Source organism: Neofelis nebulosa, chromosome 3, assembly GCF_028018385.1.
Source record: "Neofelis nebulosa isolate mNeoNeb1 chromosome 3, mNeoNeb1.pri, whole genome shotgun sequence".
Lineage (NCBI taxonomy): Eukaryota > Metazoa > Chordata > Mammalia > Carnivora > Felidae > Neofelis > Neofelis nebulosa.
The window spans coordinates 147,267,357-147,338,096 of NC_080784.1; the positions used below are offsets into that span (position 1 = coordinate 147,267,357).

Here is a 70,740-nt window from a genome sequence, read left to right on the forward strand (position 1 = left end):
ATTTGCCCAATGTCGCGTGGCTATCAAGAGGCGGGATTCTCTGCAGAGATCATGCTTCCATGATCGATGAGTTCAGCTGTCTGTTATCATTCACGTTGTTGCTGGAGCTCTGTTCCTAAAACTTGGGTCCAGTCTTGTCCATCCCTCTTTGAAATACCTGCAATTTCCCACTATTTCTGACACAAATTCAAAAATATTTTGCTCAGCATTCAAGGCTCTTCACAATTTGGCTTTCGCTTGCCGTTCTGCGTTCATCTCCATCTACCGTAGACCAGTTGTCAACCTTAAACTAGCCAATCATGTTCAGCCACTCGTGGTTTTCTTCTCAGACTGGAAGACTCTTTGCCTTTCAAAATCCAAATCAGTGTTTAAATTATCTTAAATAACTCTCTTCCCTCAAAGCTTTCCTTGTTTCTTCTTCACAGAGCAACACTCATTGCCTTCTGCACTTTTATACCTACGTAATATCATGTCTTTCACTCGGTGTCGGGATTACACTGTGATGTTTGTTCTTCTCTCATTCAGATAAGACCCTGGGTCTCTGTCCCCTCACAGTTCCTAATGTTTAGTGCAGACCATTGGCATTGTTGAATGAATGTGTATGTGTAAGTGAATGAAAGTGTTGAACACGTTTTAAGCCTTGAGGGAAAAACAGTAGAATTTCTAAGTGTTGTGAAACTGAATTAACTTTCAGAGTCAATAAAATTTACTTCTATATTGCACGCATTGTCAGAGGCGAGTACAGCAATACTTTCTGCTTTTGATATTCCTGGCACGTCAGAACCGTTAAGTTGTTCAACGAAACTTTACTGCAAAAGAGTTGTTCCTTAGTTGGAGAGATGAATAAAGTTGGTCCTCTGATGTTAGGTGGAGACAGAGAGCACTGTTTTTCAAGCCTTTTTTTTTTTAATGTTTATTTATTTTTGACAGAGAGAGAGAGACAGAGCATGAGCAGGGGAGGGGCAGAGAGAGGGAGACACAGAATCCGAAGCAGGCTCTGGGCTCTGAGCTGTCAGCACAGAGCCCGACGCGGGGCTCGAACCCACGGACCGCGAGATCATGACCTGAGCCGAAGTCGGACGCTCAACCGACTGAGCCACCCAGGCGCTCCCGTTTTTCAAACTTTTTAAAAATAAAACTCAAGAAACTGATATCATATTTTAACCCCATGATTTTTTTTTTTTGTTACATTGCCTTTCTAGCTATACCACTAATAGTATAGGATTTATCTTTGGGGGGCTATTTAAGAATAGCAGAGGCAAAACTCTCTTTCTGATAATGTTTTAAGCCATAACTCTTACCACACTTAGGAAACACCCTATATATCTCCTGGCTCCTTGCTTTTGCTCTTGCTTTTTGCTCTGTCCGAATATCCTTCATCTTCCTCGCCAAGTCCCCACAAATCATCTCATACCCAAATCCTTAGTCCCAGAGATCCATCTAAAATGTTCCCTTCTCCACAAACTTTCTAGGGAAAAATTAATCTACTCCTATTCTCTCCTACCAAAGCATGTTTTGTAGGCTTTTTGGTTTGTTTGTTTGTTTTGCAATTATAATACAACTAATCATTTTTGCTTACTTCTCTACGTCTTCTGGTAACTTGTGGGCTGATTACAGGTTGGAATCCTAGCATTTATCCTATGTAAGGCCACTTTCTCCAAGCTATCCTACCCTCCATCCAGCTCCTTTAGCATGCCAAACTCTCTACAATGTTAGGGTTTTAGAGTTTTGATTTCTGTATGTGTTACACACGTAGGGGAAACCACAATTTCTTTTTCCCTTTTACTCAGAATATGGCTGCCTAGTAAGAGACTACATTTCCTAGTTGGCTTTTCATCCAGGTGTAGCCATGTTACAAAGCCATATGATACCAAGAAGATACGAGTGTAAGTAATTATCTCCAACGTATAGAGAAGGCACTAAGATTATCATTATCCCGCTTCACGGGGAAGATACAGGCTTACAGAGGTTCAGTAATTCAGTTACTTCAAAGTTTATAATTTCAAGCTGAGACTCTTTTATGCTCCGATATCTCTTGTGAGTTTAGTTTGCCAGAGGCAGATGCACAAAATCCAGACAGTTATGGGATATCTGTAACTGAGATTCAGGTCCTCGTGAATGATGACCATACCAAGGGCAGTTCAGGTAGTTCCATGATAGCCTCTCCGAATATCTGAACATTCAACCTTCCTGTACAGGTGCAACGTTCTGGTCATCTGTTCGAAGAAGTTTTTCCCAGATGGCCATCTTCCTTTCCTTCCTGCTGTCTGGAAATGGTGACGGTGGGGCAGCTGTAGAAGTCACAGTGGAGGATGACAGAACTGCCCTTCTCAGCCCAGATCCCTAGATGATTTTACAGCAGAGCTTGACTACTGACCCTGGACTGTGAGGTGAAAGTGAAACTTTTGTTGTCTTACCCCTTAAATTTTAGAATCAGTTTATTAACCATCACCCCCAATGAATATGCCCCAGAACACCTTTCTATCAGTAGTAAATCCTACTGACGTTTCAGGTCTCAGCTTAAATGTTCTTTTCTTGGAGAGGTCTTTCCCAGTCTCTCAATCTTTTTTTTTTTTTTTTTAAGTTGACTTATTTATTTTGAGAGAGAGTAAGAAAGTGTGGGGGGAGAGGCAGAGAGAGGGAGAGAGAGAGAATCCTAAGCAGGCTCCACACTGTCAGCATGGAGCCCCATGTGGGGTTCAAACCCACAAACCGTGAGATCATGACCAATCAAGAGTTGGACATTTAACCAACTGAGCCACCCAGGTGCCCCCAATCTCTCTATCTAAATGGTTTTCCTTTACATGCCTTATCATTTGATCCAGATCTTTTCTTTTAGAAAGCTCAGCAACATCTAGGTCTGTTTCTATTTATGTGATTATTTAGCTCTCCCCCTCATTAGACTGTAAGCTCTATGAGTGCAGGACCACACCTGCTTATTCACCAGCACTAATGCACTATCAAGCACATAGTTGGATCCCCAAAAAGATTTGTTATGTAAATACAGCTAATAGTAGTAATTTAGGCAATAACTGTCACTTATTAAATATTCACAATTTTCAGGAGTGGTACTACTACGTGTTTTACACACATCATCTCATTTAATCCTTTCAACAACATATAGAGAAGGCACTGATAATATCACAATCCCGGTTTACTAGAAAAAAGTAGGTTTAGAGAGGTTCAATAATTCATGCAAGATCGCATAGTTCAAAGCTTATATTTTCAAGTCAAGAGGATTGCCTCTGTGCTTATATATCTCTTGAGAGTATGGTTAGCAAGACTTGGGTGCACAACTTTCAGACACTTCTACTAATGGAGAATTCCAGGATTTCTACTAATTGAGACTCAGATCATAGTGAATTATGACCACCTCAAAGCAGACTGGTTTGGTCTGAACATGCCTGAACACCCAGCTGACTTTCCTATGCACCTGCAAGACATATTCTTGTCTCTATGTAAATGCAGCAGGAACAAAGCCTAAGCACTGTTTATAATTTAAAAATATTCTCTAACTCCTGTGTAGTTAATTCAACATAAGGCATGAAGAAACATTCTTCTGAGCTCCCAAAGGAGTGACTACAAGATTTTTTTGATTATTTTTTTCTTTGTTTCAGTCCGGGATTTGATCCGGAATGGATTGATATTTTAGAATTATGCATGATATTTTCTTATTGCATATTTGTTGTTAAATGCCCCCCCCCCACACACACACCACTCAAAACAAGCCAAGAATATAACAGCAGAAGAAAAATCTCTAATTATAGAGAAGCTTGTGTACCAGATTGAGAATGGTATTAAATCAGGAGTCAGGGCACTGAGGATCTAGGTTTGCAGTGCCCAGTATGGTAGCCTTTACCCACAGTAGCTATTTACATTTAAATTGAAATTAAATAAAAATTAAAAACTCAGTTTCTCAATTGCATTAGCTGCATTTTATTTTATCTTATTTTATGTTTTTCAATTTTTAAAAAACTTTTATTTAAAAAATATTTTTTAATTCATTTATTTTTTAATTTACATACAAGTTAGTTAGCATCTAGTGCCACAATGATTTTGGGAGTAGGTTCTTTAATGCCCCTTACCCATTTAGCCCATCCTCCCTCCCACAACTCCTCCAGCAACCGTCTGTTTGTTCTCTGTATTTAAGAGTCTTTTATGTTTTGTCCCCCTCCCTCTTTTTATATTATTTTTGCTTCCCTTCCCTTATGTTCATCTGTTTTGTATCTTAAATTCCTCATGAGTGAAGTCATATGATATGGGTCTTTCTCTGACTAATTACACTTAGCTTAATACCCTCTAATTCCATCCACATAGTTGCAAAAGGCAAGATTTCATTCTTTTTGATTGTTAATACTCCATGCTATATATATACACCACATCTTCTTTACCTATTCATCCATTGATGGACATCTGGGCTCTTTCCATACTTTGGCTATTGTCGATAGTGCTACTATAAATATTGGGGTGCATGTGCCCCTTCGAAACAGCACACCCATATCCTTTGGGTAAATACCTAGTTGTGCAATTGCTGGGCTATAGGGTAGTTCTATTTTTAATTTTTTGAGGAACCTCCATACTGTTTTCCAGAGTGGCTGCACCAGCTTGCATTCCCACCAGCAGTGCAAAAGAGATCCTGTCTCTCCACATCCACGCCAACATCTGTTATTGCCTGAGTTGTTAATGTTAGCCATTTCTGACAGGTGTGAGGTGGTATCTCATTGTGGTTCTGATTTTTATTTCCCTGATGATGAGTGATGTTGAGCATTTTTTCATGTGTCGGTTGGCCATCTGGATGTCTTCTTTGGAGAAGAGTCTATTCATGTCTTTTGCCCATTCCTTCACTGGATTATTTGTTTTTTGGGTGTTGAGTTTGATAAGTTCTTTATAGATTTTGGACACTAATGCTTTATCTGATATGTCATTTGCAACTATCTTCTCCCATTCTGTTGGTTGCCTTTTAGTTTTGCTGATTGTTTCCTTCACTGTGCAGAAGCTTTTTATTTTGATGAGGTCCCAATAGTTCATTTCTGCTTTTGTTTCCCTTGCCTCCAGAGACATGTTGAGTAAGAAATTGCTGAGGCCGAGGTCAATGAGGTTTTTGCCTGCTTTCTCCTCCAGGATTTTAAGGGCTTCTTGTCTTATGTTTAGGTCTTTCATCCATTTTGAGTTTATTTTTGTGTGTGGTGTAAGAAACTGGTGCAGGTTCATTCTTCTGCACGTCGCTATCCAGTTTTCCCAGCACCTCTTGCTGAAGAGACTGTCTTTATTCCATTGGATATTCTTTCCTGCTTTGTCAAAGATTAGTTGGCCATATGTTTGTGGGTCCATTTCTGGGTTCTCTATTCTGTTCCATTGATCTGAGTGTCTGTTTTTGTTCCATACTGTCTTGATGATTACAGCTTTGTAATGCATCTTGAAGTCCAGGATTGTGGTGCCTCCTGCTTTGGTTTTCTTTTTCAAGATTGCTTTCATTATTTGGGGTCTTTTCTGGTTCCATACAAATTTTTAGGATTGTTTGTTCTAGCTTTGTGAAGAATGTTGGTGTTATTTTGAGAAGGATTGCATTGAATATGTAGATTGCTTTGGGTAGTATTGTCAGCTACATTTTAGATGCTCAACAGTCGCATATGTCTAGTGGCTACTGTAAGAGACAGTGCACATTAGTGTGGCTTTTGAGGCCACCAAGGCAAGTTTCCTGAGCGATGCTGTTTGGATTCTGATGGGCTGCTGTGTTGATGTGGATTCGTTTTATAGCTCCTATCAGTGCTTGAGCCGGAGCCATAATTGAAGGCAGTGGTATTAGGGGGACCTTCTCCATATATAACCTGAAGAGAAAGAAGTCACCTCTGTAGATTCAAAACAGCCTCACTCCTTCTTCACTGTAACTTCGGCCTTAGCTAGAACCAGGAATAGGCCTAATTATCCTGGTATTGATCTGGACCTCATCTAGTTACTTCCTCAGCTTCGCTCTGCAAATGTGTCCTTTATAACAATCCCCCAAATGTATAATTTGTTACTGTGCTGGGAAAACACTGTGCTTGGCATCAATGGTAGTGTGACCATCTTGATTCGGAAAGAAAGAGGAGAGGGTTTGTGAAGTCAGTCACCTATTGAACAATCATATCACTGTAAACTATCATTTCTATATAGCATGTTGTAATGGGGTTAATCTAAAAGTACTGTAAATCTTCTAAAAACCTCTACAACACTATTTTAAAAATCATTGCAAGCAGAGTCTGCCTTAGGCTAAAGTGTATATTCAGTATACTCGGATTCTGTTCTCTCTCTCTTTCTAATTGGTGATGATGACATCTTTTATGTTAAAGAGTTATGTAAACATCCTCCCTTCTGGGCCAAGTGCCTTTCTCCGCAAAGATGTCAGATCAAAGTGTAGTAAAAACTCATCTGACCATTTCCCTCTGCATCGTTCCAAACCCACTAGCCCCAAATGTTGTTCTGTCCTGTTGGGGAAGTCCGTGCTCTATCTTGCTCCTACTAATCTTCAGAGATGGGACCTTTACAATTTGTTCCAGGTGTAGAGACAGTGACACTAGCCAATGCAGACACACCTCAGGATTATCTGACCCTAGGGAAAGACGTGGGGAGAATTTACCACCAGTGTCCTCCAATATCCACTGGGGGCACCAAGGGAGTCAACAGCCTCTTGCTTCTGGGTGCTCCCATGTCATAAAAGTTCCAGGTCATAAAGCAAGAGACATGCTATGTAGCTAAGGCCAAGTGCTGTCAAGTTATACCTGCTCAGAGCTGTTTATTGTATGAATGGCAGGGTACAGAGAGGGCCCAGAGGATATGAGGCAGGGCACAACCAAAAAAAATAATTACAAATAACAATAACTAAAAAGTCTACGGACTGTATGAGAATGTTTTCTGTTGGTGCAGAAAACAAAACTAAGTATTCTGGTTGAATTTTTCTGGCAAAAAATGTAATTTATTTGTTTGGATACAGAATGTATCCAAGGAAGTGAAATGAGCATCCAGTTGGCCAAGATTCCTCCAGTCCAATGTTCTGACTGTTTTCACATCCCACTTCTTGGTATCCCCTGCACAGCTGCCTTTGTTCCCAGTTTGTTGGTCTCTGAGAATGTGGCCAAGCAAAGCAGGTTGTGGTTTTATTGATAAAGTTTCTTACTCTCCTAATCTGATGGCTCACAATGAGTCAATATGTGGTTTTTGCTGGGCCTTTAGGTAACGCAACTGTCATTCCAATAGACTGCAGCTGCCTGCACTTTGGTTGGTTTGGATCAGTGCCTGGGTTGCTTCTCTGCTGGCTAATGGTAAAGGGAGGTCAGCCAAGTCCATCGTAGATCAGGAATAAAGCTTTATAACATTGTTGAAGGGAGGAAGCTACGAGAAGCCAGAAAAAGGGGAGAATAAAGGAATGGTCCTCTTTCTTGGCAGATAAGAAAAAGCATGCTCAGATGTAGACTGGGGTTCTAATCACAATCGTGTCTAACAGGATGAGGAAGCGTGGTTACATGGTGAATTGCATCCCTCAGGGGCACCTTGACGGAGCAACCTTTATCATAGTTTTCGTGTTCTAGTACAGAGGTCTCCCTGCTCATCAGAGCCATGGAGATGGAGCCAACTAGGTATGCTAGTTGTTCTTTTAGGGAACCTACAAACAGTGCTCCTTACAACTTCCTGAATTATGAGTCTTGATCCAATTAAGATACAAAAAAATAAGTTAGATCAAAGACCAAAATACCAACCTTCCTGCTAATAAAGCTGATATTAAAAGTTGCAATTGGTATCTATGGGTAGATGCACTCCTTAATACTGGATGCCAGAATTAGGCAGACTTATCTACCTAGTCACAAGCTGAATTGGAAATTCTCAGACATCCCCTATGGGGTAAGCTGCTTTCACACACAATGGAGAACAGAGCAGATCACTTGCTATAGGTGGGCAGGTGGCTGTCGTGGGAAAGGTAAGAGGAAGATGTTATGCAAACCACTTGGTTCATAACAAACTCATCCATCTAAATAATCGTAATCTTCCTCTCAAAAGAAGAGAGACCAATTAACTTAACTTTTCAAGATGCCACTTTTCCGTAGGTAGATGCATCATGAGAGAGTAGAAGCAAGTTTACAGGTAAAACACCAGCTTTTTCTGAGCAGTACACGCTGCTCAACTTGCACACCGCCCCCCCCTCCCCCCACCACTATCTCTTCTTTGTGGATGGGCTTGCTGCCAGATCCTGTACCTTCACGCTGTGACTCATTCTGTTGTTGTAGATTTTTTTTTATGTTTTTAAATTTATTTTTGAGATAGAGAGTGTGAGTGGGGCAGCAGCAGCAGCAGAGAGAGGGGGATAGAAGTGGGCTCTGTGCTGTCAGCAGCGAGCCTGTGTGGGGCTAGAACTCACAAACCACGAGATCATGATCTGAACCAAAATCTGACACTCAACTGACTGAGCCACCCAGGTGCCCCAGTTGCTGTAGATTTTGACTCCTCTGGGTTAGTACTGAGACTGATAAAGAAAGGATGACAAGGAAGCTAAACTTTATGAAGAAAGTATGTTTATACCCATTTGTTTACTCAACAGAAAAATAAAGCTTCAAAGATATTAAGATACATACTATATTTCAGTGATTCTAAGAACCTTACTTGATCATACTTTAACATCTCTGAAGTCATGATATGCTTACCACTAATGGGGAACACAGATTATTTAACTGGTATTTCTCTTTCTAAATGGTATGTAAAATAATGATGACTTATAATCTATAGGGTCTGAGAATCAGTAAGTATCTAATAAATGAGGAGCCTAAAATTTGTCACCTGGGTTGTGTGACTTCAAACTTCAGAATATTTTTTGGCCCACAACACTTTCCCCCCGAAATATGCAGGCAATTAAGGCAACACGTGTTTCATGTTTTATGCAAATGATTTCCTCCTTTCCCCACAACCCTTCACATACTGCCATCCAAGTTGGCATTCAGTCTTGCTTGGCCACATCTGCCCAGAATTACATTCTTGTGGAGCCAAATTCCTTCTTTTGTGAAGCAAAGCTTCTTACTGAGTTCTGTGAAGTGCACTGATGATATGTTCACTATCACAAGTTGAACTAATGTTGACTGAATGTTCCAGCAGCTGGGCCTTGTTAGAAGAGTAATCTGGGGCTGACGCTTTATGTCAACTCAAGTGGAATGTGAGGGAAAAGGCTGGGGAACTTTTCTTATTGCTCAAGACTATTCCCTTTTGCAATCAAGAAATGTGGGAAATAACTGAAGTGATTATTTCATAGTTGATTTCTCAAGCAATACTTTGGCATTTTTTTCAAATTCATCTTAAGTGTCTCCTTCATACAAAGTGTGAACGAGAGTATGCTACCTGCCACTGAGAATCTGACATGACATAAAAAAGGAACCACTGAATGCACTCTTGACTAGTAGAATAAGAGAGGCTCAGAGAGGTGATATGGGGGTTTGAAGAAGGAAGAAATCACATACGTATGAGAGAATTTCTCTCAAGCAGAGATGGGATTGAGACTTCTGGTTTCCTATAATGTCAGTCTCCAATAGGGTATTTGGAGACACTCTCACGGAAAGCAAATCAATGGTAGATAAAATATTTTTTTAAAAATCTTTTAAACGTTGGGGCGCGTGGGTGGCTCAGTTGGTTGAGTGTCTGACTTCTGCTCAGGTCATGATCTCGCGGTTTGTGAGTTCGAGCCCCACGTCTGGGTCTGTGCTCACAGCTCAGAGCCTGGAGCCTGCTTCGGATTCTGTGTCTCTCCATCTCTCAACCCCTCCCCTGCTCATGCTCTGTGTCTCTCTCTCAATAATAAATAAATGTTAAAAAAATCTTTTTTAAAGTAAAAAATCTTTTAAAAGTTGAACAGCCAAAAAACAATAAGGAATTATTAGATCAAGATTTGAAGAAAATCAGGAACTCAGATAAATAAGTGGAGTATAAGAGCCCCTTTGTCCCTAAAGCAATTTGCTAATTCCCCTAAATCTGAACTTTAATTTTGATGACCCACTTATAATGGCCAGTCTAATAGAAGACTGCCTTCAATAAGTTCATAATCCTGGAGACTGCACAGACAGGATGAAGAAGAACCAGGTGTAAACCAGCCCTCGGCCATATTTCACATTGAATGGCTGAGTCCAGGTAATATTAAACTTCAAACTTGAAGATTTAAGGTGGTCCTGGACTGATAGAGATTTGGAACACAAATCAAGTTGGAGAAAGGCAATGAACAGCATATGGTCATACACCATCATCAGGTTCAATATACTTTGCTTCCACCAAGGATATGACCACATCCATGCAGACATTGACATTGTATAAGGGTGTGTGTGTGTGTGTGTGTGTGTGTGTATGAGTGTGTGTTGATGACACTATAAATTGACACTTGTAGCTATTACCACGTTTTAAAACTGGTATCTTTAATGACAAGGGATCTGCCTACCTTTGCGATTTTCTCAAATGAAGATACTGGGTGAATATTTACGTCAAAAATATCCAGCTCAATATTTTACCTGGATTACATATCTTTCTTGCCATAAAATAGTTTCTCTTATTCTAACAGTACTAAGTATTGAGTAGTGAGTTCTTTCAAAGCATTTCTATCTTCAAAATATGCTAATCATGCATCAATGTCCTTTGAGAATTTGTAATTTAAAAAAGCGATTTTTCTCAAAGCACATGACAGACATTTTCCTGGAGTAATTGGAATTATGGAAAGGTGTCACATATCTGGTGCATGCATGCTATCACCAGCATCATTAGTCATTTGAAATATGAGTATAAAATACAAAGGATTTTTTTCCCTTTCAGTCTCCATTGTTAGATCACCTTCAACTTTCTGACTCCCACATGCTGGCATGCCCCCGAGTCCATCCAGAGACCTCTTCTCAAATTTATCTACAATCAAGACCAAGGGTAACTTACTTAGGTCCATGGCTTTTATTATCACTTGTATGTTGAAGATGCTTCCACTCATGTCTCCACCTCTCATCTTTCCTCTGAGCATCAGGACGGATGTTGCAACTATTCAACGTCTCCACTTCGGTGTCTAACAGACACCTCAAACATGGTAAGACCAGAAGAGAACGCTAGTTAACCCTCCAACACAAACTTACTTATCCCTCGTCATCTCTTAATAAAAGGCACCGCCATTCACAGACCAAACCTGTGTTGCCTGCCTTGATTTTTCACTTTCTTTTTTTCACCCCCTGCCTCAACTCTATCAGCAAATCTGTCGACTTTACCTTCAGCATTTATCACTCATTCAATATTTCTTGCTCTCCTGACTGTTACCTCCTTAGTCCAAGCCACCATCACTGTCTCATAGGAACCACTGTGACAGCCACCAAACTTGCCTCTTTGCCTCCTCTCTTGTTCCAAATCCTCACTGTCCATTTTCTACACTGTAGCCAGGGAGATATTTTTAAATGAAACAAAACTTTTCACTCTTACTCTCAGCCCTTCAACGGCTTCTCATTACACCAAGAATAATATCTAAAACTTTTCCATGGCTGCAAAGTTCTTTATCACTGTCCCCATCTACCTCTTCAACTTCATTTCTGAGACCCCCCTCTTTCATTTATTCCACTATGTCAACCTTCCTGCCCTACTTATTCCTTTAGAATGTGCCATTCACAATTTTATTTCGGGAACTTTGCTTTGCTCTCTGTCTGCCAGGAATGTTCCTCCACCAGATATTCACATGACTTGCTCCCACATTTTATTTGGTTCTCCGTTCAAATGTCCTTTCCTCAGAAGAGTATTCCCAGAATATCCTAGCAATTCCCTTGCCCCTTCATTTTTCTTCCTTGCCCTATTTAATTTTTCTGTTATAAACATCAGAACATATAGTAATGCAACCTGATATTATGCGATATATTTGTTTATTTGTTATTGTCTTGTGTCCCACGCTATGATAGGAACTCCATGAAGACAGAGCTTTACTGTATCCTCGGTTTCTGGAAGTAAGGCAGGAAATGGAGGTGCTCAACACATATCTGTTGAATTATTAAGTGAATGAATGGATGAATGCCAGTTTGCCAGTCTCTCTCAGATTACCTGGAAAGGAGTTTTCATTTACTAATAGGCATAAAGCTGGGTTGGTCCAAGACCATGAAAGGTTCTTTTTGCTCTCCATTTTCTAGAATCTGGCCTTGGAAAGTGGTTAAACTTAAATAAAACAGTTATTTGTTTATTCTACATTATGAGATTATTAAATCTCTCCATTCCATTGTATCTGCTTGGGGGGATAACAACAGTGCTTACATCATAAGATTGTTATAGAAATTTGAGAACGTAGAGTAAAAAAGGTATTCTAAGGTACCTGGCATATAGTAAGTGCTCAGTAAGTATTCTCTGTTGCCATTAATGTTATTGCTGTTATTTTAAATTTTGAGTTTCCTCTTTACCAGTAATGGGTTACTCTCCCTCTCCCTGCCTTGCATGGTGGAGCATTCATTAAATTTTGTCTATGTGTCTATATGTCTATAAAATTGTCTCTATACGATATAGGCCGCTCTGTCCTCACTTTGCACAGAGGTGTAGGGCTACAAAAATGACCATTTAAGAAATTTGTGCATACTGGAACCAGAATCATACTAAGCAAGGGCTGCCAGTATGTTGGACTAATTCTTGTGATAGTCTTTTTTTTTTTTTTTTTGCCAGAATTCTGAGTCACAAGAATATATTCTTGTGCTGTACCCACTTCGTTCTTCATTGCACTTGCCTTTGCATCAGTCTAACTGTGAAAAACCTTTCTATGGTGGCTGCTTTTTTGGCCTTTGCTGCGTTATGTGTAAATAAAATGGTCTTGTTCCTTCTCATCTTTCATTTCTGATTTTATTTATTTGGCTTCTTTCTCTTTTTTTTTCTTAAAAAAATTTTTTAATGTTTATTTATTTTTGAGAGACAGAGAGAGACACAGAGTGTGAACAGGGGAGGGGCAGAGAAAGAGGGAGACACAGAATCTGAAGCTGGCTCCAGGCTCTGAGCTGTCAGCACAGAGCCCAACACTGGGCTCAAATCCATGAGTCACGAGATCGTGACCTGAGCTTAAGTCTGACACTTAACCAACCAACTGAGACACCCAGGCGCCTCTTTTTTTCTCGATGGAGTCTGTAGAGGTTTATCAATTTTGTTCCTCTTTTTTTAAAGAACAAGTTCTTGATTTCAGTAAATAATCTCACATTGGAGGTTTAGAGAGGCAACTCACTTGTCCCATTTCTCCGTGAACCTGTCTAGTGTTCCACGAACCCTTTAGGAATATATCCCACCAGTATGGGATATATTTTATATACATAAAAATTGGGTATATCAGCTCTTTCCCACTTTGCATACAAGCAGTATAGTTATCTGCCACATTCACTGTCCTCACCTTACCACTTTCTCTCCATTTCTGAGATGAGGTTTTTGTGAAAGACTAGTTTATATAATTTTCTTAGAAATTCTTTCGAAGGACAACGAAAGAAGCAAATCCCCAGAAAGGTGATAATTCATAACAGGCCATCCCTGAACCAAGTCTTCATTCTTAATCTTTGAACACAACCCTTTTTTGTGCCATTTTGTCAAATTTGTTACAACCAAATTTGCCATACAATGAAAGTGTCCTTCTCCAAATGAATCATGTCAATACAGGTACATATAATCTTTTCTTTCTTTAACCTGACAGATAAATGCATTAAGCTCTGCTTGTACTGAGTCTTGTCAGGTATCTGAGGTTGGGTCTTCTGGTCCTATCTCCTGTTCTCCACTGAGGTCCCGCACAACTTCACAAGCAAAGTAAGGAGGATATCAGTTCTTCCCTGCTGGCTTTATTCTGCCTTCCCTGCTTCTCTCTTCTTCTAGGCCATCCCCTCCTGCCACCCAAAAAAGATATCCATAATCACTCAATACAAGGTGAAATTTGTCAGCTTAACAGCTATACAAATAGCCTCACAGACTTTAAAATCTAGCTTGGCCTTGACTAGAACACCTTGCTGTAGCTACTGAATAGATGGAAAAGGCACTTTTCCGAGAAACAGGATGACATTGCACATATACATATGAAAACAGAATCCCTAAATATAAGAAAAAATTGCCTGGAGTGTTGACAGTCACCAATTTTGAGTGTAAGTTAAGGGATGGAGGGGAAATGTGGTCAGAGAGCAAATTTGACTTGCCTTGGGGTGACCATGGTTTGAATAGATAGTATTTACCTCTCAAATGTGAAGCAAGCTGGTCATTTTCTAGATCTCAGTTGGGTTGAATAGTGCATCACCTCATTTAACTGTCAGAAGGATTAGAAGTCTGGGCATAAACATCTGTTCAGAGTTATTAAGATATAGATATTTGGGGATCTATTTCTTAAGACAATTCCCACATATAGGAGAGAAGTTAGCAATAGCAAAGTCAAATGGGGTGACATCCTATTATTTAAACTAACAAGCTGGGAACAAACCCTTATGAAATACAGTCCCTTAGCCAGCCAGAATCCCATCTGCCCAAAGAGAGTAAGACCAGCTTTTTCCTTCTTTCTTCCCCTTAATTATCCACCTGCCCCTAAATTTCTTCCCCATTGCTCTGTTGTAATGCTTGAGATTCCACTATTGCAATCATTTTGGGGGGCTAAGGCTTATTCAGTTTTCAAAGTCCACTCACTACTGAATGCCTACTTCATCAGGCTCCCACTTACCTTTCAAATCTCAGCTCCTGTGTGACCTCTTCTTTGGATTCCACCCACCCACCCTGTCCCCTGGTTCTCCTGGGCAATTGAAGCCACTCTGACCATACTCTCATTGCTCCTGCCCTGTCTGTCTGAGTTCCCACCATATGAACAACTCCTTGTAAAGTGTCTTTAGAAGGTTTGATGGGACAACAAAACAGAGAGTAAGATAAGGGGACCCAAGGGTGGTGGTGAGGGTAGGTAGCAATTATAAATAAGCTGATTAGAGTAGACTTGAGAAACTGGCATTTGAACAAAGACTAGAAGAGGTGAGAGAGTTAGCCACAGAGATATCTGGAAATAATATATTCCAGGCAGAGGAAACAACCAGAGTTAACAAACATTCAGTCCCTAATACCCTCACTAACAATAGGACCTCACCTCCTGCTGGGTTCTCCTGGATCACTCTCTTCAGGCACATTGACTTGCTCAATCACCCCTGAACAACTCATACATACCCTGCTTTAGGGCCTTTGCGTGGCTTGTTTCTTCTGCCTGGAATATATTATTTTCAGGGGAGACCCTTGGGGGGAGTGGGGAAGGGCAGACCTAAGGCTTTGTTGGCTATTATAAGAACTTGGGCTTTTCTGCGAGTGAGATGGGAAGTTATCAAAAAGTTTTGAGTGAAAGAATGTCATCATCTGGTCTATGTTTTAAAAACACCACTGTGGCTACCGTTTTGAAATGAACTGTGGGGGTGAGGGTGGCAAGTATAGAAGCAGAAGTCAATTTGGAGGTTATGGTATCCCCAGGTGAGAGGTGAGGCTAGCTCAAACCAGGGAGGTAATAGCGGACGTGGTGGAAAGTGGTCAGATTCTAGATATACTTTGCAGGTAGATTCTCCAGGGGTTTCTGACAAAAATAATGTCTAATGTGTGGGTAAAAAGAAGTCGAGAAAAACTCCAAGATTTTTGGCCTGGACAATTGGAAGCCTAAATTGCCACCAACAATAATGGTGACTTGCAGGCAGACCAGATTTTGGGGGCTGACCAAGAGTTCCATTTTGGATATATCAATTTCAAGACGTCTGTTAGATACTGAAGCGGAGTTGTTCAGTAGGAAGTTAGATGCACAAGTATGGAGTTCAGGAGAGGGTTCAAGGGTGGCGTTCTAGGTCTGGGAGTCATTAGCACATAGATGCCGTCATCAGGATCTGTTCTTTTCTCTTTCTAAACTTTGAAATTCTTTCTCTCCTTCTCTACTCATTGTACTTCTTTGGCATTAAAATTTTTTTCATGTTTGTTTATTTATTTTGGAGAGACTGAGAGAGAGAGAGAAAGCACATGCAAGCAGGGGAGAGGCAGAGAGAGGGACAGAGAATCCCAAGTAGGCTCTGTGCTGTCAGCATGGAACTTGGCTCGGGGCTCGAACCCACAAACCGTGAGACCGTGAACTGAGCCAAAATCGAGTCAGATGCTGAGCTGTCAGCACAGAGCCTGACACGGGGCTCAAACTGACCAACCATGAGATCATGACCTGAGCTGAAGTCAGACACTTAACTGACTGAGCCATCCAGGCAAGCCCAGAAGTTCCTGTTCTATAAACTTATGCTATAGGTATACTCGTATGACTTGTATACACAAGAAATGAATACATAAATGTCACTAAATCATTATTTCTTTTTTTTTAAGTTTATTTATTTATCCTGAGAGAGAGACAGAGAGAGAGAGAGAGAGACAGAGACAGAGAAACATGTGCGTGAGCTGGGGAGGGGCAGAGAGAGAGGAAGAGAGAGAATCCCAAGCAGGCTCCACACTCTCAGCATGGATCCTGATGTGCAGCCCAGTCCCACAAACCATGAGATCATGACCTGAGCTGAAACCAAGAGTCAGACACTTAACTAACTGACCTACCCAGGTGCCCCCCCTTAAACTCTTAAAATATTTACCATGTACACATTTTCTTTCAATAAATATGACACATGTATCTATTTGCTGATGTAAGTTTGAGCCCAGAAAGAGCAAATTAAATAAAATTAAGTGACAGTAGGAATATGGGTCCCTTTTTTGACCAGATGGCCTCAGGGGTATCAAAATTTGAATGACACCAGGAAAAATGGGTCAGACCTGGGTCCATCCAATGTGTTCCGAAGCAAATGTTAATAATGGATAATTTTCACAAAGGATCTGATTACTGGTCATTCTTAATTATCGGCCTGCCTTATAGATGAGAGATTCATCTCATCTACTGATACCTGTGTTTTAGAACAATCACTTTGCAGTGAATAAGATGGATTGGAATAGGAGCAGACTGGAGTCATGGATACTAGTTTGGAGGTATTTCAGGGAAATGGTTGAACGTTTGAGAAGGCCAGAATTAAGATAGCGGCAGAGAGAAGAGAAAGGAAGGCTGGATGAGTGTGGGAAAGAGTGGAGAAGAGGCAGCCCCTAGAGCCTGGCTGGATGTGGGGCAGGACAAGGTCAGTCTATGATGACCCCTAAATCCCTCGCTTAGGCAGCTGGATGAACTGTATGTGGTAAAATAGAAAACCAGAGGAACAGTGGGTCTGGGGAAAATAACAAACGCATCTCCTTCACCTTGAGCTCTCTGGCCCATGGGGTAGGGCATCGTCATGGGTGATTGTGTGTTTCAGGGCAGGATGAGGACGCAAGGTAAGGGGACAATTCTTTTCAGCAGTGACAAGAACTGAATCTCAAGAGAGGAGAAGAATCCCTGTGGGGATGACGGGTTCTGGAAGGAGGTTCGGCTAAATTAAAATGATAGCATATTTTTATTGGCACCAAGAAGAAAATACAGAAGACAGGCAGCAGTCCAGATCAAGAGTATAGCATGTGACGACCTAGTGGGGGAAGACTGCTATTGCTGGCAAGGAGTAGCAGTCAGGATGTCTTAAACAGCCTGATGAACTGCCGTGTCATGAGGAAGAAATGCACCTCACCCAGAAACACACAGAGGGTCTCTTTCTGGAGATTTTATGTCTCAGCATCCCACAGTCTGGGTGTAACCAGGGTGGAGCCGGTTCTGTTAACTAAAGCGGAAGAAATGGAGATAATGGAGTAATGGAGGATAAAAATCAGGATTCCTGGCTTCACGCCTCGGCTCTGCCACGATCTGGTTTTATAATATCTGGCAAGTCAGTTGGTCATGTTGATTTTAAAACTTCCTCTGGGAAATAAGTTCAAATGTGAAGCAATTGTTATTTTGACGGTTTACGTAATTGAGGAGCAAATAACCCAGACCTGAGGGGGACGGAAAGGCGCCCTGGAGGAGGTGATATACAAACTAAGATCATCCCTCAAATCTTAGTTCCTTTGTATGTTAGGTCAGGTTCAGGGGAAGGAGGCAGGGCAAGGGGAACCAATTTAAGCGGAGACAACAGTGTGAATATGAGCTTTAAGCCAAGAAACGGAGACTAGCTTCACAACAAGTACGAGCAGTGTGATGTGGTCCTTAGAGCAGAAAGAGATGAAAGGCATTCACCTCTTTAGTTCTTTTCATTTGCTTTCTTTTTTTTTTTTTTTTTTTTTTTTGGGACAGAGAGAGACAGAGCATGAACGGGGGAGGGGCAGAGAGAGAGGGAGACACAGAATCGGAAACAGGCTCCAGACTCCGAGCCATCAGCCCAGAGCCTGACGCGGGGCTCGAACTCACGGACCGCGAGATTGTGACCTGGCTGAAGTCGGACGCTTAACCGACTGCGCCACCCAGGCGCCCCTCATTTGCTTTCTAAAATACATACTAGTGTTGACATTTTGTAGAAGAAGACACTGAAATTCTGAAATGTTACTTGCCTGAAATCACTTAATCTGTAATGGCAGAACTAATAGGATCTATCTGCCTCAAGTCCTGTTTTAACTACCGATTTTTACCACTTCCCCAGAAGAACACATGAAGAGGGGTGGGGCAGGGTGGTGGGGGGGGGGCGGCAGTAATGAAGGTACACTTTTCTCAATACATCCAAGCAGGTTACATTTTGAAAAATTCGTTGAACCTAAGAAAATCATAGTGAAAAAATGTAACATGTGTGAGACGGTGTCAAACCACCAACATAAGGAAGTAAAAGATTTCTAGTAAAATTAGTCACATAAATGAATCACTAACCGTGGCTTCTTCTTAGGAGTTCACTGTATCCTTTAGGCATAATTAACACAAGCCAAATTTGGTGACCTTGATTCTTCATAAATGTGCATAAAAGGCCACAGCAATTTGATATTCTTTTACAACTATTTCATCCACAGCAATTCCATTTTAGTTTATTTTTTAAGTTTATTTTATTTATTTTGAGGGAGACGTATAGACAGGGCGAGTGGAGGAGGGGCAGAGAGTAAGGGAGAAAGAGGGGGGCTCAAACCCACGAAAACTGTGAGAAACTGTGAGAAACCTGAGTCGAAACTAAGAGTGGGCTGAGCCACCCAGGCGCTCCCACAGCAATTCCGTTTTTAAAAAACCACATACGTATTCCAAAGACGTACCGCAGGTGTGACCTTTCCTTGAGCCCTCCTTCTGGAAACACTTGCCACACGGTATAGGTCATGCTTATTCATTCTAAGGTCTTTTCTCTGTATTTTGGATCTGGAAGGTTTATTACAATGTAGTGAGGTATGAATTTTATGTTTCTATGATGCTTAGAATTTGTTGGGCTTCTAAATATGAAAATTTCATCTGTCTACAAAATTCTTAGTCATTAGTGACAATTTCATCTGTCTGCAAAATTTTTAGTCATTATTGTTTCAAATATTACTTTTCATCCATTCTCCTCCCCTCATTGCCTGGAATTCGTTTCAGAAGTAATTTAGATATTCTCAATACCATTCTTTTTTTTCAACGTTTTTTTATTTATTTTTGGGACAGAGAGAGACAGAGCATGAACGGGGGAGGGGCAGAGAGAGAGGGAGACACAGAATCGGAAACAGGCTCCAGGCTCCGAGCCATCGGCCCAGAGCCCGATGCGGGGCTCGAACTCACGGACCGCGAGATCGTGACCTGGCTGAAGTCGGACGCTTAACCGACTGCGCCACCCAGGCGCCCCTCAATACCATTCTTGAAGTCTCAATCTTCTTTTTGTACATTCTGTATTTGCATCTCTCTAGCGCATCTTAGATTCACGTAAAACAATGGTCTCTCTAGCTGAATCTAATCTATTGCTTAAGCCCACGGAGCTGTCTACCAGCTACTCCGGAAATGGCCTGCCTCATCCTGGGGTGGCTCCTGACCATGTCTCCGCGGTGTGTTTACACTCTTCTCTTCTAGGGTGCTAGACCCTGAGTGGATACATGACATAAACTGTGCCGATTGGATCCCTTTCTCTTGAAATTTGGAATTTGATATTCTAAAATATTCAGTCTTGTGCTTGTGGTCCTGAGATAGTTCCTGCAGCAAGCCCGACTTGAGGGCTAATTGTTGATATACAATACTTCATGATTTTTCACACTTATTTTCAAAGCAATTTTATTTTAGCATCTCCTCTTAACAATCCTGGCAGGAACGAAAAGGATTTGATTTTGTTTTGTTTGCCACGTTTTCACATTTACAATGGAGTGTAGAGAAGTGAAGATACTTGTTCAGAATTGCAGACCTTCGACCTTTTGCCCAGGGCTCTTCCAATGCATGCATATCACCTCTTGAAGGCACAAGAGTCTCTCCTGAGGAAATGCATTTTCTCATTTGTCTTTGTGTTTCCCTTTCACGCATGAAGACACACATGGAGTGATCGAATCCTTCGAAGGATTCAATTCATAAAAACTCTCGCTTCCCTGAGAACCATTTCTTCATTCTACAGTGGTGAGTCCCAGATTCCATGTTTGTACCATGCGACCACTATCCCTTGCCACAGTTTATTGGACCTCTGTGGACACCTGGCTTGATATAGCCAATGAGATCTTCTCTTTCAGGAATCAGACATTGAATCTTAGGGAAAGCAAGTTATTTTTTTGTGGATGACTTGTCATAGAGACCCAAAAATCAGAGAAAAAAGAGAAACCCCAGGCCAGCAGAGAGAGGCAAAAACATAACAGATGACAAGAGGAAGTCCTGAGGACTCCAGTGTCTAGGGACCGAATTCATTTCCGCTATGGACTGAATGTTTGTGTCCCTCCAAAGTTCATATGTGGAAATCTTAACCTCAATGTGATCGTGCTTGGAGGTGCGGCCTTTGGAAAGTAACTGGGTCATGAGAGTAGAACCCTCATGTATGGTATTAGTGCCCTTATTTAAAAAAAATGGTCAGAGAGCTAGCTCTCTTCTTCCTCCATGTGAAGACACAGCAAGGAAATAGCTATTTGTAAATCAAGAAGAGGACCTTTTCAAGTACTTGGCCTTTCTGGCACCCTGATCTTGGACTCCTGGCTCCCAGAACTATGAGAAATAAGTTGTTGTTCAAGCCACCCAGTCTAGGGTAATTTGTTAGCAGCCCCAACTGAGAACATCACTCATCTGTTAAAACATTTTTATTTTCAGAACGATAAAAAAAATTATATACATATATATTCTCTCAATATGGTGTTGCATATCCAGAAATTCTACCTAAAAGAAGTTAAATGGTTAAAACACAGCCTTAGTTCTGCATTTCCTATTTCATCTTTCCGAGGCATCATCCTCATGATCTTCCTTGGGTCTCAATGGTCTTAAATTTCCTTCCCTTCCTCTTCCAACCTGATGACTTTACAGTTTCCTAGGGTGGGTTGCCTCTACTCTTGGCTGAGGTTATCTATCAGGTTTGCTTTATTTAAGAGTAAATTCTTAAAATTTAAGACCAGTCTATCATACAACTGTATGAACCCCATTTTCTTCTTATTAAATGCATAGATCTTATAATGAATGAAAAATTCCTGTAAAAGGAGCATTGCAGTTTTGACGGCTGTAGATAAACAACCTTATTTATACTGAGATCCAAGGTTGTGGATGACTAAAATGGGGAGCAAGTTAAAGCCTTTGGAACTTAAAAGTTCAAGCAATCCAAAGGCCAGAGTGTTGATAAGTTAATCAAAAAAATGTTGATGTCATTGAGAATAATATCAAAGGATAGGGTCAAGTGAAAAGCAGTGATCAAATGCCAGAGTGCCTTAGGAAGTTAACTGGTAGGGCACAGCATGGAAAAGGAGGACTGTACTAAGATGTAGTGAGCCTAACTAGGAAACCTCTAACCTACTGTATGAGTTTAGAGAGTATTCTTACAACATAATGGAAATTTCATAACCCTCCCTTCCATTATTCCCTCACAAGTAGCCAACCACCTGCCTGAAAATAATGTTTAGGTTGTCAGAATAAGTAAAGAAGGCAGCTCATTTTAGTCAGAAATTAGCATAACTTGATGCTACTCTGAAAGAAACCTCTGGCAGATGTCCAAGCTCACGATGATACCAAGGGCTTCTGATATCCACAGGATGTGATGTTCCTTGTGTGACCATCAGTTAGGGGCACTACAATACAAACAGAGTAACAGGTGATTATACAGATACACAGGATTTCCCATGTGTGGCCCCTTGTAAGAAAATAAGAAAAAACCCAGAAGAATAAAGAAAAAATCTCATGTATTTGTAAGCTAAAAACAGATAGCAGCCATAATTAAGCACTTTACATGTATTATCCCATGATAGAGCAAAGTAAGAACAAATGAAATCATGTAAATCTCGATGTTAAGTGAGTTATCCAAAATGACATAAATTAATAGTTGTGGATCTGGAACACTAACCCATAGCTCTATGAGTCACAAACCTGAGCTCTTCCCACCACATTATACTACTCAACTGCCAAGGTGATCCCCTGGTGAATCATAGTTCCACATACCCTTAATTCATTTTCCTTTTTTAAATTAATTAATTAATTAACTGTTTTTATTTTAGAGATAGAGAGTGTCAGTGGGGGAAAGGGGCAAAAGGAGAGGGAGTGAGAGAATCTTAAGCAGGCTCCAAGCTCAGTGAGGAGCCTGATGGCGGGGTCGGGGCGGCAGTGGGGGGGGGTGGGGTGGTTGGTGATCCCATAACCCTGGGATCATGACCCGAGTCGAAATCAGGAGTGGGACACTCAACTGACTGAGGCGCCCAGGCACTCCCTTTTCATTTTTTAATTTAAAAACCCACAAAATTTAGTTTTTCTAATATGAGTCATAATCTCTGTCTTATGCACTGCGTTGGCTTAGAAATCCTACCATGACTTTTTTTCCCACAAGTTAATCCAAATACACTCCCATTATCACCTGCCTGTCCTTAATGTATCTTCTCCATTCACCAATTTGCAAATTCCATGTGAAGTCTAGATTCTAGAAATGTTGTGCTGGAAGTAAATTTTTTTTTTTCTAAAGGGATTTTTTTTTCCTTAAAACTTCTTTCACCAAATGTGTCTATTGCCTGCCTACCTTATCTGCATAAGATAGTTTCTAGCAATATTAGATCATTTTTATATTTAATGGGGATACTTATAACACAGGTCAACTTGGATATCATGTTAAATAGAAGGTAAGAACCAATGGTTCTCAAACTTGGTCATGCATCAGAATCTCCTGGAGGGCTTACTAAAACACAGGTGTTTGGGCCCGACACCCAGTTTCTGATTTCAGGATGTCTAAGCTGAGGCCTAAGAATGTGAATTTCTAACAAGCTGCCAGGTGATGATAATTCTGCTGGTCTTGGGACCACACTTTTGGATTCTCCGGTATAGACTCATTCCAATCTTACTGTAATTTTATTCTAATCTATGGCAGAGTCTGTATATATTCATAGATATCTTTAATTAAAAGAAAGGGAGTTCGAATATGAGAATCCTTCGAATATGAGAATCCTTGGTGTTAATTATACCTGTTGATAATCTTTTTGATAAGAATCATCACCCATTCAGCGTTAGGATCCAAACAAATTAATTTCCCATCTTCCAATGTGACTCTGGAAAAAAAAAAAAAAGAGCACTTTGGTTAAGTAATAATTGTACATAATTGAATAATGTTTTAAATGTATTGATTAAAATGATATCAACATGAAATTTTATACTTAAAATGGACATATGGATTTCTCAAACTACATTAATACTATTATTGGAATATGACTTTCAGTCATACCAGTATACACAATGAAATTTTAAAAATCAATTAAAGATAAAATTTTTTCTTAAAGTTTTTGAGATATCAAGTATGCAGCAAACATTTAGTAGACTTATGCTACACAATTGTTAGACTGGAAAATCTACACAAGGGTAATATCTTCCGGGATTCCAGTTATCAACCACTTACTCTATATTCTTTATCATTATACCTGGGCTAATTGTGTTAGCTTTTGGGACCTCATTAAAGTCTCATTTATTACTGGGGGAGAGGAGAACATAAATTGCTTATTTAAATTAATTCTGAAGTTTAAGTTGCTTCTATAGTTTTTTTTTTTTTTTTTTAAGTTTACTTATTTATTTTGAGAGAGAGACAGCTGAGTAGGAGAGGGAGAGAGGGAGAAAGAGAGAATCCCAAGCAGGCTCTGCACTGTCAGCGCAGAGCCTGATGCAGGGCCAAACTCACGAAACTATGAGATCATGACTTCAGCCAAAATCGGGAGCGGATGCCTAACCACCTGAGCCGCTAGGACACCCTGCTTCTATAGTCTTAAACTCTACTTCGCAGAACCACAAATCTCTACCTCTTTGAAGTTCATTGCATGAATGGAGGACCAGATCATAATAAAAACGATAATGATAATAATGTAATAATAACCCCTTAGCAAATTACCAATACACAGATAGCCACAAAGCGTCATACATAGTGGTAAAACCTCGAAAGTATTTCATTTGAAAGCAGAAAGAAGATAAGGATACATGCTATCACCACAGTCATTTCCACAAAGCTAGAAAGATGAAAGGCATAAAGTTCCGAAGGAGGAAAGTAAACTGCCATTATTGCCAGATAAACTACTCAAGTAAAGAGTTGGTGGTTACAAAATCAATACAAAATTTGGTCTAAATGCTAATAACAACTAGAACAAAATTTTATAAAGTTATTCTTTACAATAGCATCAAAAAATATAAAATGACTAGAAATGTGGGGTTTTTTTAATAATACAAAAGAAATGGAGACCTTTATGGAGAAAATCATAAAACTTTGGTTCAAGACATTAAAAGAAGCCCTTGATAAAGTGGGATTCTATGTTCTTGAAATAACTCAGAATCATGAGGACGTCAATAATTCACAAATTAATCTATAATGTCAAAGAAACTCAAAATTATGATGCAATTAGTGCAAATTTGCAAGCTGATTTTAATATTTATATGGAAGAGCAAAAATCCAAGAAAATGTGCTCTGAAGACAATGGAAGAATTTTCCTTTCTTGATGTTCAGAATTACTATAAAATGCTAAAGATAGTGCACAAGTAAAGACAAACCGATTAATGGGACAGAAGAGAGGGTTCAGGATTGAGGGGAACTCAATTTATGGTAGAATTAGCACTGCGTATCCGTGGGGGAAATGGTGATATTTTAATAAGTAGTGCTGGAATAATTGATGAACTATTCGGAAAAATAAAATAAAATTGAACAAATCTCTCACATCACATACTAAAATCAGTTCCAGGTGGGTTAAAGTCTTAAACACAATGGAAAAAAAATTGTAAAAGTTTTAGAGGACAATATAGCAGAATATTTCTGTGGAGTCTGTGAAGGAAAGTTTTTTTGAAACAAGACACTAAATGTGCCAACCAGGAAAAAAAAAAAAAAAAAGCATATTGTTTAACTCAGTATGTAAAAAATACAAATTTACATTAATTGAAAGGTCACCATAGAAAGAAGGAAAATTCAAGCCGCAAATTGGAAAATGAGTTTTGCTATCCATAAATCTAACAAGCGATTAATACCCAGAATATGCAAAAAATACCTGTGAACCAATAGGGAAATGATAGTATCCTAGTGGGAAAAGAAGCAAAGAAATGAACAGAAATTTCCCATAAAAGGGAACATACATGCTTATGAACACATGGAAAAAATACTCAATGTCATTAATAACAGAGAAATGCAAGTTAAACGAGCAATAAAAGATACCGTTACATACCCATCAGGTTAACAACACCAGATATTGGCCAAATGTGAAACAACAAATGGTTTTATGTAGGAAGGAGTGTTCATTGGTACTGTTACTTTGTAATACAGTGTGGCATAACCTAATAAGGTCAAAGATGTGCAAACCTTAAATGAAACCCAGCAAGTAATATGAGAAACGCTCATATACCTGAAGCATATATGGAGGATGTTGATAATCGCAAAAACGTGGGTAGAACCCAAATGTGCACCAACAGTGGACTGGATAAGCAAATTTGGTATTTGTTGAGTTAGTATTCCTACAACGGGATACTAAGTGTCATTTAAACTGAATAAAGGACAGCTAAACATATCAGAATGCATGTATTGCAGAATAAAATGTTGAATAATAGAATTAAGTCAAAGGGTATATACAGCATGATGTCCTGAAGTTCAAAAGCAAGCTGTCTTAGTCCATTTTGGCTGCTATATATATATAAAAAACACCACAGACTGGGTGGCTTAACAAATACCATTTCTCACAGTTCTGGAGGTTGGGAAGTTCTTGGTCAAAGTGCCATGGATTTGGTGTCTGGTGAGAACATGCTTCCTAGTTCATAGAAGGCCACATTCTTACTCTGTCCTCACATGTCAGAAGGTTAGGGAGCTCTCTGTGGTCTCTTTTTTAAGGGCACTAATCCCTTTGTTGAGTGATGAGGGCCCCACCCTCATGACCCAATCACCTCCCAATGTTTCCTCCTCCTAATAACTGTAACGCTGTGGCTTAGGATTTCAACATATGAATTCGGGGGTGCATTCATTCAATCCATATTCAATCCACGCACATTCAATCCACAACACAGGCAAAACTGTAATTGTTTTAGATTTCATACATAGATGGTATAATGATTTTTAAAAAGCAAGAAACAGCAGCTCAAATAGTAGTTATTTCTTAGCTTGGGATGGGTATATGATTCCGAAGGTGTATTAGTTTGCTAGGACTGCAACAATATACCACAGACAGGGTGGCCTGAACAACAGAAACTTAGTATCTCACAGTATGGGGGCTTTAAGTTCAAGATCAAGGTATTGGCAGGTTTAGTTTCTTTTGAGGCCTCTCACCTTAGTTTGCAGATGGCCATTTTCTTGCTGTGTCCTCACAGTCCTTTTCTTTGTGTGTGTGTGTGTGTGTGTGTGTGCATTTCTAGTGTCTATTCCTCTTATAAGGACACTAGTCATGTTGGATTAGGGCCCAGCCTTATGACCTCACTTAACCTTAGTTACCTCTTTAATGATCTTATCTCCAAATACAGTCACACTCTGAGCTTTTGGTTGGTAAGACTTCAAAATACAAATTTAGAGAGGACACAATTCAACCCAAACACCAAATAGGTGTTTTGCGTGTTCAGGCTTCTGATATACGAATTATATTCTAGATTTTGGCCTGGGTGGCAAGTGAACAGATTTTGTTTTATTACTGATCTTTAAACTGCATGTATATATATTTATATACTCTTTTGTATGCATGTTAGACAGAATCCTAAGACTCACCAAGCTTTCCTCCCTCGTCTCCAGGAAGACAATGAGATATTACATCCATGATTATGTCATGTTACATGGCAAAGGGATTTGGCAGATGCAATTAAGGTTACTGATGAGTTGACTAAATTAATCCAAAGAGAGATAATTCACATGTAACCACGTGGGCCCTAAAAGCAGAGTTATCTCTGGTTAGTAGCTGAAGAGAGATATTTGAAGCATGAGATCAGATCAGTGTGGGATAGATTCTTAGTCATGGCTATGGAAGAAGCTATGTGGAAGAAACTGAGAGTAGCTTCTAAGAGCTTCGAGTGACCATGAGCCAATGGCCAGAAAGAATATGGATACCTCAATCCTACAACTGCAGAGAACTGATTTCAGCCAACAACACAGATCATCTTGGAAGTGGATTCCTCCCAGATCCTCCAGACAAGACTTCAGCCCAGCTGACATCTTAATTTAAGCTTTATGAAACCCTAAGCAAAGAAACTGGTCAAGCCATTGGCCTACTGACTTACAGAACTTTGAGATAATAAATGGGTTTATTCTATGCCACTGAGTTGTGATAATTTATTACTTAGGAGTGAACCAAAACACTATGTATGATATAGTTCAAAATTTTAAAAAAGTTTCAGTAAAATGCAGAAGTGTTCTCCCCAGCCTCTAAGCTCTATATTTGTTGAGCTTATTTCTGATGCTTCAGAAAGATTGTCACACCGGCTTTGAGAGCCACTAAGCCATACGGACTCACTGTGTTGCCCAAGTGTATAATAGAGAGATCTCTAGAAAATCAAGAATCACCCATGTATTCTTACTGAGGACCATGTAACTTTGCTTCTTGCACATGTTCTTTGACTTCAAAGGCCCCTCAAAAGAGTTCACACACTAATCATGTTCCCATTTGAGAGCATTTTACTTTTTTGGAGAGGGTACATGACATTTTTCGAGAGCATCACCACTGGACACTTATCTTCCCACACTGTACATGAATCATGCTCAGGGCCCTGGTCTCTGGTACTCCCAACGTACCGTATTTTTTTTTAATGCGAATGTCCGCGTTTTAAAGCCCAATCCTAGAGGCTACCATTCTCCCCCGCACCTTTACTACTTACATGATTTCTTTCCTGCTGCAGTGAACACCTTCGGGTATCAACTGGACATGTTTAATGAATTTCGGAGAAATAAAATCAGAATGTGTCTGAATACACTGACATTGCAACTCTTGCCCCTCACAGAGATTGGCTGTGTAAGAAAAGAATGGCAAAACCCCGAGTAAGAACAAAGATAGCGGTTATGTTTTTTCCTTTATCCATGCAGCAGGACACCCAGTTCCCAAAATAAGTACCGGTAGGCTAATTTAGAGAGACAAGCATGCAAATCTAATCACCTGCTATTTGTATGATCAACAAACATTTATTAAGCATCTATGATGTTTGAGGAATGGATACTGCGCACTAGACCAATAATTCATTGCTTAAAAGTATGCGTGGTCAATAAAATAACTTATTTACAGATACAATCAACTTGATTTCCTTCTATGAAAAGTTTTCGACATAAAACTTTTATGTGAATTCTATCAGTTGAAAGAGGCACTTTCTATCTGTCCACTATCATTGCAATAAATACCCCTAAACTTATTTGCAGTAATGCTCCTGCTGTTATCCTGAGTAAGACAAGCACAGATCCTTCCAGTTCAATAAATCCAGGAAGCTAAACATATTTTTAAAATTAATCCAACAAGAAATTCTTTGACACCCCACAATCTAAATACATGTTCTGCCAAGGTTTCAATTTTACAGTTGCTATATTTTGCTCAATGCTAAATACAATCTCATCAGCTCTCGAATCTTTTCTAAATTGTTGCAATGCCTAGAAGGAAAATACAAAAGCTGTAGCTGCTTTACCAAAGATGCTCAGTGCAAAGACAGCCAGCAGGAGGAATCTTCTTTGTGAGCTCTCAGCAGCCATGTCAGTGGTTGATCTTGATCCTAGTCTGAATGGTGGAATCAACACCGCAGCCCTCTTTTATGTGCTTTCTGTAGCCCTGGGAATTTTTTGTTGTTCATGCACTCCCTCTTCATTGAAGGATGAAAGGAGCAGTTTATTAAGTAGTGTGTTTGCCACAAGCCAATAAGGAAACTGGGTTTGCTTTTCGAGCTTTGTTGTCGTAAGGGAAAGGGGGGTTGACGTTTGGGGGCAGGATATGAATTCATTGAAAGGACAAATGAACCTGTTATTTCCTAGGGAGGGAAACTGCATAATTGTGAAGAGTTCCATGCCAGTCAGTTAACAGTGGCTTACACAATGGAGTAAGAATGTCTATGTACTTTTTAAAGGTCATGTTTGTACAAAGTAAGTAATTAAGATGCTTTTCCCCAGTGTGGTATTTGCTTTTAGCTTTTAGGCCTATTTGGCATAATCCCACTCAAGGTGATAATAGAATCTGCCAAGCTCCAGGCGCACTTATAGCATAAGTAACCTATAAAGAAACTGAAGTTCAGGCTATAATAACTCTTGTCCTGTCAAAAATAGCAAACCACAGTTTACTTGTGGTATGAAAGCAGCAGTTTTAATGGGCTTGAAGCTGAAATAAGTAACAGTGAACTAGGAGCTCCCATTTTTTTCCTTAAGTAATTTTATAAGTGACCTTCATTGTTATTCCACACTGGCCACGTTGTCGGATTTTTTTTGTTTTTGTTTTTGTTTGCCTGAATGAACAAATCAAATATCCAAGCATTGGCATTATTCTCCTCACTCCGTCATGACCAAGAACCACAGACTGGGTGGCTTAAACAAGAACCCGTTTTTTGTCTTGGAGTTCTGGAGGCCAGAAGCCCCAAATCATAGTGCACACAAAGTCGGTTCTTTCTGAGGGCTCAGATGGAAGGAGCTGTGCCAAGCCTCTCTCCTCGGCTTAGAAGTGGTTGTCTTCATTTTCACACGGTGCTCTCCCTGTGTGATTGTCTGCCTCTGGATTTCCCCTTTGTATAGAGACACCAGACATATTGGATTGGGGCCACCCTCCTGACCTCACTCTAATTTGGAAAGACCTGGCCTCTCAATGAGGTACTGTGGGTTAGGACTTTAACCTATGGGTCTGGGGAGTGGCCATGAGGGGCCATAATTCAACCCACAACAGCATTTAGCTGAAGAATCAGTGATTACTGAAGGGCCAATGTGGCCTGAAGGTAAACCTAGCCTCAGTAATAATAATAAGGTGTTTTCTGTTGACAATCATCAGTGAACGTGTGTCACCTGCCAAAGCCTTTGCGGGACATTGAATAGTCAAAGAATAAAAATGGAGTGTCAGCTCTTGAGGAATTCAGAGCCTGTTTGGAGACAGACATGTAAATAGACTAAACTAGAAGGTGATCCCTGTTAACCGAGATGTATACCTGGGGCCCTCGGCAGGCAGAGGAGGGAGGACTTAGAGGCGAGAGCGGGGAGAGAAGACTTCACCTGGGAAGTAACATTGGAGTTGCTGAAGGTGAAAGGAAGTGCATCAAAACGAAAGGCTGACAGAACGTTCCAGACAGAGAAACGCATACAAAGGCACAGATTCACAAAGGGTTGCTGTGGTCTGAATATTTGTGTCTCCTCCAAATTTACACTTTTGAATCCTAAGCCCCAAGGTGATGGTGTTAGAAGGTGCAGTTATTAGGTTATGAGGATGGAAACCTCGTGCGTGAAATTAGTGGCCTTGTAAAAGAGACCCCAGAACTCCCCTGCGCCTTCTGCCATGTGAGACAAGACCAGTCTAAGATCCAAGGGAGCCGTTGCTCAACCATGTTGGTACCTTGATCTCAGACTTCCAGCTTCCAGAAGCGTGAGAAATAAATTCCTGTCGTGTATAAGCCACAAGCCCATTGTCTTTTCTTACAACAGCCTGGACAAACTAAGACAACGGTCTTCACATACTAAGGAAGAGTAATAAGTTATTCCAATCTCAAAATTAGGTAAGTTTTAGTATCTTGACAACATTCAAGTGACTGATCAGATATTGGCCTTTATAGAAACACTATTCAGACACAATCTTGATTTCTTTGAGTCTTATTTTCCACCTGTACCAAGTGAAATGCTGTGTTATCCACATGTCTAGATATTATGATGATAACAAGGACGTATGCAAAGATAAGATAATCAACTATTGAAAGATTCAAAATAATTTAGTTTTCCAAAACTTCAAAAACAGGCTTTGGACATCATGGTTGTTAAGGAGTTTGCTAAAGACATAGTGATAAAAGATCTGGAGATCTTCCTTATCAAATATGGGTCTCTTGTCCCAGACCTGCCAAAATCCATGCCAGATCTGGAGCAAAATTAAAGTACAGTTGGATCTAGATTGTTTGAAATGCTCAGATTGTCGGCTTCTTAAATTTCACAGACAATCTACTTTATTAGTTGAATTTTCACACAAGCCTGAGACCCGTACACACATGTAAGCCACACACATACACAAAATCCTATTTTTAACTGTAATCTTATGTTTCTTTCTTCAAAATATTTACCTACTCTAACAGAGCTGCAATATAATTTAATGGTAGTAACAACCACTAATTGAGTCCTGCTTTGTGTCAACACAACTCAATGAACTTTCTGTGTATTATCTGGACACCTTACAAGGGATGCTTGTGTCTTATAGATGAGAGAATTGAATATCCCAGAGAGGTTAAATAATGATGAAAGATTAAAAATAACCACAAATTTTTAAGAGCTCCTCACTTCAAGAAGTGAAACCTACTTCCCAAACCCCTTAGCTCCATGCTGATACTGCTTTGGGCCATAGAATGTGGTAGAAGGGATGTGGATACTTCAAAGCAAAAATTCCAGAACCCTTGAAGGTAGGTAGGCGGGAGAAAGGGTGAAATACATAAAGGGGATTAAGAGTACGCTTACTGTGATGAGCACTAAGGATTGTATGGAATTGTTGAATCACTATATTGTATACCTGAAACTAATATAACGTTCTATGTAATTTACACTTGAGTAAATAAATAGGAAAAAAAATGTTTCCACTTCTGCAATCTTGAAATGCTGCTGCCACCATAAGAACAGGGCAGAGCTCCTCTGCTGGAGACACGAAGCCCAGCCAACAGCCAGCACCAAGCACCATACTAGTGAGCAAGGCAGACCCGCTCAAGCCACAGATGACTGTAGCCACATGAGTGACCCAGGAGAGACCATCAGAAGAACCACCCAGCTGAGCCCAGTCCAGCTGTGGCATCACTTAGCCCAATCTGATGACCTACAGGGTCATGAGCCAAGATAAAATGGTTGGTGCTTTCAGCCACTACATTTTGGGGAGGTGATAGATAACTGAGAGAGTAACTCAGCAGATCACCCAATGTAGCTGACCCCATTTTTTACCTCAAATTGGCCATAATAATCATCATATTTCCTTTAGAATACCCTACAAAAACTTGTGGTGTGAATGGGCTCTTAGTTATTAATTAGTGCCCTGATACTGATTCTACAAATTTTAGAAAGCCAACCCTAGAACCACAACTAAATAAATTTAATAATAATCCAGTTAATGAAATAGTCCTATACTAAATATCAGAAAGCTGAGTCCTAACTCATTTTGAAATAGGACGGTTCTGTGACATTTGGTAATTCCTTGGGGGTCTCTGAGCCTCCACAGTCCCATCTATAAAATGAGAGAACTGATTTTTTTGTGTGATCTCCAAGGTTTTGAGCTAAACTCTTATCTGCCTGCTAAAAGACCAGTTCCTGGTTTTAATTTGTGACTTGTTTATTCCTCTTCAAACTACGTGTTTTTTTTTTTTCAGGGAACCCCTGAGAGCTAAGGAAATAATTCCGACTACTTCTCACTTAAAAGAGAAAATATTTATCATTTTAATTTTGAGGACAAAATGTCAATAGGCATACTATCCTTTTCACAGGAGAAGATAAGGTGCTGGATGTGGGGTTGGTAGATTCTACCCCCCCCCCCCCCCCACACACACACACACATCCATTTCAAGGCCTTATGGACCAAACTTCTAGGTTTTGACTTTTTCCCTGCCCACTTCACATTTACCTTCCTCCTGATTCTCTGGTATTATACTCCTTACTAAAATAATTGTACATGAGTCAACACTGGGATCTAACTTCTGGGGAATCCAAGTGACCAAGTTTCGCTGAAAGCAGATTCTGATACAATCCCTTGAGTGCAGTAGTTTATCTTTGAAAGAACCATACAAAGAGCAAGTGAGGGAATGAGGGAGTGTAGGGTAGGGAAGAGAAAAATACCGATACAGTCTATGTAATAAATGAGCTGTCACTGTTAAGTAAGTAGAGACTAATCTTGCTATGGAGCCCCTGAGGAATTTTGTAAAATGTTCCTCAGAATTGTGCCACCAAGACTTTCCGGCCATATAAAAGGGAACAGTCCTAACTTCCTGCCATGAACAACTAGAAAACTCAACAGAACACATTGAACAACCGCTTTTAGACACTAGAAAATAAGCAACAGAAGACTAGGCTCCCTGAGAAAAGGAAATAAAGAAGGTCAGGTTCATGATCACCCTGGCTTTTTTGCTGGAGCAATTCTGGACCATGGTTTGGCAGGGGGTGGGGGTGGGGGGGATCCCAAGCAGAGCACAGTGGTTTTGCTGACTTGAGGAGACACAGATTTGAATTAAGGGAAACTGAGGTGACTACAAGTTATGGAGTAGGGTTGCAGGAAGGAGAGCTGTATGCATGAAAACAGAGCTCTGGAAATCTATACTGAGCTTCCATTGGGTCTCTCTGATCAATGCTAAGTCACACATGCATATGATGAAACTCCACTGGGTCAAGCAGAGAGGGGCCAGAGATCTATAAGCTGAGCAATATAAGCTGAGCTGAGATCTATAAGTCTTCTTAGACTGCATGGGGTGGGGAGATACTTGAATTCAGACTTGTTAGAGTGGAGGGAGCTTGTGAGCATTCAGGGCATTCGGCAGAGGCACAGGAAGGGCATGACTTAGCAGTACAGTTAAACAAGCCTTGGGGCAAAGAACTCTCTGTAGACCACCCTAATGAAGCTTAAAAACAAGCCTCAAAAATACCAAGCTGGTTCTCTAGTAACTTAACTGCCCGTCATAGCAGAGGCCAAGATCAGAAAGTAAGAAAACAAAATCTTGACACTTAACAACATAGGATTCAAAATTTCCCGCATCCAATCAAAAATTACTAAACATGCCGGGAAGAAAAGCATGATCCATAATGGGAGGGAGGTGGTGGAGATCAGTCAATAGAAATAAAAATGACACAATGATAGAATTAGTAGACAAGGTTTTGGGGCACCTGGGTGGCTCAGTCAGTTAAGCTTCCAACTCTTGGCTTCAGCTCAGGTCATGATCTCACAGTTCATGAGTTTGAGTCCCATATCAGGCTCTGCACTGACAGTATGGAGCCTGCTTGGGATTCTCTCTCTCCCTCTCTCTCTGCCCCTCCCCTTCTCATGCTGTCTCTCTCAAAAATAGATAAACTTAAAAAATTTTTTAATAAAAATTAAAATGAATTAATAGACAAGGATTTTAAACTAGCTATTACAAATATGCTCAAGGGTTTAAGAGAAAATGTGAACATAATGAGGAGAGAAGTGGAAAGTTTATATATATAATAAATATATTTATAAATAAATCATTTAGCAAAGCAATGAAATGAGAGTCCTTGCTAAGGTAGCTATAAGAATGTAAATGTTTTTGAGGAGATAGAGTTGAGTATCAAGGTAGACAGGAACTCCTTCATATTTATATAGTGTATTTTCCAGAATTGTCCAACCAAAGGACTGGAAAATAGATTTTCATCTACTAAGTCCTGCCCCTGAATGAGTGTGGCCTCTTAGGGCATTAAATCACAGGCCATCCTGCCTCTGAGCTGAGCAAACTCTCTCTGCCATGCTCTCCTCCCCACACCAAATGGAGACAGCCCTCAGGAAGAGGATCAGAAGGACAGGGGGCTTGAGTTGGGAAGCTGTCACCAAGTATAGATGCTGCCCATTGTAACGGTGCAACTCATTGGTAAGTAAAGGAAATATGAACGGAGGCATCAATGGTGAAGATAGGATTATTTGTGTGGGTAGTCAGGAAGAAAAGAGAAACGGTATCATCTGTTATTCTGGACTGTCTCCATTATGCTATTTCAGGTTTGCCACTTCCACCATTCCCCAGTGTCCTTCCAGTTACTTCTTGAAATCCTGAGAGGACATCTCCATTGCATTCACAAAGAAGGACTCATAATAACATAATGACTCCTTTCTGGGTTTAGCTCCTTTGGTAACATTGCTCAAGAAACTTTAGTCAATGTTGCCATAGTTATTTCCTGCTGATGATCTTTCAAAGTTGTGATGTGTCACCCAGTATTCTTTTCCTACTTAAACTCATGACCACCACCTTACACCCCTTGTGTCCCATTTCCTGCCATATCACTCTTAATGGGAGACTGCCTTGTACTTGCAAAGTCTCAGGTTGATTTGGTGGGAAAAGTATAGTACATATCCACTTGATTGAGGACAGGCACTGAAACGATGTCCATAGAATTGGCCTAAGGACCAATGGCAGATTTCTGAAGCCACTGATAATGCTTAATCCCTGCAAAAACTTGAGAATGTGTGTTCTTTTATTACCTTCATTCTGTAGCAAGGGACATGAGGCTGAGTGAAGTCAAGAAACATGCCCAAGATCGCACAGTCAACAAGTGATAGAGCTGGAATTTATCCAAAGTTTACCCAATTCTTTGAAACCTATGTCCTTAACCACCATATGAACAGAACATCTCCTTTCTCCTTTCTATGTTGTATGTTCCATACTGACAAAAGCTCAGTGGCCAGTACAGCAGGCTCAAGCCAGTGTTTGAATGTAAGAACTGGTCTTAGGTGTGAGGGTGTTATTGAGCCCTCGGGGTCCCTCTTATAAATAGTTTCCAATGTCCCTTACCTTGGGGTGAGGGAGTAAATGTTAGCATTTGTGGAGCTTCAATAATGGTTTGCATTTACAGTAAAACTTTGGTTTGCGAGCATAATTCGTTCTGGAAACATGCGTGTAATCCAAAGCACTTGTATATCAAAGCGAATTTCCCCATAAGAAAAAATGGAAACGCAGATGATTCATCCCAAACCCAAAAATATTCATCTAAAAATGATTACAATACTGTAATATGATACAAAATAATAAAGAAAATACAAAATATGAAGAAAAATAAATTAACCTACACTTACCTTTGAAAACCTTTGTGACTAGTGTGAGGGAGACAAGAGGGAGGAGGGTTATTGAGTAGGATGATTTTCACTATCACTAACAGGTGTTGACTACAGTACAGTATGAATCAACTCTTGTCCTATCTGTATTTAATGTGACTGGTGATACGACCGCTGAGGAAAGGGTCTCTATCTGGAAGCAGCCTGACCTAGAATGAAGCAGAGCATTCCTAAGCTTACTCTTATATGGAAAAGCAAAGGACTGTCCATAGGTGCTTTGAAGCGACAAAAACACACTAGTGACAGTTGTGGGCACCTTCCAACGTTCCGAAAAATCACTGATTTCTGCCAAACACCACAGCCTGAGACCGAGCATCCGAGCATGGAAGACGATCACCTACAATCCCACAGTGTGTGTGTGTGTGTGTGTGTGTGTGTGTGTGAGACAGAGAAAGAGAGAGGGAACCATTGTCTCAGTTGTGATCATGTGACATTTGGCATCACGTACTACTCGTATTTCAAGACATGGCTCATTTATCAGGTTAATGTTTGCTCCTTTTTCGGAACACTCGCAGAACAAGTTACTCGCAATGCAACGTTTTACCTTATTTACTTCTGTACCATTCACAAATTTTCTTCCTTCTTATCTCAGTGATAACTAATAACACTGCCGTTACAAAGAGGTTCCCATTTTTAACTTTATGAAAAAAAAGCTCACACAGGTTGTTTCTTGCTACTTAGAATCCTTATTTACCCAGCTACTTGGGCAAAGCAGAATCTGATCTTAGGTATGGAGGCTGCCGGCCCTGCCTTCTGGCCTCTGCTGAAGACTTTTACCTAGGGCTCAGGATTTCCTGAATGAGTCCTGAGTCAGAGACAAGCACACCCCACACATTCACGAACATTCTTCCTTTCCTGGTTTGGAGTGTGGTTTCAGATCATAGGCATCTTTCCTCTCTTTACGTACAAATCTTGTTTGTCTTGGAAACATCAAGTGCTTGGTGTCATCCTGGGGCAGTTGGATACCAACTTCCAGAGGGCTTTCTCAGGCTAAACAATCTATCAGGTTCCATAAAATTTGCACTAGGAAGGATGGGAACGAATATACCCAAACCTTAAAACTATTTGATAAATTGATATAAAGAATTGGAGTAACATTAAACTCAGTGGCAGATATATATATATATATATATATATATGTATATATATATATATATATATATATATTTATTTATTTTTCTATTGAGATAGAGAACACCTGGGTGGGGGAGAGGGGGAAAGAGAGGGAGAGGGAGAGAGAGAGAGAGAGAGAGAGAGAGACTTAAGCAGGCTTCACGCTCAGGGTCAAACCCCATCCCGCCACCCTGGGTTCATGACCTGAGCGCAATCAAGAGTTGGGATCTCGACCGACTGACCCACGCAGGCACCCCAGTGTCAGTTACTTATAAATGAAGGTTAGAAAATTGAACACAAATGTCAATTAGATCTTTTTGTAGACAAAGTACTCAGCCATTCACTTTTTGTGCTTCTACTGGTGACCCAACTTATTTGAGGTTTGAAGAAAAAATTCACTTTACCGCCATTTCCCTGCCAGCTTCATTAAATTGTCAATAATTGTTTGAAGACTCGTTTAGCAAAAGCAATTAAATGAGACTCCTTGTTAAGATTGCTCTAAGAATGTAAATGCTTTTGAGGAGAGAAAATTGAGTAGTAGGGTAGAGAGGAGCTCTTTGTAACAAATGGCAATAAATATCAGTGACTCTTACACTGAGGGACAGAGGGAAACCCATACTTGGGAAAAGCATATTCCTGGGTAAATGAAACCCAAGCATATTCCTGGGTAAATGAAATGACAGCTATCATTAGATAAAGTCAAGCATAAATTATAGTTTGACTTATCTGTGTAGCAAATTGAATGCCCAGGAGGAAAAACAATTTTTAAAAAGGCCAAGAAATATTCCTGTAAATCATCAGATGATCCAGTAAAGATAGACTTTTTGCCCCTAAATGAAACAAACATTTTTTTTATTTTGAAATACTTTATTTTCAAGTTCTTTTCAAAAACAGCAATAAATATGTGAGCCTCTCTGTTATAAGACATAGAGAAACACTGCATATTTAACAATAAATAAGGCATTATGCCTTACAGGAAAGACATAAAATGTCCACAGGATATGTAGAACATTGTAGTTCCTAAAGCTTCAACATGAGAAATGTTGACCACATACTGTGACATCATTTCAATAAATAACAGCCATTCTTTTAAACAATTACAAAAATAGTTGTGCACATACATTCCCCCAGCCTGATAACAACCTCACTCTCTACTTGGATGCCCCAGCCACTGTCGCAGTGGCTGGTATGCTGTGGGTTCCTCAGAAGTATTAATTTAATGACTGGGAATATGTGCAAACCTTTACCTTCAAAGTAAATAAAAATCAGGGTTGAACTAAGCTGGGTTTAACATAAAATAAACAATAAAAATAACGGCACAGTGCCGCAAAGAGATTCAATCGCAGCCTATAATTACGTTGCATGTAAAATAGTGGCAGAGAATCTCTGAAAACCAGCCCACCAACAAATAAATAAATAAATAAATTGGAGGCTTCTCCTAAGAGATGCTCAAAACGTATGAGGCCCAATTCTGGTGGCACTGGGCGCTGACGATTCCACTTTTTCCTCTTTGATTCCTGTAAGAGCAAGGCCGGATTCAGGTGCAGCCACCAGTCTGCTTCCGCCTTCCTCTGGTCAGTTGGAGCTGCCAGATAATGAGAAAAATGTCATCCTTAGTACTGCTCAGGAAAGCTGGCTGGCACAGCACCCCTCTCCTGTCCCAACCGTGACGTTCCAGAGTTTTCTGAAGCTAGTTTCCCCAGCCTGGCATCTAAAGGCTACTGCCTACACTGTGTGGCAGAGACCTCTAAACTCTTGGATGCTTTCATTTGGGAATGTAGGTGGAGCCTGTGGTCTCCCTCAATTATTGGCTACAAACAGCCACAACGTGTTTCTCTCTGTCACACTGGGCCTCCCTTCAGCCTCATAGCAACCCCATATGGTAGTTACTACGGTTTACTCTTTTCCTGGGCGTACAGAAGCTTTAGATTCATCATCATCATCGTCATCGTCATCATCCTTGGGTCACATGGCTGATAGGTGAAAGAATCCAGATTTGCTCCTAGTACAGTGTCACTACGAGGTGCCTGCTCTTCACCTCTAAGCTTTAGAGCCTATGTTGCACAACACCAAGGATTTTGCTTTGCAGACGTGAAGCCCAGAAGGAATGGGGGGGGGGGGCATGTCTATGTTTCTTAACAGGTGGAAAGCTTTTTAATGTAACTGACCAACACCAATAACTGTAATAAAAGCAGGTTTACCCACATTCGTTTGAATGGGGAGAAAGGGCACTAGAAATATTCTTCCCGCAACAAAGCGGATGAATAACCTGAACAGCAAATTTAGTGTGAAACAGATTTTTCAGTCCTTCAGCAAAGGACTGATCAAGTTTTCTTGATCAAACTTCCCAGACGCATTTGCCAGGATCCGTGACCAAGGACTCTAGCGGCACTCGTCAACAGAAAGCATAACTCACTTGCTTAGCATCTTTTCGATGATTCTCTTGACCATGGGGGCTTCGGGGTTGAGACAGGCTTCGTGTCCGTTCTTGAGAGTGGCTCTGCGGAGACAAGGCAGAGTCCCCGTTGGCGGGAGGCCGGGCCGCGGGGTGGGGGGCACGGGGGCGGGGGGAACGGCCAGGACGGCGGCAGCGCGGGGCGTCACTTACATGACTTCGGTGTGGGCGCAGTGGGGGCCCGACGGCGTCACCTTGACGCTCTGGATGTTCTTGAGGTGAATGCCCTGCACGGTCTGCAGGCACTGGCAGCGCAGCTCGGTGACGACGGGCGCCCCTGCGGGGAGAGCAGGCCGGGTGAGCGGGCGGCCCCGGGGCGCGCACCCCTCCCCCACCCGCACCCCCGCCCGCACCCCGTCCCCCCGCGGGCTCCGGGCCTCACCTGCGGCGCGCCGGGCGGCGGGGACCAGGAGCAGGAGCAGTAGCGCGGCGCCGAGGAGCCGGGGAGCGCGGGGCGCGGTGCGGGCCATGGGGCTCAGCTCGGGGAGTCGCGGCGGCGGTGGCTGGAGCTGGACGGCTGGCGGGAGGGCTGGCGGAGCGGACTCTGTGGCTCCCCGAGCCGGGAGAACCGCTTTTATCCCCTGTCGACTCGGTGCGGCGCGGCGCAGGGCGCAGTGGGGGGGCAGGGAAATTCCCGGCGCCCCGGGTCATTCCCGGGTGCGGAAGGTTCGGGCGGCCCCGCCCCCGGGATGGAGGGGGACCCGCCCGCGGGTGCCGGCGACTCAGAGACCGTTGTCGGCCCCAATGCGCAAAGGGGGCGTGAGTGGCCGCCCGGCGGCGGCTGCCACCGCGGGGGAGGGTGCGGCGACCGTGGGCGCCCAGGGATCCCCGGGCGCTGGGAGAGGAGCTGGGGGCGGATCTGTGAGCCCCGGACAGGGGTGGCGTGGCAGTTTTGGAGGGAGAGTTCTGCCTCGTTAGTGATCAGATTTGGGGGAATTAAGGATAGCGAGGGGGTAAATTTTGCTTAGCTCTCTACCTTCCATCTCTGTATATTCTGTCTCTGAATTCCGTCTTGCACAGGTCCTACGCCTGAAAGGAATGCTGTCAAAAATACAGCCAGCGTCTCGGATTCCAGAGAAAAATGTTCAAACTGTTTCTCTTGTATATTCTCAAACCACACTTAGATTACCTTGGTTATGTTTTCCATTTGGTGGGAATAAGAATCAGTGTTTAGAGTCGATTCCAGTGTGGATTTCAGTGAAAGGAGAGGGCTGTAACATGACCTTTTTGTTCTTCTTTTGTATACTGCTGAACTTCCTTGTACTCCAAAATGTTGGAATGCCCTAAATCCCGGAAAATCTCTTTTTCCATGCATGAGAGGTTCAAATTTGAGCTATGGAATACGGGACCGGCCATCAGTCTCAAGCTGGAGAGGGGCAAGTTGGCCAGGCTCCCGGAATTCACGAGTTCTGGTCTTTCCGGGAACAAAGCAGCACAAGGTCCCCAGTGAGCGGGTACCTGCTGTGTGGCACCCTCACATGAACCGCCACATCACACTCAAAAATCCGTTACCACACAACCCTCAGGGCTGGTCTCCCTTTCTCTAGCAACAGTGACTTGTCTGTTTTCGTACTAGGAATTTCAGTCTCTGAAGCTGACACCTTTGCTATTTTTTCACCAGAAGTTTTAGAGAAATCTGATGAATTCAATATTAGGTAGAGAGGGTTTAAGTGTAATTCTCCAGGTTGGATTCAGACCTCTTGGACACGTGGAATCCCATGCGGGAAGGGGGGAACAAACAGGAATGACCTCTGGCCCAGAGATGGGTATGTAGGAACAGGGCTCCCAGACTGCCCAGCTTAGTGGGTAAGAGCCTGCTCCCGGCAGCTGGCCACTGAGCCCTTAGCGAAACCACCTATCACCTGCAAGTTGTTAAACATTTCTCTGTCCACACCAAGATAGTTATGAGAAATGAGTCAACATTTGTGAGAGGTGGTGCAGATTAAACACTTTATAAATGTTCATTAAGTGAGTGGAATAACTTTTTCCCAGCATTGCCCAAACAGAAACTCAATCCGTTGTAAATCCTTCCATAAAGAAAAAAAAACAATTGTAATGGAAAGGTTCACTCCCCAATTTTTCTTTTCACATTTAAAATGTTCTGTATTAGTGGGAATGCAAGCTGGTGCAGCCACTCTGGAAAACAGTATGGAGGTTCCTCAAAAAACTAAAAATAGAACTACCCTACAACCCAGCAATTGCACTACGAGGCATTTATCCAAGGGATACAGGTGTGCTGTTTTGAAGAGGCACATGCACCCCCATGTTTATAGCAGCACTATCGACAATAGCCAAAGTATGGAAAGAGCGCAAATGTCCGTTGATGGATGAATGGATAAAGAAGAGGTGCTATATATATATATATATATATACACACACACACAGAAAATGGCATAATGGCATATTACTCGGCAATCAAAAAGAATGAAATCTTGCCATTTGCAACTATATGGGTATTATGCTAAGTGAAATTAGTCAGAGAAAGACAAATATCACATGACTTCACTCATATGAGGACTTTAGGAGACAAAACAGATGAACATAAGGGAAGGGAAACAAAAATAATATAAAAACAGGGAGGGGGGCAAAACAGAAGAGACTCATAAATATGGAGAACAAACTGAGGGTCACTGGAGGGATTGTGGTGGGGGGATGGGCTAAATGGTTGAGGGGCCCTAAGGAATCTACTCCTGAAATCATTGTTGCACTATATGTTAACTAATTTGGATGTAAATTTAAAAAAATTAAAAAATTAAATTAAAAAAATAATAAAATAATAAACAGCAAACACAGGACAAAGACAAAAAAATAAAAGAAGACGAAGTAATTTCAATTCATGTGTAAAAATGAAAATGAGCATATTCACCTTAAAAGACTAAAACAGAGATACCTGGCTACCTCAGTTGGAAAAGTATTGGAGTCTTGATCTCAGAGCCTGAGCTCTAGCCCCAAGTTGAGGGTAGAGTTTGCTTTTAAAAAATAAAAAGGAAAACCAACTACCACAAGAATAGACAAAGACAAGAACAAAAATTTCTTTCTCCCTTTTCTCTTCCTTTTCTTCTTTTCCTTCTCTTCCTTTTCTTCCTCTCCTTTTTCTTCTTTTTAAATACTTACTTGTTGAATCTCTCCCTCTTGGGGAGAAATAGTTACTCTAACATGGCAATGAAAACGAAATCCATCAGATGTTGTAAACCAGTTGTTTCCTACACACTCAAAACTCAAAGCTACATAGTTCTCCAAGTAATTGTGAACATTTTTCCTCATTAATTTTGCTTTAGTTTTTAAACAAAGTCATGAAAGTGTGAAATAGGGACAAAATTCGGGAAAACAGAAGGTGTTGAGTGAATATAGGGTAAAACGAAGTTATATGCAGGGATCCTGTGCTATCATGAGAACTAAGACTTTCAGGAACTTTTGAAGGGGGAGCAATAGCCTATGGATGTTGCTTAGTTAATTACATACTGTATTTCATTTGCTGTGAAGTACTACTAGTGAATGTAAAATTATTTGTACCCTTATAAATGAAAATATCTTGTCTATTGCAGATCAAAATATTTTAGCCCCCCCTCCCCCCCCAAAAAATGTTCTGTCTTAGGCTTCCTGAAAGGAAGGCACAACTGTACTCTACCAGGAGATACACTTACCCGGGAGTTTTCAATTTTCCAATTTTACTGTTGAACTCTACCACTGATTTAGTTTGTGGTCCTAGTTCCAATCACTTCATCTATAAAAGGGAGTTTGACTTAAAGACCCTTCATCGCATTTGTTGGAAAAGATGACTATCTTTAAAGACATTCTAGCCTTTGTCAGTATGTTCCTGACAGGAAAAACTAGGGAAATTGAAAGATCAAAATTTGTGTTAAGCAGTAAGAAGGGAGAACAAAAAATCCTGAAAGTTGTAAATATGAGACTAGCTTATGAGTAATTGAGTCTGTGTGGGTCTCCCCTTGTTACATATACATTGTGCTCTGGGATTTGATGTGAAACTGGCCAGTAATCCAAAAGCATTCTTTAAAACTTGAAAGGTGCATTGCTTTGTTTTCTACTTGTAAATGTAAGACAGCCTCATTTTATGAAGTTTATAAAATCAGAAAGTCATGAAGAGACTATTTTTTCTATAATCTCTTAACTTTTGTTTGTTCTGCAGAATAAACTTTAACAAAGTCGCTAAAAATTTGAGTTTTTATTCAACAAACATAGTAGCTAATGAATAAGAGTCTACAGGATTCTGAGTAAATACGAAACAGACCACTTCCTTTATTTAGTTGCCACATACTATGGGTTAGTTACTAAGCCTCTGCACCTACTCCAAGGTGCAGCACATTTATTTTGTGCTTAATTGCAGGTGTTTTCTAAGGGTTTTTACAAATATTGACTCATTCAATCTTCCAAACAACCCTGTGAAATAGATATTATTATGGGACTTTAAGGTTATGTTTATGGGGCTTTAAGTTTACAAATATAAAAACTAAAGCGAAGAGAGGTTAAGTAACTTTCCCAAAGTCACAGGATATTGAGTCCAGCACTCACACTCAGAGAGAATGGCTTTTAACCATAATGCTATGATAAAGATGCTCTGTGATACACAGTTAAGAATTCCTAGAGAGGAGTGATTTAACAAAATCAAAAACAAAAACAAAAAAAAACACTGTTATCCTCCTAGCCGAGTGGTTCAAATTTAATATTTTAAACTGTGAGCACAGCAAAATGATCATACATCTTGCATGGTTTTGTTTCACTAATAGCATAATTCTCTCCTGTTATAACCTGTTCATATACGTTGTTGCATTTTCTTAAATTGTCCAATTCCGAAAACCAAGTAATTTGAACGTGGGGAAATCTGGTAAACCTCCCCTTAACTAAAGGATAAAGGTTAATGGTGTCACTCGGTATTAAGTGGATATCATGTACCTCCTGATATGATATGATGAAAAGGGCACTTCAGCTCTTTGGTACTTTCCCCCAGAGTTTGTAACTCTATCTAGCCATGAGAAAACATCCTTTAAACCTAAATTGAGGAATATTAAATAGCTGACTAGAACTCTTCAAAAACGTCAAAGTCATGACAAATAAGGAAAGACTCAGAGACTGTCACAGTTCAGAGGGAAGTGGGGGACATAACTCACTGAGGGTGGCATCCTGGGTTGGGTCCTGAAGCAGAAAGTGGACAATAAGTGGAAAATCTGGTGAAGTCCAATCAAGTCTGGAGTTTTCATTAATAGTAGTAATAATGTGCCATGTGGCTCTGTCGGTTAAGTGTCCAACTTCGGCTCAGGTCATGATGTGCAAGTTCGTGGGTTCGAGCCCCTCGAAGGGCTCTGTGCTGACAGCTCAGAGCTGGAGCCTGCTTTGGATTCTATGTCTCCCTCTCTGCCCCTCTCCCACTCACGCTCTGTCTCTCTCTTTCTCTCTCTCTCTCTCTCTCACAAATGAATAAACTTAAAATAATAATAATAATGTGCCAATTTTGGTTTCTTAAGCTTTGGCAAATGTTCCCTGTTAATGTCAAGTGTTTGCAACCCGGGAAACTGAGTGAAGGGTGCACAGAAACTGTACTATTTTTACAAATTTTGTGAACTTAAAATTACTTCAAAATAAAAAGATCATTTTTTTAAAAAGTTTGTTCTCTGTATCAATTTCGAACACCACCAAAATGAAATCAGTGGACATGCATGCTTTACTGGTAGCTTCTTAAAGAAAAGTGAATGTTTGTTGAGTTCGTATTTGCTCAGGTATGAAAATCTGAAATATCTGCTACCCCGGTTTGAACATTTCATCATGTTTTATAGGCTCAAATAGTTGGGCTTCAGCACAAGTCATACTGTACAAATCTCTCAACTTCATGTAAATAAAAAAAAAACAACAACAAAGGGGGTGCCTGGGTGGCTCAGTCAGTTGGGCGTCCGTCCAAATTCAGCTCAGCTCATGATTTCAAGTCTCGTGAGTTCGAGCACGCATTGGGCTCTGTGCTGACAGCTTAGAGCCTGGAGCCTGCTTCAGATTCTGTGTCTTCCTCTTTCTCTGATCCTCACCAGCTCACACTCTGTCTCTGTCTCTCTGTCTCTCTGTCTCTCTCTCTCAAAAATAAACATTTAAAAAAAATTTTTAAAAACAGAAAAAGAAAAACAGAAAGTGTTTTTGCTGTAATGATCTCCAGACTGACCTAAAAGTGACGTAAACGAGGGTGTTCAGGGACATCAGAAACTCCAATTTATCTACAGAAGCTGCCAAAACAAACAAAAAAAAAGTAGAAGTAAATGGAGCATGTCAAGAAGCAGCAAACACTTGTGGCTTGTGCAGAATTAAACTTCCAGGAACGATTTAATGCCGCTTGTTCTTCAAAATGAGGTAAAAAGGAAAAGGTTCCTTTTTGGTTGTTATTTTTTCTGTAATATGCCACTTAAATCCATGAAATCTTTCTCAACCAAAATGCAGAAATATTTATAAGCACAGGACTGCTACGGCCTACTACAACGAACAAATCCATTCTCTTGTTTGACTGTGTGCTTCTCTGAGTCAATTACTTCCGCAAGAGTTAAACATCAAGGTTTTATGCACATTCGTTTTTTTTTAAGTTTATTTTGAGAGAGACAGAGTGAGTGGGGGAGGGGCAGGGAGAGATGGGGAGAGAGAATCTCAAGCAGGCAGGGAGGAGGGGGGGCGGTTGGTGGGTTCTGGAACTCATGAACCTTGAGATGATGACCTGAGCTGAAACCAAGAGCCGGATGCTTAACCAACTGAGCCACTCAGGTGCCCCTTTGTGCACATTGCTTTAAACCAATACAAGCAAGACTCTTAAGAAATGGAAGAGTCTAGGGGCGCCTGGGTGGCGCAGTCGGTTAAGCTTCCGACTTCAGCCAGGTCACGATCTCGCGGTCCGTGAGTTCGAGCCCCGCGTCAGGCTCTGGGCTGATGGCTCGGAGCCTGGAGCCTGTTTCCGATTCTGTGTCTCCCTCTCTCTCTGCCCCTCCCCCGTTCATGCTCTGTCTCTGTCTGTCCCAAAAATAAATAAAAAACGTTGAAAAAAAAATTAAAAAAAAAAAAAAAGAAATGGAAGAGTCTTTTTTCAAAAATGGATGCTTTGGTGGTTAAATTCCATTTGCCCCCAGTACTTCTTACCAATCTTTCGGAATCAACAATTAGTAAAATCTAGGATGTTACATCATCTAGGCCCACTGTTTTACCCTGGTAAACGCACGCAACCAGCTGCGTGCAGGTATACATTTACAAGTCCTCGCCATAGCTGCGCCAGACGCCTTTTTGCCGCAAAGTTTCTCTGTCACTGCTGTGGAAAATCTCTTGCCAATTTGGGACAGGAGGCAACGATAAATATTTCCTCCTCTTTCATGTTTTAGGCAGATACTGTACATGACTTCTCACAAGATCCCCAGGAGGACTGAACCCAGATGCCTACGCTCTGTTTCACTCTTCCCAGTTCTCCCGTCCCAGCCTTGGGAACATTTCCTCGAATAAATCGGCCTGTATGGCGAGCTGATGACTCAGGTTCTGCTTTGGGGGCGGGGGGGGGGGGGGGGGGGGAGGGCAGGTGGGCACCCAGGCTGAGACACTGCTGCCCATGCTGATTGGCAAGCAGGAAAGGGCATAGCTTGCCTAAAATGATCTCTTCTGATGTAATAATTCTGGCTCTGAGGGGAGAAGAGTGACCATGTCTGAACATGGTATTAAATTCCTGGATCCATTCACCGTACAGGCCAAAGGCATTAGTGTGTACCAGGAATCGGGCCAACCTCTCTATTCAGTCTCCTCAGATACGGTGTGTTGGGCTCCTCTTTCTCTTTTCCCTGGTAACACACCCTAGTTTCACCTGCTCTCAATCCATGAAGTTCAGGGGATGACCCATTTCTCAGTTCCTTCCTGTTGGGGCCCACCCTCAAGCCCTGCTGATTGACTCAGAGATGGGCAAGTCACCTAAGCCCTTTCAAATGAGAAGCAATCCTTAGAATTTTTGTTGAAATAATTGAAAAAGAAGTCCTTAATTCTTCCTAGGGCTGCTAAACTGGCAACATGGGACCCAGAGGTGAGCCAGTGCTTGGGGAGAGTCTGTCTGAGAATGAAACTGGCCTGGAAGAAGGCACGTGACATGGGAGAAAATTACAAAGGATGTTGTTTGGGCACCCATGGCCTCTAGGTGGCTCTGATTTATTTGTGGATGCTATCTATGTAAGCCAACATTCCCTTCCTGCCTACCTGATTCCTTCCTTCCTTCCTTCCTTCCTTCCTTCCTTCCTTCCTTCCTTCCTTCCTCTCTCTTTCTCTCTTTCTTTCACACCATTTAAATTAGGTATCTGTCTCTTGCTAGTCTGGCTTAACACCATTCATCTGTCATATTTCTGCTACAGATAACTTGCCAACACAAGTAGTTCTATTTACTCTATTTTTAACCCACTTATCCATTTATTCCTTCAACATTTACCTACCACTTACAAGCTAAGGAATAAATTAGGCTTCATAGAGGGAAAAAGATATTCTCTGTCACTACCAAACTCACAGTCTATAGAAGGAAGACAAAAAGATAAGGAGTTGCCTGGAAGTCCACGATACACGATACACAGAACTTTATAGACACTCAGAGGAGGCGGGGTGCTCTGATTCCCTTTCTTAGAAGGGTGGGAGCTGTCAGAGAAAACATTCTGGAGGAGGGTGCTACCTAAGGTGAGTGGGTAGGGGACCCATTCCAGAAACAGAGGACCAAATAAGCAAAGACATGGAAGCTGGAAGCAGTGTGGTATGACATGACTACAAAAATAAGCAGTTTATTTTTTTAGGTTGGAGTTTAACATTGAAGCAGGAAGTGCAGAGAGAACAGGAATTTAGGCCCGGCCCAGAGGTGTCTGCTTTTCACTCAGGAACCATTTCAAATGTCACTTCCATCAGAAAGTTCATAACGCCGTCCAAGGGATTATCTTGGCCCTTGGATACAGATCATGTTGTTGGGAACCACTGGTTTACCTACTCCTATGTTGGATTATGTATTCTGCAAAGAAGCTATCATATCTCATTTCTCTTTGCATCCCATCTCCAGTATGAGTGTGGTTCATATAAAGTATTTGACTAATGTTTTTGAAACAATGCATGAATAAATGGTTTCAGGCCACTGTTTCATGTAACCAATGTGTCCTGACGTTGGGACATCAGGAAACCATCTTTGAAGGATTGCCAACAGCTTAGATTTCCTTACTTTTGCCTCTTTTGACACTCAGCATCTGAGTAAAACCTTTCTGGGGACATGGGTGAACCCAGATGAGCCAGAATTTAAATTACAGTGTAAGAATTGAAGAGTATCTTATCTGGGGGAGCCAGAGAAATGAGTCTGAACCAAATTGTCTAGAAAATTCTGAGGCCATGGTCTGCCAACATGTCCAAAAAACACAAGTAGGACCTACAAATATATTCAAAGCCAGAGCACCGGAACCATGTCAGGAATTAAGCAAAGGAGGTCCAGGTTGACTGCCACATATGGAGTTGGAATGTGTTTGACCTTTATAGACCATCTGCTTCATGATAGATGGGCAGGTCCATTTAATTAAAGGTACAAGATCTGGGCAGAAAGTGAATGGATAATTGCTATTTACCTCATGTATTTTTTTTTTTTTTTGATCCATCTATGTGTGCTAGGCACAGTGATAGTTATACTAGGAGATATGACATTGGATGAAGTCAGTTTCTAACATAAATTTATTTATCCTGTCTGCTTTCTTCTGCAATGTAAGATCACTCATTTTTCTGTTGCTGACATGATCATCTGATGGTACGATCGGTCTACAAATACTTAAAATCATTCAGTAAACACTGAGAACCATTTGATACATTAGTTTTTGTTAGATTTTTTGAGGTTTATTGGTTCTTAAAATGTTTTTATAAATTGCTTTTTGTCTCCATTTTCTTAAAATTGTTTCCTGAACTTTCCAGAAGCGGTGCTCAGTAAATGAATGACATCATGATCATATAGAGTAACAGGAAGAAATACAGGATTGCCAAAATTGCAAAAGAATAAGGAAGTGAAAAAAGTTTTCTTAGAAATAATCACACAAGGAATTTGTTTGGGAGATGAAAACACCATCATGACATTATGGTATTATGAAAACAAAATTTAGGAAGTCAAAAGATGAATGTATAAAGCATAAAAAACAAAACTGCACGCATGGCATAAAGATACAGATTTCAACTTAGGAAATGTATGAATCATCATAAAAACTAGATATTGAGCACGCTGTCCACAGTATTTTCCAATATTCACTAGCTACAATATTCCAGTATTCATTACCTAACATTTTTTGGCCCGAAATATTTTGTTTTTATCTTTTCCTTCTAGGCTCTGTCCATATACTCGGGTAATCTGGGAGACAGAGGATTCTGAATAATAGTTATTTCAAAGGGGTCGTGCGGCTGATGTGTGACTGGGCTAGTTCATTGACTGATACTCCCGAAGTAGCTGAGGATGTTAAAGAAATATGAGATACAGTTAAATATGGTGGGAATTATGGTAGAAGTGGAGAAAGGATGGCTTGGTTGTGTGTACTTTAATTATGTGTATGTTACACATCGGCTGTGAATATCTGCAGTCAAATCATGTGTAATGAGTACGATTTATAGCATCTCTGTGTGATGGAAGGGTGCGGTTGGACAGATGAAGGGGGCAGATTTCCTGATAGCTATAGATGTGGCTCTAACTAAAAAATCATACCAAGGCGTCTGGGTGGCTCAGTAAGTTAAGCGTCTGACTTTGGCCCAGGTCATGTTGGATGAGCGTGAGTTCGAGCCCCCTGTTGGGCTCTGTGCTGACAACTCAGAGCCTGGAGCCTGCTTCAGATTCTGCGTCTCCCTGTCTCTGCCCCCGCCCTGCTCATGCTCTGTCTCTCTCTATCTCAAAAATAAATAAACATTAAAAATTTTTTAAAAATCATGCAAATCATCAATAGGGTAAATGGCATGAAGGTGTTGTAATGTCTATGAATGACTGGGAGAAATCTCTGAGCCTCACAAAGTCAGGTGTGGGAAAACAGAGTCTTTAATGTTGAACCCACTTTCTCTTGGCAAGATGCCTTATCCAGCACCCCACTGCACCTCTGTGTCTAGCACTAACTGCATTCCTGTTTCCATGTAGTTAATAAATATAAACCAACATTTCTTTAGCATCTACTCTGCTAGACATTTTTCTGGAAGAGAGAATGAAGAGAAGGCAAGATCCTTATTCCCTGATCTAAAAGAAGGAGCAGATAAATAATTGCAATGGAGTCTAATCATTTTTCTATTGGTGAGATGGATAAACTGCTTTATTGCCTTTTTTCCCCACTGATCCCATCTTCATCCTTAGAATTACTGCAACAAGAAAACTGATTCTCCCACACAGCTGATAAGAGCTGATTCCTCCAACTCTGCTTTCAAGTTTTACTATCTCTTATGGCAACACTGGCTAATAAGAGCCTAATGCCCACATGTCTGCTTCAGCAAAGAGATAAACATTTCACAAGGTTACAGCCAAAGTTCCTTTCTTCTCCTTGTTTTCTTTACCGAGTAAACACTTTCGCCAGGCTCCCAATCACCAAATCTCCTGAATGTTTTATAATCTTATACTTTTATAATTTTAGAATCTTATATGCTGGTTGATAAGCATTGTGGTTTTGTTATTTGATTTTCTTTTAGCTGTTACCATGAATGGAAAATACAACTTGTATCTGTCATGTTAAACTTTTTAATTTATTTTTATTTTTTTTAATATTTACTTATTTTTGAGAGACACAAACAGGACACAAGTGGAAGAGGGACAGAGAGAGATGGGGACATAGAATCTGAAGCAGCCTCCAGGCTCTGAGCTGTCAGCACAGAGCCCAACGTGGGGCTCGAACCCATGAGCCGTGAGATCATGACCTGAGCCGAAGTTGGACGCTTAACTGACAGAGCCACCCTGGTACCCCTGTCATGTTAAACTTTTTTCTAATCTACAGTCGACCCCGTTTATCCACAGGGGGTACATTCTAAGCCCCCCAGTGGCTGTCTGAAACCATGGAGGGTACTGAACCCTATATATGCCATTTTCTCCTATACATACATAACTATGATAAAGTTTAACTTACAAATCTGGCACAGTAAGAGATTAACAACAATAATGAAATAGAACAATCACTAACAATATATTGCAAGAAAAGTTATCTGAATGTGGTCTCTCGAAATATTGCATTGTATTCATCCTACTTCTTGTGATGATATGAGATGATAAAATGCCTGCATAATGAGATGAAGTGAGGTGAATGACATAGGCATTGTGATATAGCATTGGGCTACTATTGGCCTTCTGCCCATAAGTCAGGAGAACCATCTGCTTTCACAGTTTTCAGACCACGGGTGACAGTGGGTAATTGAAACCAAGGAACACAAAACCACAGAAAGGGATGACTGCTCTGGTTATCTGCACCCAAACTTTGAGTTGTGGTTCTGTGCAGGGAAAGTTCTGGCTTGTTAGACATGTTCTTAATGGTTCCTTGTACAAGTCAAGGATGTGGCCACTACTGCTTGGAAATGATATGTGCTTTGAAAGCAAAACTCCAAGAAAAAGGGAAGAGTAACTTTTACTCATTAGATCCCAATTCTGAGTCAGACCCCTGATGGCTCCCCCTTGTAAGTGACACTTACCTTTCCCAGTTCCCTGTGAGGTGGAAATTACTGCCTTTGTTTTTCAGACGAGAAAACTGAGAGACCCAGGCCACACAGAGTCAAAACTCTGTAGTCAAGATTGTCTTATACAAAATCCCACTGGGCTAAATAAAGCCAGCGACTTCAAGGATAAGGAAAAGAACTGTAGGCAAAGGAGAAATAGGTATCAAACCACCATTTAAATTTACCAAATGTGTTTACTTTTCCCCAGCCCCCCTAGGAAGTAAGGTATTTTCTGCTCTCAGTTTATTTTACATTAGGAACCAAACCAGGATAGCAAGGCTGACGCTCAATGGGGAGTGAGTATAAGGAAGAGCCCCAAGCTGAAAAAGACAGAAAATCTCAACAATCCAGACAGTTGCCTCTCTGGCCTTACATCTTCCCCTCGAAACTGATCCTCATGGGGTTCCCAGAGACACCAGCCCCAGGTCAGCCCTCGAGAATGAGAGCAAAAGCAGACCACAGGCAAGGAGAGTTAACTATCCAGCTGGCCCTGAGCTTCCCATCCCTCTCCAAGTATCTTGAGAAGCATTAATTAGCGTATGGACTCCAACAGGAAATGGTAAAACTTGAGTCTTTAACCAAAGAACTAGAGCAATATTTTATTCATTCATTCATTCATTCATTCATTCATTTTATAACAATGTTTTAAAACGACAAGTTATGATACATTAATGGGTTGTGAAATACTTCACAAGCTTGTCGCCAAATGTCTCAAAAATGGATAAAGGAGGATAGTATAGAAAACGAAATATCAAACACATTGTACAAAGCAAATGTAAGTATTGTATTGTGAACTTGTGTTAGGGGTATGTGTATGTGTGTAAATACATAAACACACACACAGTGGATACATGCACACACAATATTTATAAATATGTAAGTGAATGCTTAATCTCCTGAGTTTGACACCTTTCTGTGACCAAGGAAAAATTTATTACCCCAGGACTTGGTTTCTTCCATGTAAAATTGAGATAGGAACCCTCCCTAACAATAAAGTAATTCCCATTTCCTTATAATTGTGTGCAGTGAGAATTTATTGAAAATTAGCAGTTCACCTTGCAACCAATATCCAATAACTAATATTTTGGAAAAAAAAAACAGGGTAGTTTTGAGTGCCAAATTACAGTTGTTTAAAAATTTTTCCTTATAGTTTCCACTATGTTTTCTACGTTATCCGTAACGAGCATGTGTTCATTGTTTTTTATAATAAGAAAAAATATGGATGTATCTTTTAAAACAACTAAACCCTCAGTGCTCCATGTACTGAAAAGGAAACTGTGGTGGTTTTTTTTTTTTTTTTTTTTTTTTCTTACCACAAAGGCCTTCAAAGGGAAAAAAAAAAACAATACATTTAAAACTGCAGAGCAACTTTCAAGAGCAAAATATCTTTTGGTGGTTTTGGTTTGGTTTTGTTGATAAGGTCCATGACTGTGCAGTAAGTGTATAGTTTGTATATTTTCTGCAGGAAAAAAAAAAAAAAAGTTTGAGTGCATTGAATCCTTATCACTCCGTAAATATTTCAACAGCGGGAGCTACAGCAAACAAATTGCTGCCTGAATAGGAAAGTTTTTTCCCAACACCATTGCTGATAAAGGCGGCCACTTGAAAGTGTTCTCTGGCAATTTCGAAGGAAGGATTTGCAAGGCCTCTGCATGGGTTGACTTTGCAAAATTTGTTTTAGTCCTTTGAGTCCCACTTAACTGACTCTAACTAAGTATATTGTTGGAGGCAAGCCATAAAAGGAAAAGAAGCAAAAAACAAAACAAAACAAAACAAAACAAAACAGGATCTTACCTCCCATACCTCCCATACTCCATTTACAGTATTTTCTCTCTCAAAGTTCATTTGACTTAAGGAACTTTGATTTATATTGCAACGATATCTTGCTGCTTACCACCAAGAATCAGTCTGTTAAATGCCTCAGTCTACACTCTGGACTGACTAGGGTGGTACACTGAAAGCAATATTCAGAGCAACAATAATCATTATAGTTGCTGATTTTTTTTAATGTTTATTTATTTTTGAGAGAGAGCAAGCGAGTTGGGGAGGGGCAGAGACAGAGGGCGACAGAGGATCCAAAGTGGACTCTGCACGTACAGCAGAGAGCCTGACGATGTGGGGCTTGAACTCACAAACTGCAGATCGTGACCTAAGCAGAAGTCAGACGCTCAACCAACTGAGCCATGCAGGCATCCTGATATAGTTGCTAATTTGTTTTTAAATTTTTTAAAATGTTTATTCATTTTTGAGAGACAGAGAGAGACAGAGCACGAGTGGGGAAGGGGCAGAGAGAGGGAGACACAGAATCTGAAACAGGCTCCGGGCTCTGAGCTGTCAGCACAGAGCCCGTCGCAGGGCTCGAACTCGTCAACTGCGAGATCTGGACCTGAGCCGAAGTCGGACGCTCAACCGACTGAGCCACCCAGGCGCCCCTATAGTTGCTAATTTTTAAGTACAGCCTTAGCAGGAGGAACTGCATTGGGTGTTTTGCCCACATCATCTGTTTGGTCCCCATGGTCATCTATGAAGTAGACACTCATACTATTCTCACTCCACAGATGAGGAAACTCAGGCAAAGCTCTGGCAAAGCATTGGGTGCCAGGCTGAGACTTTACACCTTGAAGGTTATGCAAAAAAGTATCTGTATTTTGGAAAGCTAATCCAGGTGGCTTGAGTGAGTTGGGCTGAAGGTAAAAACACCAGATGGGTGAAAACTAGTTGGAAGACCATCGTTCATTCCCCATAGACACCTCGGCTCTGCAGAATCCTAGACTGCCCTCCGGTCGTGCTGAGGAGTTAATGGTGTTACGTCTTTCTACTTATTTTTCATCTTGTGGCAGTTCCATTCTTCCCTTTGCCTCCAGCAAATTCCTACTCCACCTCCAAGCGCTATGCGTGGACAGTCCCTCCAGAGAGACGTAGTTAAGAGGCCAATGGCCTGTGTGAATGGCAGCGTAGAGGGATTTGGGCGTCAGAAGCATCTGCTCAGCCTCTAACAAGCTGTGGCTTTGGGACATTTCTTACGTTTCCGAGACTTACCTCAATTCTGCAGTGGGAATAATACTACATAACACGAGAAGGGGGTGCGGAAATTTAGATGACACTCTGAAACTTCAAAAGCCTCTATAAATAGAGTTTACTTAAGTAGTTTGTCATCTCAGAGGCCCTCCCCACACCCAAGGAGAATGAATTGTACCAGTCTCCTTTTTCTGTTAGCCGTCCAATCTTACCTCTACATATTGTTGTAGTAGGTTGAAATGACATTAAGTCACAAGCAAGGGTCTGTAGTTTTCTCCTGCTTCCACTAGATTCTACTTCCTTGCCCATGAATGGTTGGCTGAACAGCACTATTCTTTCCCAGAGATTTCCATGCCTTAATCCCTGGAATGTGTGAAAATGTTACCTTATATGGACAAAAAAAAAAGAGTTTGCAGATGTGTTAAGGGTCTTGAGAGGAGATTATCCTGTACTATCCGAATGGGCCCAATGTAATCACAGGTGTTTTGTTTTGTTTTGTTTAGAGAGACAAGCAGGGTATAAGAAGTGTCATAGAGGAAATGTGACAACAGAAACAGAGGTTGGAGGGATGTAGTTTGGAGATGAAGGAAGAGATCATCCAGCACAGCACTACAGGTGGCCTCTAGAAGCTAAGAAAGGCAAGGGAACGGATTATGCCCTAGAGCCTGTAGAAGGAAAGCAGCTCTGAGGACACCCTGAGTTTAGCCTGTGAGCCCCAAATTGGGCTTCTGACTTCCAGGACCGTAAGATAATAAATGTGTATTGTTTAAGCCATTGTGTTCATGGTACTTTGGTACAGAAGCAATAGGTAACTAACACGCCTATCTGGAAGCACCCTCCTTCCTCCCCAAGGTATAGTGGTGTCTTCCCGAAACATGAAACATGTACAATCGTGCACCTCTCTATTTTCCACAGCTGTTTAACCTACATTCATGATTTCTCCAATGTCAAGGGATTCATGGAACAGTGGTAGGCTGCAAAGAAAGGTTTACCGAACGTGAGAATACCAAAGAGAACATCTGTTCAAGACATTTGCAGGCTTACAGGAACATTCACAGCATATTAATGGGGTGTAGCAAAACCCAATTCTGTAGGTTTGACAAATGTGGGATTCACTAAAGGTAGTTATGTGGGTATCAGAACTATTTTTAACATTTCGCCTTGGTGACATGTCCATATTATCAAAGCACCAATAAAGAATGAAATAGTTTAATGTAATTCTCTGGAAAGTATAAATATATTTCCACTAAGTAGTAGAGAATCCTAGTTTCATTTGCATTATTTTTTCTAATACTTAGGTTGAATATAAATCTTAAAAATTTTTTTTTTAGTGTGTATTTATTTCTGAGACAGAGAGAGACAGAGCATGAGAAGGGGAGGGGCAGAGAGAGAGACAGACACAGAATCCAAAACAGGCTCCAGGCTCTGAGCTGTCAGCACAGAGCCTGATGCGGGGCTCAAACTCACAAACCGTTTGATTATGACCTGAGCCGAAGTCGGTCGCTCAACCAACTGAGCCACCCAGGCACCCCGGTTGAGTATAAATCTTAAGGGCATAAAAGAGAGCCTGACTTATTTATTTATTTATTTATTTATTTATTTATTTAAAAAAGCCTGTGACTTTCAGTGTGATTAATATTTACTGGCAAAGCTAATTATAACATTAATATGTAAATAAAGTAATGCAATCACGTAAATATGCAAATATATATCAGTGAACGTGTCACACTAAATGAACCAGTCCTTATTAAACCCAACTTCCCTTCAAATATATTTTTTGCTTAAAATTCTGGAGATTTTCTTTTAAATGAAATTGAGTCACTATTTCTTTGCTCTATTAAGAAATACACGACACGTCGATTTATTTTATTTATTTAGAACTTGGAGGACAATAAAAAAAAAAAAACATCAGGAGATTTTTCCACCATTAGCTTGAAAATGAATAAAACAGAAAACATGCTGCATTGCAACTGTACAGAGTGAGGCAGCTGGTAGCTAGCTCTCCAAAAGCTTCCGCAGTATTTTCTTATACAGGGGGGCGTTCGGGTCCAGGCATATTTTCCTACCATTCTTCAGAGAAGCTCTGCCAGAGAAAAGATTTGAACGTGGGGTTAGACGCGTAGTGAAGCGGGGTGTGGAGGAGCGCAGGCTAAGGCAAAGGAGGCAGAGGGTAGGGCCCCGAAGCCCGTGCAGGGACTCACATCATCTGGGGAACGGGGCAGTGGACTGTCGCACCCATCACCTCCAGGCTGCGGATATACTTGGGACGGACGTCGGAGGTGGTCTTCACGCACACGCAGCGCAGGTGCTCATCTTCTGGGTCCACTGAGGGTTGGGGGGGGCGGGGAGGCGGTGGAGGAGAGAGCGGTGAGTCAGCGAACCTTCGAACTTACCTTAGGGATCTTTTTTCATTGCGTTTGGCTTTCATTTCCTCACCCATAAATCATACCTCCCTCAGAGAGAAGTGTTACTGACAAGATGGTAAAGTGCACCGGGCAGCTCATGGCACAGCGCCCGCACACCTAGGCAGAGCTCAGAAGACTATAAAAATTCCACCCCAGCCCTGGGGGTTCCCCGACTGCCTGTCGTCTGCCCCCGTCCCCTCCATGCCTTACTTTAGCTCTTACCTCTGGGGACGGAGACCACAGCTGGCAAGAGCAGCAGTCCCAGGAGCAGGAGCCCCGAGCTGGGCAGGGGACTGGGGGCGCGGGCACCCACTCGAAGCCTCATGTCCAGCAGGTGCCAGTAGGAGCCGAGAGTGCAAGGGCAGTTGGGGCCGAGGCTTTGCAGGCCAGTGGCTCCCAAGACTCTCCAGGCCGGTTTTATCCCCACTGTCAGTCCTGTCCTGTCCGGAAAACTGGGGCAGATGGTGGGGGAAGTGGAGACACTTCTGGGAAGGGTTAGGCTCTGGCCAGCCAAGATTAGGAGGAAAAAAAAAGAAGAAGAAGAAGAAGACTGGGGTCAGCTGTTTTGGCTGGGAGCTGGGAGCAGGAGCAACACCCTCAATCTAAATTCATGTACGTGCACATGGGTGCAGTTAGAGCCAGTATTTGAACCTGTCTGTTGCCTTTGTTATGTGTTATTGTAGAGTTCTCTGTGATCACTATGTTGCCATTTATACAGGTGGTGCCTTCAGACCCTAGACAGTTTCTGTTTCTTTCCCAACTGGCAACAAACTGCCTTTTCAAGAACTGCTTATTTCTGCCAGCGTGTCCTGATTACCACGGAGTTCAGCTTTGTGGCTGTGTGTGTTAAAGGTGTGTCTTTGTAATTGTTTTCTTGCTCGTAAAAACTTGAATTGGTCTTTGGGATGACTCAGCTCTGAATTTCACCCGAATGTGAAGTTTCCTTGGTCTCTTGAACAGGATCTACCCTGCCCTACCAGGCACCCTCTAGCAAGCAAAGTCTGTTACCCCGGTCTATCCTCTTACCCTGAGAAAAATTATGAAAGTAATATTGGAATGCATTCATTCTGTAAAAACTTGGTGCCCACGTTACTGCGTTGGGCTTGGCCCAGAAATGAGGTCAAGCAGGAGAGTTTCCAGGCCACATTTCCCAGAGCCTGCTGTGACCTGGACAAGTGCCAGTTTAAGTCAGGCTGCACTGTGGCTGGATCAGTGATGTTCTAAAGAGGGCACAGAACTTCTGGGAGTGGAGTGTAGAAAGATGTGGAAGAGGGGTGGAGGGTAGGTAACAAAATCCGCAAAGTAAAGGTCAAGAAATCGATATGGACCATCTTCCCTTCCCTGAAAAAAGGATGACTTGGGCTCTTTTTTTTTTTTTTTTTTTTTTTTAGTTTTTTTAAGTTTATTTTTCTTGAGAGAGAGAGAGAAGAGAAAGAGAGCAGGGGAGGGACACAGAGAGAGAGAGAGGGAATCCCAAGCAGGCTCTGTGCTGTCAGCGCAGAGCCTGATTTAGGGCTCAAACTCATGAACTGTGAGATCATGACCTGAATCGAAATCAAGAGTCAGGTGCTTAACCGACTGAGCCATCCAGGTGCCTTTACTTGGGCTCTTAAATAGGGCAAAGTATGTCCTCATCTCAAAGCCAGAGGTTTTCTGTCGCACTGATTAACAGTGGTGAAGGGCATCAGTGGTCCACGGCAGGAAACTAGCTGACTTCTGAATGCTCAGGAGGACCAGGCTTCTGCAGGGCTATGCAATGTCCCTCCTCTACCTACAATGTTCTTTCTCTTAGTATCCCACCACTTGCCTTTCAGCTAAGTCCCTTCAAATTTCTGGTGTCTACCTAACATCACTTCCTCAGGGAGGCCTTTCCTGACAGCTACAGCTAATCGTGTTCCCTGTTGTGTCTTGTAGCATCACTGCATTTGAGATCTCTCACTGATATAGATATTATACATGTAGATACATACGCATGTGCGCGAGTGTGTGTGTGTGTGTGTGTGTGTGTGTGTGCATGTGTGTTTGAAAGTGTTTAAAATGTTCAAGGTTTGTGGGTTCAAGCCCCAAGTCGGGCTCTGTGTCTCAGATTCTGTGTCTCCTTCCCTCTCTGTCCCTCCCCTGCTCGCACTCTGTCTCTCTCTCAAAAATAAACATTAAAAAAAATTTTTTTTAATGTTTTATCTCCCCACATGCAAAGCTGTATGAGGTGAGCGGTCATAATGTATATCACTGTTCTAGAACATGGGTAAGGACTCAATATAAAGTACTATATTCATGAAGATAATGTTGAAAATGATGATGCTGAGGCTTTGGCTTGCTCCTCTGTCGGTTTCTTCACACAGTTAGAGCAGACCTCTATATCTGCAGGTGTCCCATCAGGTTGTGATTATTTGTCAACCTGTCAGCCCCTCCAACCAGACAGTGATCTCTTCAAGGACAATTCTCTGGGACTTACATATGTTGAACATCCAGCATCCAATGCAAATGGATGATCCAGAAGGTGCTGTAACTTACACAAGTGTATTGCACTAAAACTTGAGATCCCAAATAGGGTTAGTGGCAGAGGGGATGGATAGGAGAGATGGTTTGGGATATGAATGGGTGGCATACTGGATTTTACAACCTTACCCCCAGATGTCAATATTTACAGGAAGTAGTAAGTGTCATTAAATGATTCTTTCTCTGCATTACATGAAATAGTTTAATGCACACAAAAACGAAAGACATGTGTATCTTAGGAGGTATCGCATAGTGGAAAAAACCTGTGTCATGTTTCAGGAGCTGACCCTGTTGGTAGCAGGAGGAAACCACTAGAGAAATGAATGAAATGTCTGAGCTCTTGTGAATTATTGGAGAAAAACTAATGAAAACGATTGCAATCCCCACTTACTGCTTTATTATATGTTTGTATATATGTGTGTATATATTAACTATCATTTAATAAATGCATTTATTTTGTAGACGAAACATTTTAAGGCACTGAGCCTATACTGATGAGGAGATAATAAAAGTAGATCTTCATATACAAAATTTGTGAACTAAATGCTTAATACGTGAGTGTTCCCCCAAAGTCCATCTATAGATTAGGGTTGGTGAACTTGTTTCTCCTTCAGCCATCAAAGTATGCTGCTTGTGATCAGGTCCTATTTTTGTGTGCCAATAACATCGCGATATAGAATATAATCTCTTCATTAGAGAAAGAAGAATCGGGGAACGTGGTGGGGTGGTTAAGAGCAGAGCTTCAGTTACTCACTCTGTCACCTACTTATTTATCTGATCTTGCGGCAAATTTCCTAATCTCTTTGAATTTCAGTATTCTTCTGTAGAACACTGGGAATGCTAATAGTACAACAAATAAAATAATAGCTAACATTTATATAGGGGTTCTTGTGGGGCTTCTAGCCCTTTGAATCTGTTAACTCTTAATTTTCACATCGATTGTCAGACAGGCAATATTATCCCATTTTAGAGATGAAGAAACTAAGGCACAGAGTGGTTATGCAACCTGTCCAAGGTTACACAGCTAGTAAGGGGTAGAGCTAATTCACCCAATTATTCTCTTTACAGAGGATGAACTCTTAACCAGATCATATCTATCTTGTGAGAATCATTTAATTCATCCATACAAAACACTTAGTATGCCAGGCATATTAAAATTTATCCAAAAATTTTCACTATTATAATAAATTAAGAATGACACACATCAGTGGCATGTGGGTGGCTCAGTAGGTTAAGCATCCGACTCTTGATTTCAGCTTGGGTCATGATCTCACGGTTGAGGAGATTGAACCCCGCATCGGACTCTGTCTGTGCTGATAGCATGGAAACTGCTTGGGATTCTCTCTCTCCCTCTCTCTCTGCCCCTCTCCTGCTTGCACGTACATGCTATTTTTTGCTCTCTCTCAAAAATAAACAAATAAACTTAAAAAATAATAATAATGGGGGCGTCTGGGTGGCTCAGTCGGTTAAGTGTCCAACTTTAGCTCAGGTCATAATCTCACAACTCGTGAGTTCGAGCCCTGCATCAGGCTCTATGCTGACAGCTAAGAGCCTGGATCCTGCTTCAGATTCTGTGTCTTCCTCTCTTTATGGCCCTACCCCACTGGTGCTCTCTCTCTCTCTCCGAAATGAATAAATGTTTAAAAAAATTTTTTAAATAATAATAATATATTAAAAAATCTAAAATTGACACAGATCATCAACTAGTGATTTTGTGTGCTGTATTGAGAAATAAATGAAGTGTAAAAAAAAGGGGGAAGGGTTAGTAAGGCTTTTTCCCCTCAACAATTCTGTTAAAATTAATAATATATGACTGCAAAGCAACAACAAGTTTTGATTTCATGTTAATACTTCTGTGAGGATAGTGTGGGTATAAATTTAAGGGATTAAGAAATAAATGACCAGGGGTGCCTGGGTGGCTCAGTCAGTTAAGCGTCCGACTTCGGCTCAGGTCATGATCTCACGGTCTGTGAGTTCGAGCCCCATGTCAGGCTCTGTGCTGACAGCTCAGAGCCTGGAGCCCGTTTCAGATTCTCCTGTTCATGCTCTGTCTCTGTCTCAAAAATAAATAAACGTTGAAAGAAAGAAAGAAAGAAAGAAAGAAAGAAAGAAAGAAACCAAAGGGAGCGGGGAGAGAATGGGCAAAATGGGTGAAGGGGAATAGGAAGTCCAGGCTTCCAGTTATGGAATGACTAGGCCACGGGGATAAAAAGCACAGTGTGGGGAATGTAGTCGATGGTGTTGTAATGATGTTGTTCGGTGTCAGGGGGGTAGCAGCACTTGGGGAGCACACAGCACAAGGGAGAGAGATGGTCAGTCACTCTGCCGAAATGAATGCAACTTTGGCTATCAGCTATATTCAAATAAAAAAAATGTAAAAAAAAAATGAAAGCTCTGTTTCTTATAAAACAATGATTAGAAGTCTGCCAAAGTGTGAATTTTTTATTTTCGTATTCGCAAGGTTGATTCCACCACAAAAATTATAAGCAGACAGGATGTGAATGCAAATATATACGAACATTCCAGGTTAAAACATTTAACACCATAGAGAACCTATGTTATTATTAGGATTATTATTGAAAATACTGGAGTGTTTTTAATAGAGAGAATGTTAATGCTGTTCATCATATATTTTTTTATTCTATAGTATTAAATATATTCACTTTAAAGTAAGTAACCACAGCTTACAAGACTCACATTCTACAACTTTGTTATTTTTTAGGGTTTGAAGGCTGAAATAAACACTAGAAAAACCTTTCAAAAATGCTTGGAGGCAAAGTATCCTAAGACGAAGACAATGAAAAACTCTATTAAGTCCCTAAATAAATCAACAAACATTTATTGAGGAAGTGCTCTATTCTGGGCTCTGTGTGATTCCTAATAACAATGGCCATTATGGAATCTATTAATCATCATGAGTATAGCTAGTCTCACAGTCAAGTAGAGCAAGAGAGGTTAACACACATGTGAGTATTTGGAAAGAAAATTTTAAATAAAGGAATGCAAAGCATAGTGCCACATTTAGCCAAGAGTTAGGGAACAAACCATATATTATATTTTGGCAGTAAGTTTGCTTACTGTTATCTTCTCTCTGTCATCTATGAACCAGCCTTCTCAGAATGTCATGCGACTTTTCGAGGCAGAATTGAACACATATCCAAAGTTTAATACAATATGAATAGGTATTTTGGATAAATAAGAACTCCAGAAAGTCAGACCTTCAAACTCCTACTCTTCTTGGGAGATAGAAAGATTTGACAGAAAGCGAACAGATTAAGCCATTGACCCACTACTTTCCAAAATTTTCTGGACTATTTTCTTGATTTTGGGAGCTTCTGGGTCCAGGCAGACTTTGTTCCCGTTCTTCAGCGTGGCTCTGCAAGAGGGAATGGAATGATCTGTGAGTGCCCTGGCCTGACCCTCAGAAGCCATTCACCGGGCTGGATGGATAAAACTGCGTCGGTGGGGACAGAAGCGGAGAGTTTCCCTAATGCCCAATGAGGCAATGGTACAAAAACAGGGACTTACATCACTTCGACGTTGGCACAATGGGGTCCTGCCCTGAGCACCTCCAAATTCTGGATGTTACTTGGATGAATGCCAGAGACGGTTTTCATACACAGGCAGCGAAGTTCAATGAACGGCTCCACGTCTGCACTTTTAGCTAGGGTAGAAAGCGTGACTCTGTTAGTGGTCCCGATTCTTGCGGAGATCTTATCTAGTGGGTTGTTTCCTTAGCCCCTTATTTGTTAACTGTGCCGCTCTCCTAAAGTCTCTGCGTCTATGACCTTCCGATCTTTAGTAAAGTACCCTGGCAGAATGCCTTGGCACACGTGAAGTGCCCACTAAGCATACCCTCTCCTCCCGGAGGTACTGGTATAACGGCCTCTCCAGCCCCAGGAGCGACAGTGCAGACTTTCCCCCAGGCCCTGCTGCAGCAGAAGCAGCCACAGCTGCAGAGAGGCAGGGACTCCACTCTCAGCGCTCCCTCCCGCAGTTTCTCTTACTTAACCCAGAGGGAACCAGCGTGCTCAGGAACAGCGACAGCAGTAGCAAGCCCTGTAGGACGGGAAGCCGGCGGGTGCTGGAGCAGGAGGAGGTAGGACTGAGGCCCATGGTGGAGACTAAGCTGGAGTCGTCCTGGAGGCCTCGGTGTGAGGGCGAATTGCTGCCTCCAGTCTGCGGTCATGGTGTCTCATGCTCTCCCGATGCCTTTTATACAAGCCCCTCGAGGCCAGCAAGGAGAAAAAAGATAGGGAAGAAGGGATGGTGTGTGGAAATACATGTGGGAGGATGGGCAAGTTGTGCTCAACCCAGATAAACACCAGGCAGGTCGGGGTTCCTGCTCAATTTTATTTATACTTCCCTTCACACTGTGCTCTCCGCACCCCCCTTCCCCCATTCTTAGTACCCATATCCTTTACACGAATATAACCTTCCACGTAGGGAGGTAAGAACTAAACTGAAGTCTTACACAAATTTTCTTTGTATATCTACATGATAACACTCTGCTTTTCCTATAAGGCAATTTATGGGCTTAAGGGACACTTTATGACTATCTGAGAGCATACATATATGGCCTTTCCAGTTGCCAAAGAAAGCAGATATTCCTAACTTGGTTGTTGATAAATGTTAGGATTTGTTTGTAGTATGTGCATAAAGTAGGAGCCAATTACCACCAAAGGCCCACTTTGCATATTAGTTTGTGGGTTGCTTTCTGTTTTCAGAATGTATTATTTTTTTCTAATGTCATCCAGAAACTAGAAGAAAAGCGCCTCCTCCCTCGTGTTGTAAAATAAACTGCTTGTTGCGTCTACTCTAAAAAGCAACACCCAGCATATTTCCTTTTTCTTTTATTTTTAATATTTCAGGGAAGTAGGTAATATAATTCACTGTGAAAGGTTCATACACTGCAGATGTATGTGGAATAAAACATGTAAATTTCTCTTCATCATTATTCTATATCCTCGCTCTCCAGTGGAAACCTTAGATAACAGTTTGATATTAGTTTTCTGTTCTGTCTACATTTATATACACACATATGTGTATATAGACAGACACACGTCACTCGTAGAGAAACACATATATCGACAGAGGTAGACATAGATTTCTTAATATAAATGGGATCATTAGATGGTTTGCTTTTGCCCTTCAGAAATACGCCTTCAGCCTCCTTTCATGCTACCCCAAGGTCATCTTTCCCCATCCTTTTTAATGGCTGCGTGACATTGTATGGCATGGGCAATCCTCAACCAACCTCTGTCTTATTGGTGACCTTGAGGGTGTTTCCAGGTTTGCAGTATTACAAACTGCAACAAAATCTCTGTTCCTCAATTCTCAGAGTGCAATCATGAGTCTTGATCTCAAACCCTAGGTGATATAGAGAAAGCACCTGCACATCACAGGCTGGCTTGTGTGTGTTATTGTCTGGATCTTGCTTTCTTCTATGAGACTTGCTTCCTCAACTGGACCATACACTTTTGAAGGTAGAGGCATGTCCTAGGTTTCTTTGAATGCTTTAGGGATTTTTTGGTGTGTAGGATAATACATTACACAGTGGGTCTTAAACAGTGTTGGTGAGTAGATCAATGAGTATCGTATGAAGGAAAGTTTTTAATCAGACAATCCTCAGACCAAACTCCATCTGGTCCCAAGTACCTATAGTATAAAGAGGTGATTTGGAAGCCGGGGAATAACGGACAAGGTTCTAGCCACAAGCTGTCTTCCTATTACAGCTATGTACAAATCTTACACAATATGATTTAAACTTCTCATTATTTGCTTATGTTTTATACCTTTAACATTTTGGAAGAAACTCAAAATATTCAAATATACAAAATTACATTTTCTATCAAAAGAATGAATACAGTCAATTATTGTTTCCAGTTGTTTTTTCTTTCAACTTTAAAGCCAATTCTCCCTCTTGTTTAAGTTAGACGACACCTACTTAAGTTCATCTGCCCTGTTTTGTAAATGTATTTCTCTTTCTCACCCCTTTAGCTTTCCCCATGTATCTTACAGTCTGGCAGTAGAACATATTAAAATGATTTTCCACCTCTTCCAACTCAGAAATTCATAGTCTAAGAAGCAAAGTCAAGAAAAAGGTTAAGCTGAAAATGACTATTCTTCTTAGAGCTGAGATGTGGAGTGAATAAAGAGAGATTCTCAGCAGGAAACAGAGTAAGGAGAGTGAACGCCTTTCTAGTTCTTCCTGAGTGATGACTTTATAGTCTTTCCTCATTATTGTGATTGAAATGTTATTCATTCTCTGGTCAGATATATTTTATTCAAATGTAAACTCAAAAGCATTTTCAGAGCAAGATATAAAGTGTTGTGTGTTTTTTTTTTTTTAAGTATTATAGTGTCTTTTTTTTTTTTTTCCCCATCCATCACAGCCCCAACACATATTGTTTGCTGTATTTATTAGTTTCACTGGACACTTTTCCCTCTATACACACACTATCCAAATTTCTTTCCTGGTTCATTTAGTACCAGGAAAGCGGTAGGCATGTCGCAGAGTATCATTAAGCCATTGTCTTAATCAACATGTTTGTCACAAAAGATACAACGTCAGCAAGGTTCATGAGGAAGCATTAACAAATTTCTTGAGTCACTGAAATTTCACAAGCCTATTAGTTGGCACTTGAGGTAAATAATGTTTTGCTAGTTTTTGCTGATTCAGTAAATAATAAGTATCTAGTATGTTCCAGATGTTTAAAAGTTCTCCGCATTGGGTGACTTGGTCATTGTGCTATTTCTTTTTTTTAAAAATGAGACCTCAGGGCGCCCGGAGGCGGCTCAGTCGGTGAAGTGTCCAACTTCGTCTCAGGTCATGACCTCGCGGTTTGTGGGTTCAAGCCCCACGTCGGGCTCTGTGCTGACAGCTCTGAGCCTGGAGCCTGCTTGGGATTCTGTCTCCTGCTCTCTCTGCCCCTCCCTCGCTCATGCTCAGTCTCTGTCTCTCTCTTTCAAAAATAAATACACATAATTTTTTTTTTTTTACAGTGAGACCTCAAATACTGGTGCAAAGCAATGGGTCACCAATACCAATGTGCTGTCGTTACCACTATACTGCTAACTGTGCTAACTGTATTACTGTCATTTGCACCTGGTAGGTTGTTTCTGTTTTTGTTTTTGTTTCCATGAAGAGAAACACAATACAAACTCTGAAAAACTGGCTTACTAAGTGGATAAAAGATACTTTGAAGTCAGTTATTCAATGAAAAGAAGCTTATACAAAATAGTATGTTTACACAAATGCTAGAAAGTTAGTGTCAAAGTTTTTGGGTTTTAAAATAACTGGGCAGCCTTTTTATGGATCCAACATTGTCACGCTGTTTATTAGTTTAATTCTTCTGGTGTGGTAAGTTACTTTATCTCTTTTTCCTTTAAGTCATTGTATAAATAGCAGAGTCCCAGTCATTTAGGAAACTAGCAAGGTTTCAAAGACTCAAACAACTTATCTGTTAGCTCTTTTGAAAGAAAATATCTAGACATTGGAGGAGCATTACCCACTAAAATAAAGCATAGATTAACTGTCATACGTAAAAGATTTTGAACTGACATCTCCCAAGTATGAAGGAAATAAGCTGTCATTCGCAAATTAGTCATAAAAGCAATTAGTACAGAAGATCTTGGGGATAATGCAATTTGGGGTCTTGCTGTCAAAGCACCTTAAGTAATCAATTGAAATACTAGAGGATAAAAGATTTCCTCTATGTGCTGAAACCAAATATGTTTTCTGTATAATTCTCAGTTGACAAGAAGAACCCAGACCTTAGTTACTCTGGCACTCGGCACCCAGAGGTGAAGCCTGGGGTGGGGTGGGGTCAGGGAAGGAGTAGGGAGGGCGGAAGAATTGAGGGGGAGTGTCTTCCTGGGTGCTGTTGGACAGAAGCTCCACAAAGGTTCGAGGAGCTGGGAATTTTCACTTTAATTTAATGCCAATTAATATTAGCCATTGAGTGTCAAATGCATAACGACCCTCTCGTGTAACAAGTCAAGCCCAAATTTAGTGGCTTACGACAATATATTATTTCTGATGGTTCCATATGTTAATGAGTGGTACTTGGACCTCACTTAAGTGGGTGTCATCAGAGCACAACTGGAAACGCTGAGAAGTCCCCCACATGGAAAGGCCTTGTGCCGGCTGCTGGGGTAACTTCATCCCCCTGCTCCTCCTTCTCTTTCAAGTAGCATTATTGTACTTCTCAGGAGAACAGAAAGAATGGAAAGAAGGAAGGAAGGGAGAAAACGATAGAAGGAAGGAGGGAGGAGAAAGGAGAGCTGGGAAGGGAAAAGAAGGAAGGAAGAAAAGTAAAAAGAAAAGGTAAGACAAGGCCCTCCACTCTTCCCCCCCTTCCTTCCCCTACTGTCCTCTCCTCCTTGCCCCCTCTGTTCCCCCCAATCTTTTCCATCTCCTCTCATCCCCTCCCGGCCTCTCCCCTTCTCTGACCTTTCCTCCCCCACCCTTCCCTCTTCTCTTCTCCTTTTTTCTCCCCTCCCCTGTCCCTGAAACCCAGATGCACCGCCCACACTCCTTCCCTTTCAGGATCCTCTGGATGGTGCACCACAGCTGTCTCCAGTTGCTGGAAATGATGGCTGCAGTCAGCTCACAACTGAGACCTTCTCTGGGCACAGCCCAGGGCCCCAGGGAAATGTCTCACCCAAAGTTGTCCCCACTCCCCAGAGGTAGCCCACATCTAATGACCTGTCAGTGGGAGAGTTTGGAGGTCTGCTCTCTTGCCACAATTCAGAATAACTCTGGAAGGCTACCCCAGCCCCAAAGCTTCTCATAGGATCGCCTGGTCTTCTATTGTAACAACAGCTCTCCTTCTCTCCGGTTCTTTACTTCCTGACAGATGTTAATCTTTAGAGCACTCCTCAGTAAACTTCCTGCACACAAAGGTCCTCTCAGGGTTTGATTCTGGGGAATCCCACCTGAGAGACTCTTTCTCTCTCTTGTAAAAAAAATCTAGTCCCTTATCATTCAGCTTTCGAGTAAAGCTTGGTCAGAGAGAATTCAGTATATTGGCCGCCATAAGACCTTAACTTAGGCTGAAAGCTTCTCATTTTTGTAATCTCCGTATCTCAAGAATCCTGTACTGGGTCTATTCTGTAACAAGATTATCAATAAATGGGTATTGATGGATGAATATTTATAAGAAGAAAAATATACCGTATATGTTGGTAATACTAACACATGAATGACAGAAAAAAAATACAGAGAATATGAATACATTGTTCCCAGAAGCTTCTTAAAAATGACTTGTGGAAACAAATCCTGCGCTAAAACTTAAGGATCCATGCATAGATAGAAAGAATACAGATACATTTGAACAAAAAGATGGCACTTAAGCTACAGAGCTCTCAGTTTTCTGACTTTAAATTAGGGAATAGGAACTAATATTTGTCAAGTACTTACTCTGTTCCAGGATCAGCCCTTAGTGCCTGTGAGACAGATATTATTACTGTACTGATTTTACAGATGAGAAACCCGAGGGATGGAGATGTTAAATAAATTGCCAAGGTCAAATAGCTGGAAGTACTCAAAACCAGATTTGAAACATAATTACCCTGACTTTGTATTGCACCACAAACTGTAAAGAATTACAATTACTGACCTCTCCAGCTGGAAACCAGTTAGCGATTTTTCTCTTTGTTCAGCCTAGAGGTGGGTCAGAAACAATCATCCCACATTTATGTGGCAGTGGAATCACATCTTTTAAGAATGTGGTTTTTGGGGCGCCTGGGTGGCTCAGTCGGTTAAGCGTCCAACTTCGGCTCAGGTTATGGTCCGTGAGTTCAAGCCCCGCGTGGGGCTCTGCGCTGACACCTCAGAGCCTACAGCCCGTTTCAGATTCTGTGTCTCCCTCTCTCTCTGCCCCTCCCCTGTTCATGCTCTGTCTCTCTCTGTCTCAAAAATAAATAAACGTTTAAAAAAAATTAAGAAAAAAAGAATGTGGTTTTTACAGAGGAGGTACGGGTTCTTGCAATTTCTCAATATTTACGAAATAGGACTCTAGACTTCATAGAAAGAAACTTTTGCATGTAAACTCTAAGTCTCCCTATGTCATTATTTCACTGTACATATTTGAAGTATGAACAATCCTTTTCGGGAATATAATATTAATTTTGCTGACTAAAAGCAAA

At 41.2% G+C, this 70,740-nt stretch overlaps 4 protein-coding genes and 1 long non-coding RNA gene across 5 annotated transcripts; 1 reads left to right on the forward strand and 4 right to left on the reverse strand.

The window, feature by feature from the left end:
- Positions 1–21,090: 21,090 nt before the first annotated feature.
- LOC131507461 (interleukin-8-like) lies at positions 21,091–29,271 on the reverse strand. Its single transcript, XM_058722289.1, has 4 exons — positions 29,084–29,271; positions 28,292–28,421; positions 23,452–23,535; positions 21,091–22,077 (listed from the first exon to the last, which is right to left on the reverse strand). Exons 1-4 carry the CDS (start codon positions 29,145–29,147, stop codon positions 22,065–22,067), a joined length of 291 nt encoding a protein of 96 aa, XP_058578272.1. The 5' UTR covers positions 29,148–29,271; the 3' UTR covers positions 21,091–22,064.
- Positions 29,272–38,871: 9,600 nt separating this feature from the next.
- Positions 38,872–40,550, reverse strand: LOC131507462 (growth-regulated alpha protein-like). Its single transcript, XM_058722290.1, has 4 exons — positions 40,374–40,550; positions 40,145–40,268; positions 39,953–40,036; positions 38,872–39,121 (listed from the first exon to the last, which is right to left on the reverse strand). Exons 1-4 carry the CDS (start codon positions 40,459–40,461, stop codon positions 39,112–39,114), a joined length of 306 nt encoding a protein of 101 aa, XP_058578273.1. The 5' UTR covers positions 40,462–40,550; the 3' UTR covers positions 38,872–39,111.
- Positions 39,399–47,486, forward strand: LOC131507464 (uncharacterized). The gene is made up of 2 exons (XR_009259503.1): positions 39,399–39,516; positions 47,347–47,486. It is a non-coding gene; the product is annotated as an uncharacterized LOC131507464 (long non-coding RNA).
- Positions 47,487–57,540: 10,054 nt separating this feature from the next.
- On the reverse strand, positions 57,541–58,590 carry LOC131507465 (platelet factor 4-like). Its single transcript, XM_058722291.1, has 3 exons — positions 58,312–58,590; positions 57,886–58,009; positions 57,541–57,767 (listed from the first exon to the last, which is right to left on the reverse strand). The coding sequence occupies exons 1-3, from the start codon at positions 58,412–58,414 to the stop codon at positions 57,680–57,682; spliced, it is 315 nt and encodes a 104-aa protein (XP_058578274.1). The 5' UTR covers positions 58,415–58,590; the 3' UTR covers positions 57,541–57,679.
- Positions 58,591–63,003: 4,413 nt separating this feature from the next.
- PPBP (pro-platelet basic protein) lies at positions 63,004–64,841 on the reverse strand. The gene is made up of 3 exons (XM_058722292.1): positions 64,596–64,841; positions 64,117–64,252; positions 63,004–63,964 (listed from the first exon to the last, which is right to left on the reverse strand). Exons 1-3 carry the CDS (start codon positions 64,702–64,704, stop codon positions 63,862–63,864), a joined length of 348 nt encoding a protein of 115 aa, XP_058578275.1. The 5' UTR covers positions 64,705–64,841; the 3' UTR covers positions 63,004–63,861.
- Positions 64,842–70,740: the final 5,899 nt, after the last annotated feature.

What these genes read in the sequence shown, in the direction of transcription:
- LOC131507461 (XM_058722289.1), bottom strand. Translation starts at nt 29,147, where the DNA reads ATGGCTGCTGAGAGCTCACAAAGAAGATTCCTCCTGCTGGCTGTCTTT. An exon ending in CTTTGCACTGAGCATCTTTG is followed by an intron (nt 28,422 to 29,083) that starts GTAAAGCAGCTA and finishes TTTCTTACACAG; the next exon opens with CCAATCTCTGTGAGGGGCAA. An exon ending in TGCAGCAGGAAAGAAATCAT is followed by an intron (nt 23,536 to 28,291) that starts GTAAGTAGTAAA and finishes TTTTTTTTCCAG; the next exon opens with AGTCACATTGGAAGATGGGA.
- LOC131507462 (XM_058722290.1), bottom strand. Translation starts at nt 40,461, where the DNA reads ATGGCCCGCACCGCGCCCCGCGCTCCCCGGCTCCTCGGCGCCGCGCTA. An exon ending in CGCCGCCCGGCGCGCCGCAG is followed by an intron (nt 40,269 to 40,373) that starts GTGAGGCCCGGA and finishes CTCTCCCCGCAG; the next exon opens with GGGCGCCCGTCGTCACCGAG. An exon ending in TGCGCCCACACCGAAGTCAT is followed by an intron (nt 40,037 to 40,144) that starts GTAAGTGACGCC and finishes TTGTCTCCGCAG; the next exon opens with AGCCACTCTCAAGAACGGAC.
- LOC131507465 (XM_058722291.1), bottom strand. Translation starts at nt 58,414, where the DNA reads ATGAGGCTTCGAGTGGGTGCCCGCGCCCCCAGTCCCCTGCCCAGCTCG. An exon ending in TGTGGTCTCCGTCCCCAGAG is followed by an intron (nt 58,010 to 58,311) that starts GTAAGAGCTAAA and finishes CCCAACCCTCAG; the next exon opens with TGGACCCAGAAGATGAGCAC. An exon ending in TGCCCCGTTCCCCAGATGAT is followed by an intron (nt 57,768 to 57,885) that starts GTGAGTCCCTGC and finishes TTTCTCTGGCAG; the next exon opens with AGCTTCTCTGAAGAATGGTA.
- PPBP (XM_058722292.1), bottom strand. Translation starts at nt 64,704, where the DNA reads ATGGGCCTCAGTCCTACCTCCTCCTGCTCCAGCACCCGCCGGCTTCCC. An exon ending in GCTGGTTCCCTCTGGGTTAA is followed by an intron (nt 64,253 to 64,595) that starts GTAAGAGAAACT and finishes TTTCTACCCTAG; the next exon opens with CTAAAAGTGCAGACGTGGAG. An exon ending in TGTGCCAACGTCGAAGTGAT is followed by an intron (nt 63,965 to 64,116) that starts GTAAGTCCCTGT and finishes TCCCTCTTGCAG; the next exon opens with AGCCACGCTGAAGAACGGGA.